This window comes from Vulpes lagopus, chromosome 2, assembly GCF_018345385.1.
Source record: "Vulpes lagopus strain Blue_001 chromosome 2, ASM1834538v1, whole genome shotgun sequence".
Lineage (NCBI taxonomy): Eukaryota > Metazoa > Chordata > Mammalia > Carnivora > Canidae > Vulpes > Vulpes lagopus.
The window spans coordinates 166,591,123-166,655,217 of NC_054825.1; the positions used below are offsets into that span (position 1 = coordinate 166,591,123).

At 51.9% G+C, this 64,095-nt stretch overlaps 5 protein-coding genes, 1 long non-coding RNA gene and 1 other non-coding gene across 16 annotated transcripts in view; 3 read left to right on the forward strand and 4 right to left on the reverse strand.

Moving 5' to 3' along the window:
* Positions 1-7,911: 7,911 nt before the first annotated feature.
* LOC121485684 lies at positions 7,912-8,782 on the reverse strand. The gene is made up of 2 exons (XR_005986347.1): positions 8,608-8,782; positions 7,912-8,513 (listed from the first exon to the last, which is right to left on the reverse strand). It is a non-coding gene; the product is annotated as an uncharacterized LOC121485684 (long non-coding RNA).
* Positions 8,783-23,305: 14,523 nt separating this feature from the next.
* Positions 23,306-24,052, forward strand: LOC121478962 (optic atrophy 3 protein homolog; the record flags this gene model as incomplete). Its single annotated transcript, XM_041734467.1, has 1 exon — positions 23,306-24,052. A coding segment is annotated over one exon (498 nt), but the record flags the coding sequence as incomplete, so codon positions are not given.
* A 962-nt stretch (positions 24,053-25,014) lies between these two features.
* On the reverse strand, positions 25,015-37,994 carry LOC121485663 (vasodilator stimulated phosphoprotein). Of its 2 annotated transcripts, none has more exons than XM_041746346.1 (13): positions 37,652-37,994; positions 30,991-31,162; positions 30,732-30,897; positions 29,584-29,677; positions 29,039-29,088; positions 28,665-28,906; positions 28,411-28,511; positions 27,756-27,807; positions 27,562-27,601; positions 27,319-27,364; positions 27,082-27,172; positions 26,366-26,423; positions 25,015-26,240 (listed from the first exon to the last, which is right to left on the reverse strand). In XM_041746346.1, the coding sequence occupies exons 1-13, from the start codon at positions 37,654-37,656 to the stop codon at positions 26,203-26,205; spliced, it is 1,155 nt and encodes a 384-aa protein (XP_041602280.1). In that variant the 5' UTR covers positions 37,657-37,994; the 3' UTR covers positions 25,015-26,202. The 2 variants fall into 2 exon arrangements, with proteins under 2 accessions (XP_041602280.1, XP_041602278.1); XM_041746344.1 differs by having other exon boundaries at positions 25,016-26,240; positions 27,562-27,604; positions 37,652-37,993.
* A 3,141-nt stretch (positions 37,995-41,135) lies between these two features.
* Positions 41,136-46,233, reverse strand: PPM1N (protein phosphatase, Mg2+/Mn2+ dependent 1N (putative)). Of its 8 annotated transcripts, none has more exons than XM_041746329.1 (5): positions 44,308-46,233; positions 43,675-43,792; positions 43,499-43,604; positions 43,353-43,382; positions 41,136-42,291 (listed from the first exon to the last, which is right to left on the reverse strand). In XM_041746329.1, the coding sequence occupies exons 1-5, from the start codon at positions 45,220-45,222 to the stop codon at positions 42,036-42,038; spliced, it is 1,425 nt and encodes a 474-aa protein (XP_041602263.1). In that variant the 5' UTR covers positions 45,223-46,233; the 3' UTR covers positions 41,136-42,035. The 8 variants fall into 8 exon arrangements, with proteins under 8 accessions (XP_041602263.1, XP_041602264.1, XP_041602268.1 ...); XM_041746334.1 differs by having other exon boundaries at positions 42,117-42,291; positions 43,499-43,584; XM_041746333.1 differs by having other exon boundaries at positions 42,117-42,291; positions 43,353-43,413.
* Positions 46,234-46,426: 193 nt separating this feature from the next.
* RTN2 (reticulon 2) lies at positions 46,427-54,840 on the forward strand. Of its 2 annotated transcripts, XM_041746338.1 has the most exons (10): positions 46,427-46,633; positions 48,497-48,541; positions 48,662-49,132; positions 49,236-49,502; positions 52,081-52,288; positions 52,633-52,771; positions 52,914-52,983; positions 53,110-53,156; positions 54,038-54,096; positions 54,386-54,840. In XM_041746338.1, the coding sequence occupies exons 1-10, from the start codon at positions 46,600-46,602 to the stop codon at positions 54,465-54,467; spliced, it is 1,422 nt and encodes a 473-aa protein (XP_041602272.1). In that variant the 5' UTR covers positions 46,427-46,599; the 3' UTR covers positions 54,468-54,840. The 2 variants fall into 2 exon arrangements, with proteins under 2 accessions (XP_041602272.1, XP_041602273.1); XM_041746339.1 differs by lacking the exons at positions 46,427-46,633; positions 48,497-48,541; positions 48,662-49,132; positions 49,236-49,502 and adding an exon at positions 50,053-50,185.
* Positions 54,841-58,633: 3,793 nt separating this feature from the next.
* TRNASTOP-UCA lies at positions 58,634-58,720 on the forward strand. Its single transcript has one exon. It is a non-coding gene; the product is annotated as a tRNA-Sec (tRNA).
* A 2,254-nt stretch (positions 58,721-60,974) lies between these two features.
* The window catches only part of FOSB (FosB proto-oncogene, AP-1 transcription factor subunit), a 7,426-nt gene continuing 4,305 nt past the window's right edge, over positions 60,975-64,095 (reverse strand). Inside the window, exon 4 of the mRNA XM_041746356.1 lies at positions 60,975-63,720. Within this exon, the coding sequence (XP_041602290.1) occupies positions 63,259-63,720 (462 nt within the window). The 3' untranslated portion in view covers positions 60,975-63,258. The remainder of the gene's footprint in view (positions 63,721-64,095) is intronic.

Below are 64,095 nucleotides of genomic sequence, written 5' to 3' on the forward strand. Positions count from 1 at the left end.
GAAGCCTCATACTGTCCCCATCCCTGGCTAGGCCCTGTTGTCCACTCTGTTGGTTTCCCAGTCGGGCAGGCCTTGCCTGGAGAAAGCCACCCCTAGAGAAAGTGGATTTCAGTAAGCCCCTGCCTGATTCATGGGGCCCTATGGCCGTCCCTGTGCTAGCCACTGTTAACTCTTGAGGGGCCAGGCCTGGGCTCCCCACCCCGATGGACTGAGGGAGGGAAGCGTTCCCAAAGGAGAGTCCAGTAGTCATCCTTCCACCCACTCGTTAGACAAATGTTTACTGAGCACATGCTGCATGCCAGGCCCCATTGTAGTAGCTGGGAATGAGCCAGGAACAAGACGAGGGCTCTCACCATCATGGAGCTGACATCTAGCGTGGGCGATGGGCAGTAAAGAGGTGAAGGGCTGGTCCTGTGGCAGTGTTCAGGATTAATGGCTCATTTAGATCAGGATGGCTCTTTTGAGATGAACCCCAATGTCAGAGTTAAGTTTTTGCAATAGATATCATTTGGCCTTCAGAAATGAAACTATTTACTATCTGGCCCTTTACATCAAGAGGTTACTGACACGGAGCCCCTGGCTGGCTCAGAAGAGCATTCGACTCTTGACCCTGGGGCCCTTGACCTAGGGGTCATGAGTTTGATCCCCATGTTAGATGTAGAGAGTCCTTAAATAAACAAACCTTATAAAAAGAAAAAAAAGTTTACTGATCCATAAAATAGACTAAGGAAGGGGAGTCAGGGGAATGAAGACAGGCACCCTTGTCTCAGTTGTCCTAGTTCTGGAGACTCCTGCCAGCTCTGGGCACCGTGTAGGACCGAGAATGAGACCGGTGACAACATCTCGCTTCAATGACTCTGGACCCAGCTCAGCTTCCTTCCCTCCCCACCTGTAGGCGTCATTCCACCAAAGACTCGGCCATAACCCTATTGCACACACATAAGTGTCTATGGGGTGCCTGGGTGGCTCAGTTGGTTGAACATCTGACTCTTGATTTTGGCTCAGGTCATAATCTCAGGGTCGTGAGATGGGAGCCCTGCATTGGCCTCCTCGCTCAGTGTGGAGACTGCTTGTCCCTCTTCCTCTGCTCCTCCTCCTCTCTCTCTCTCTCTCTCTCAAATAAATAAAGTCTTAAAGAAAAGTCTCCATCTCAGCCCATGGTGGCAAGCCATAGTGAGAAACAGAGTTTTTTTCTTTTTTCTAGATTTCATTTATTTGTTCATAGACACACAGAGAGAGGCAGAGACACAGGCAGAGAGAGGGAGAAACAGGCTCCATGCAGGGAGCCCGATGTGGGACTCGATCCCGTGTCTCCAGGATCACACCCCGGGCTGCAGGCGGCGCCAAACCGCTGCGCCACCGGGGCTGCCCAAGAAACAGAGTTTATACCATATACCTATTTATATAATTCACTGTTCACACTTATGAATGTATTATAAATATGGCATAATCCATGCATTATGGGTCAGTATATAACAGAATATGAAAATATTTTTATGTAATATGTAACATTGTATAGCATATGTTGTGTGTGCGTGTCATTGGAATGAAAATTTCACTAAATACCGTTAATACGTACAGTGCAATCTGATACTTCTTACTGTGTTCCTTTTCATGAAGAAAAGCTACAGATACAGATGTGTCCTATGTGCCTAATATGTGTGATAAACATACACAACTCGTTCTATGTATTCTCTAACATATGCTGACGTCATACATCATATATTACGTATGTGGTTAGAACAGAAGTTTTGCTACCTGCTAATTGCCCTTACCACGTGCCATGCACTCTGTTACTTTCTTTTTTATTCTATCTCATAAAGAAAGGCCTGTATATATGGATGAATTATGCGGATCTACATAAAGGGGGCTGCCTTGGGCCCTTGGCTTGTGTTCTAGGTGAGGCATGAGCCACGGGAGGCTCTGAGCAGAGGAGGGACGTGAGGATCCCCCCTGACCGGCTGTGGGGGGCAAGGGTGGAAGCTGCCAGCCCAGGGAAGAGATGACTGTGATTGTCTATGTGTGGGGGTCACGGTGGCTGGACCGGGGGGAGACAGCAGAGGTAGGGAGAAGCGGGATTCTGGGCATGTGAATATTTCAGACGTGGAGCAGAGAGGATTTGCTAAGCGAGGGGATGTTGGGGAGTCGCTGACGGCTTCCAAGTCTTGGAAGTCTTGGCTGTGTGCGTCTAGAAGGGAAACCCTGGCAGGTCCTGAGATGGTGAGGCTGCCGCAGACCAGGCACGAGGAGATACTGAGACCCCCTGCCCTTCCCTGTCCCCAGATCGCCTCAGATTTGGGCGCCCTCTGGCAGGTTTTTGTTATTTGTCCTGAAGTGTATTAGCAAGGGCTGGAAACACCGTGCTCGTCTTCAACAAACCTCTGACATCACTGAGCTCACGCTCAGGCTGCGTCTCTAACATTCTTTCTCTCAACTCCTCCATCAGGGAACGCTCTTGGTGTCCATTTGGGACCTCGTAGGGGAAGGAGGAAAGGGAAGGGTGGCCTGGGACATGGAACCCTTGGTCTTAGAGTGTCCCTTGGCCCTGGAATGGCAGTGCCCAGGCCAGGCTCCCCAGAAGTGCTTCCGCCAGGTAAGGGTGGTTGTGCACCTGGCGGGGGGGGGGGGGGGTGTCACTGATGACTCCATCACGTCCAGTGTGCCCACCTTGCTCAAAGGGCCCATCCCCGTGCCTTGATCTGAATTTTGTTCTAAATTGCACACTCTCTTCAAAAAGTTCAGCCATTTCAAAGAAACCAAAGTCCCCTCCTCAAAAGGAATCCTGTCTCCAGTTTGGGGAAACTCTGGCAGCCCTTTTAGGAATGGTCTGGCCATACTTGAGATCCCTTAGGAGCTGTCCACTGCTCTCCTCTTGGGACACTGAGGTCTGCATGTGCTTCTCTGGCCAGTGTCTTTCCTTAGGGAGATACCAAGAGCTGAAGGAACCGAATGCATTAAAAAATATTTATAGTTAATACTAAAACACTCTTAAAAATTCTGTGGAGTAGTAGCAGAGGAACTGTCAACACTTGGAATGTTCCAGCTTGAAAATTTTTCAAACCATAGAAATGCACATGAAATGTAATTATTCTTTTAACTTACATTTTCCTGCTTACCTGTAGGTTGAGTGTCTTGGTAGGCGTTTATCGGACATTTGTGCTGCTTTTGGGAAATGCCTGTTTTCATTGTGCCTATAATATCTGTTTCTGGTATGTGTTGTTCAACTGAAGTTTTTCGTTTTAAAATAACCAAATCTGGGGTGCTCGTATGGCTGAGTCGGAAAGAGCGTGTAATTCTCAATCATGGGGTTGTTTGAGCCTCGTGTTGGGTGTAGGCTTGACTTAAATAAACTAAAAAAAAATAATAATAAAATAACCAAACCTATTAGTCTTTTTCCTTTCAAGCATTTGCATTTCTTTCTGGCCTTATTTGAGAAGGACTCTTTTACTTCAAGGATATCTATCTACAGCTCTATTTTCTCGTACTTTCATTCAAGTTTTCTTTTGAGTCATTTGTAGAGTAGGTTTTTGGGGTGCCCTGGGGGGCTCAGCCAGTTAAGCATCTGCCTTCAGCTCAGGTCATGATCCCAGGGTCCTGGAATCAAGCCCTGAGTCCGGCTCCCTGCTCAATAAGGAGTCTGCTTCTCCCACTCCCTCTGCTCCTCCCCCTGCTTGTTCTCTCTCTCTCTCTCTCTCTCTCTCTCTCTCTCTCTCTCCCTCATAAATAAAATCTTTTTTTTTTAAGTAGCTTTTTGTTATGTTTTAATTTTTGAGGCATGTAAGGTTGGGATCTACATTCCTCAGTTTCCAAATGAATGGTTGGCCCACATCTTGAAGTGTGAGGGATGCCCCATCCTTTCCCACCTCCCCTGAGACTGGACAGCAGTACCTGCTATGTCCCCTTGACACTGGTGCCTCTTTCTCATTCCTGTCCCACCGTCCATTTATGTGTCATGTCCCAACACCATCTTGTTTTGAATGACGAGTTTGAAAATATATTTTGATCTCTTCTGAGCTACCCGGCAGTCTCGTTCTTATTTTCAGATTTACCTGAGTTATTTTTGTGCCTTTGCTTCTATTTGATATACACTCTTAAAAAGGTAATAGATTTTATATTTTTTGAGTAGTGTTAAGTTTGCAGAAAAACTGAGCAGAAAGTACAGAGAATTCCCATATATCTCTCCCCAACCTCCCATACACACAAAGCTGCCCCTGCGATTAACATCTGGTGTTCATGAGCTGTATTTGTTACAACTGATGAGTCAATATTGACGTTACTAAAGTCCATAGTTTTCTTTTTCTTTTTTTTTTTTTAAGATTTTATTTATTTATTCATGAGAGACACAGAGAGAGGCAGAGACAGAAGCAGAGGGAGAAGCAGGCTCCCTGCAGGGAGCCTGATGCAGGACTTGATCTTAGGACCCCAGGATCATGTCCTGAGCCAAAGACAGATGCTCAACCACTGAGCCACCCAGGTGCCCCAAGTCCTTAGTTTTCATTGGGTTTTCAACTCGGTGTTATACATTCTATGGGGTTGGACAAATGTATAATGCCATATATCCACCAGTACAGTATCACATAGAACGGTTTCCCTGGGGGCGTCTGGGTGGCTCAGTGGTTGAGCATCTGCCTTTGGCTCAGGGTGTGATCCTGGGGTCCTGGGATCAAGTCCCACATCAGGCTCCCCGCAGGGAGCCTGCTTCTCCCTCTGCCTCTCTCTGTGTGTCTGTCATGAATAAATAAATAAAATCTTTTTTAAAAAATGGTTTCTCTGCCCTAAAAAACCCCTGGGCTACACCTGTTCCTCCCTCCCTCCCCACTCCCTGAGCCTCTGGCAACGCTTGATACTTGGAATCCTATGACACGCAGCCTTTTCAGACTGCCTTCTTTCACTTAGCAATATGCATTCAAGGTTATTAGATGTCTTTTTGTGCTTGGTAGCTCATTTATTTTTATCCTTGAGTAATGTCCCACTGAATGGGCATACCACAATTTGTATATCTACTCACCGATTGTTGAAATGCATTTCTGAAACAGCTCGACTTCCTTGAAAAAATTTGCACCTGGGTGACTCAGTCAGTTGGACGTCTGCCTTCGGCTTCAGGTTGTCATCTCAGAGTCCTCGGATCGAGCCCCACCTTGGGCTCCCGCTCAGCAGGGAGTCCTGCTTCACCCTCTGCTTCTGCCTCTTCTCATGCTTGCTCTCTCTCTCTCTCTCTCTCTTTCTCTCTTTCTCTCTCTCAAATAAATAGGAAAAATATTTTGCTCTTTATGTTGCAAGATTGATTTGGGGGAGAGTTTTTGTTTTTTGTTTTAGGTGTCGTGTTTCCTGTAGAACATCTAGGTTCTGTGGAATAAATTAATAATAATGATGATGTCAATCTATTGAGTGCTTAGTATCAAGCTGGGTGGTCAGTGCTCTTTGTCACAGACCCATTTAATCCCTCCATTACCTCTACCGCAGAGCTTCGCTTAGCGTCCTAAGGTGCCAGGAATATTGTTGGTGGGACTGAGAGCCAACATCAGTCTTTCCATCTGCAGTTAATGTCATGTATTATCTTAAAAGGTGTTCTAAGGGAGGTGCCGCGTGTGGCGGATCTGCCAGTTTGGAGTTGGGGGACGTGTTAGAGTTTGTCTTCCAGGCCTTAGCATGCCCAGAGTTGCCACGTCCTGCACGAGCGTGAGCATCTCCTAAGGCCATGCCACCAGATGTGCCAACCGTGTGTCTGCATCTCACTTGGGACACACTATGGTCACATGGAAACGTAGTGCCTGGATAGTCACGACCGAGCAGGGAAAGTGGTAGAAGATGAACACTCACTCTGCTCTCCGCAGCTCTCCTAAACCAAGTTCCAGTTATGTAAAAACAGAAAAATGCAGCATCACTGAGAAACATAAGGTGTGGGGTAAAGAGGAAGTCCCTCAGAGGGCCCTGCTGCAGCCCTGTGCCCTCTCCTCTCACACCATGTCTTAGTTACTGCCCAGATGACTCAAACTTTAACAGTTTTTTTTTTTTTTTAAGATTTGATTGATTTATTTGACAGAGAGAGAAAGAGCGTAAGCACACAAGCAGGGAGGAGGGCAGAGGGAGAGGGACAAGCAGACTCCCCAAGGAGCAAGGAACCTGATGTGGGGCTCAATCCCAGGACCCCAGCATCATGACCTGAGTCAAAGGCAGATGCTTAACCAACTGAGCCACCCAGGTGCCCCAAACATTAACAGTTTAAAGCAAAAATCAATGTTACTGAGGCTCAGAAAGTTAGGCTTAGCTGGGCACTTCTGGGTGGTTCTGGCCCTGGATCTCTCATGAGGTTCAGACTGGGGCTGCAGTCATCCAAAGACTTGACAGGTGCACAGTCCAGTTGCAAGGAGGCTTACTCAGGAGGCCAGCAAATTGGTGTTGGCTGTTGGGAGGTGCCTCAGTTTCTCCCCACCAGGACCTCTCTAGTGTGGACCCTTTACACCTCCCTTTACACCGCTAATACTCCTGCATTTGCTGAGTCAGTGAATCCTTGAGAATCACAGGATACCTGGCCAAATTGCAGCCAGCCTGTAGCCTCCAGGCCCTTATACCCTGAATCTGGAGTGGGCTGGTGCTCGCTTCAGCAGCACATATAGTAAAATTGGAGTGGGCTGAATGGTGCGTCCCCCTCCTCCCAAAGAGCACAGGTCCTAATCCGTGGGACCTGTAAATGTGACCTCATGTGATAAAAGTTTTACAGATGTGAGGAAGTTAAAGATCTTGAGATGCAGAGATTTTTCTGGATTGTCCAACAGAGTCCTAACTGCCATCACAGTGTGCTCACAAGAGATGGTCAGAGGGAGATCATACACAGAGGAGAGGCCATGTGAAGGTGGAGTTGGAGATGGGGTGGGGCAGCCAGAAGCCCAGGAATGCCAGCAGCCACCAGAAGTTGGAAGCCACAGAGAACTGACTCTCCTCTTGAGCTTTTGGAGGGACTGCAGCCCACCTGACACCTTGATCTTGGCCCAGTGATGCTGATTTTGGACTGTCCTCCACAACTGTTAAAAAAAAAAAATCTGGATAAGTCCTCAAGTTCATGGTAATATGTTACAGCAGCCAGAGGAGACTAATACATTCCCACAGTCTCTGATGACTCCCCCTGAGTAGCACTGACCTCTCAAAGAAAGAACAAACCTACTTCACTTTGCTGGTGGTCTGAGGGGCCCGGATCTTCCAGAGACTTCTTGTAACTTTCTGCGTGTTGTCTGGGACCAAAAAAATCATTTCTTGACTATGGATATAGGTATTTTCATAGGATGTTTGTTTGTTTAAAAGATTTTATTTATTTATTTCACAGAGAGAGAGAGAGGAAGAGAGAGAGAGCATAAGCAGGAGCAGCAGGCAGAGGGAGAGGGAGAAGCAGGCTCCCCGTGGAGCAAGGGTGCAGGGCTCCATCCCAGGACCCTGGGGTCATGACCCAAGCCAAAGGCATATGGTTAACCAACTGAGCCACCCAGATGCCCCTCCACTGGGATATCTTCACACAAGACTGCACAAATCTTCGTATGGATTTTATTTTCTTTTTCTTTTTTTTTTAAAGATTTTATTTATTTATTCATGATAGACATAGAGAGAGAGGCAGAGACACAGGAGGAGGGAGAAGCAGGCTCCATGCCAGGAGCCTGACGCGGGACTCGATCCCAGGACTCCAAGATCACGCCCTGGGCCAAAGGCAGGCGCCAAACCGCTGCGCCACCCAGGGATCCCTATTTATTTATTCATGAGAGACACACACACAGAGAGAGAGAGAGAGAGAGAGAGAGAGGCACAGACATAGGCAGAGGGAGAAGCAGGCTCCATGCAGGCAGCGCGATGCAGGACTCAGTCCTGGATCCTGGGATCAGGACCTGAGCCAAAGGTAGATGTTCAACCACTGAGCCACAGGTGTCCCTTTACACAGATTTTTATTCTATTCTGTAACATGTAGGAAGAGAAACCCAGACACCCTGGTGTCCAGGTTTTGAGACAGAGTATCTCTTGGCCTTGAAATACCCCCATGAGAGAACCCTTGAAGGGGGCAGCAGGTGGCACTGCTGGTGGCTGTTGGCCATTGGGTGGTTTCCACGTGGCCTTGACTTCCAACAACCAGATGAGCCTCTTTTCTTGGCCCACACACCCATTCCTGCACACATGTGGAGTCAGACATTCTTGTGGGACACCCAGGGGACTTCCTATCATAGACATGGGGATCTGGGACCTGGGGGGCAGTAAGGATGGACTCAGAGAACCAGAGGGGGTGCCCCACTGACTTGCAAACAGAGAGGACACTCCTCTCCAGACATGTCACTTTGGGGGCTGTGGGGAGAGACCACAAACACCCCAGCCCACCTCTGGTTGGATAAGAAGTTCTTCTGCATACTCTTCACCTGGTGACAGGTAAACTGGGCCCAGAGAGGGCAGGACACTTGTCCAGGGTCACCCAGCGGGAAGCTGGGACACAGCTAAGTGTGACACTGGTAGCATATGTCTCTCCATGGAGGGCAGAGCTCCTGGAAGGAAAGGAAAGAGGAATGGGTCTCTGTGTCCCCAGGAGAGCAGAAGGATCAGAAGGGGAAGGAAGCCACCAGCAGGGCCAGGACCTACCTAGGATTTTCTGTGTGTAGGTCCTGCAGTCTTCAGCCTTGGACTTCTGGGGATCCATGGGGATGACGATGAACTTGTCCCAGGTGTAGCTGCATCTCTGGATGGGGCGTTGGAAGGGATAGAAGTCTCTACAGCAACTCCACTTGGCGTCTCTGGGGCCCAGGGCCACACTGCCACAGAGCAGCCTTCTTTCCTTTCTTACCATTAGCACCTCTCCTGGGGATCAGACACGGCTCAGCCTCCACCCTTCTTCCGCTCCTAATTTCCCTCGCCCCTTTATTTCTTTAAGATTTTATTTATTTATTTATTTATTTATTTATTTATTTATTTATTTATGCACGAGAGACAGAGCGAGAGGCAGAGACACAGGCAGAGGGAGGAGCAGGCTCCATGCCGGGAGCCCGATGTGGGACTCCATCCCAGGACCCCAGGATCACACAACCTGGGCTGAAGGAGGCGATAAACCGCTGAGCCACCTGGACTGCCCCTTATTTATTTATTTGAGAGTCAGCCAGCCAGCCAGAGAGAGCACAGCAGGGAGGAGAGGGAGAAGCAGGCTCCCCACTGAGCAGGGAGCCCACTGCGGGGGCTGGATCCCAGGACCCTGAGATCATGACCTGAGCCAAAGGCAGATGCTTAACCCACTGAACCACCCAGGTGCCCGCCTTTTTTTTTTTTTTAAGGCACCAAGTGGGGTTGCAATACAGAAATTCTCATAGAAAAGGTTCACAAAAAAGAAAAGGAAAGAAAGAAAGAAAGAAAGAAAGAAAGAAAGAAAGAAAGAAAGAAAGAAAGAAAGAAAGAAAGAAAAGGTTCACCAGGGCAGCCCCTGTGGCGCAGCGGTTTAGCGCCACCTGCAGCCTGGGGTGTGACCCTGGAGATCCGGGGATCGAGTCCCACGTGGGGCTCCCTGCATGGAGCCTGCTTCTCCCTCTGCCTGTGTCTCTGCCTCTCTCTCTGTCTCTATGAATAAATAAAATCTTTAAAAAAAGGAAAAGCTTCACCAGCTGGGCCCATAATGAGACGGGCTTCTTGACTTTAGCACTTTTTTTTCTTTTTTTTTTTTTTAAGATTTTATCCACTTACTCATGAGAGACACAGAGAGAGAGGCAGAGTCACAGGCAGACGGAGAAGCAGGCTCCCTGCGGGGAGCCTGATGCGGGACTCGATCCCAGGACCCCAGGATCATGATCCAAGCCAAGGGCAGATGCTCAACCACTGAGCCACCCAGATGTCCCGACTTTGGCTCTTGACATGGCCGATCACCCCTTTTCTCCCTCTGAGCCCAGCAGATGTCCCATTTCTTTTTTTTTTTTTTTAATTTTATTTATTTATTCATCAGAGACACACAGAGGCAGAGACATAGGCACTTATGTCAGACACTTAACCGCTGAGCCACCCAGGCGACCCAGATGTTTTCTGCTCCCACCCAAGAAGTACTCCCTAGCTCCAGCACCCACACTCAGCTTGAGGGGTGTCCTCATAGGGGCTCCCCCAGAACCCGAAGCGGGGAGTGGCAGGAGGTAGGTCAGAATTGCAACCCTGAGGCTGGCACTTAAGCAGAGCAGAGATGCTCCCTGACTGCAGGCAACCCTCTAGCCCTTCCCTTCTGGGCCCCACCCAGCACCGCCTGCCTTTCCTATCCAGGCCCCTGTGGGCCGAGGATGGGGTCCCCAGTGGCAGCTCTGTCCTAGTACCGGCCCCTCTGCTTTTATGGTTTGGGTTTGAGGTTTGCATAATCCCAGTTTGTGAGAGTCCTAAAGATCTGACCCTGTCTCCTGCTGTTTCCCTGACTTACCTCAGGTCATGGGGGGAAGGGCCCCACCCACCCATCCCCCCACCCCCACCCCGCAAAGCCAGCTCTGCAGTTTCCCCTTCAGAGGAATCACAGCCTGTGATTCTTAAGGGGCTGGAGCCCTTGAACCCCTGGCCAGGGCTCCCAGCTCCTCCAGAGATTGAGGTTCAGTTTATCACTCGGTGTCTCAATTGAACTGGCTGCTATTTCATATTTGCCTCTCAGACGTCCCCAGAAAGCCCTTCTGTCCTCTGCCTCTCACTGCTGCTCGGCCACCTCAGGGGGGTCAGACCTCCCGGCCCCCCACACCATGCATGCTCACCTTTGGAGGGATGGAGGCTTCCGTGCAGAAATGGAAGCAGCAGGAGGAAGAGAGCTGCAAGGGAGAGAGATATGAAGGTGGAGGAGCCTCTGGAGAGAGGGAACAGGTGGTGGGAGGCCCTTACCTAAGAAGAGGAGGAGTCTGGACTCCCAGCCAGCGCTGCTCCTGGGCACTGGCCTGCACCTGGCTGCCCCTTGTTGGTGCCTATCATGGCAGCCACAGCTTGTGTGTGGGGAGAAGGTTACTAATCACCTCCCTTTGTAATTGGAGGGTAATGAAGAACATATCTGTTGACTGGTTTTACCAGTTCCATATAGCTTTGGAAGCCTTTGTTAAATTCCTAAGTGATAACTGTATTTTTGTTATGCTCCTAAAATGACTTTGGGTGGGGCTGATTGGGAAGACCTCACATAAGATTATGACTAAACCTGGGGGGTGGCTCAGTGGTTGAGGGTCTGCCTTTGGCTCAGGTCGTGATCCTGGGGTCCTGGGATGGAGTCCTGCATCAGGCTCCCCGCAGGGAGCCTGCTTCTCCTTCTACCTGTGTCTCTGCCTCTCTCTCTGTGACTCTCATGAATAAATAAATAAAATCTTTAAAAACATAAAATATTTTAGCAGCCACATTCAAAACACAAAAAGAAACCAGTAAAATTAATTTAATTTAATTAATTTATTTTTTTAAAGATTTTATTTATTCCCGAGAAACAGAGAGACAGAGAGACAGAGAGAGAGAGAGAGGCAGAAACACAGGCAGAGGGAGAAGCAGGCTCCATGCAGGGAGCCTGACATGGGTCTTGATCCCGGGTCTCCAGGGTAAGGCCCTGGGCTGAAGGCGGCGCTAAACCACTGAACCACCTGAGCTGCCCCAGTAAAATCAATTTTAAGGATATATTTTGCTTTGCCTGATATGTCCAAAATATTATCATTTCAACATGTAACCAGTATAAACATTAGTACTGAGAAACCCTACCTTTTTTTTTCATACCAAGTCTTCAGATCTATTTCTGTGTTTTCACCTACAAGGAAGCCACTTTTTGGCTAGTGACATTTCAAGTGCTCAATAGACACCTGTGACCAGTGGCTAGGAGAGTGTTGCTTAGCTCTGGAACCTTCTAACAGAAAGGGAAACCTAGTACTAGCCATTAGAGAAAAGGAACTTTTTATTATATTAAGAGCAAAAATCAGGACACCTCAGTGGTTGAGCATCTGCCTTCAGCTCAGGTCATAATTCCACGGTCCTGGGATTGTGTCCTGCATCAGGCTCCCCACAGGGAGTCTGCTTCTTCCCTCTGCCTGTGTCTCTGCCTCTTTCTCCGTGTCTCTCGTGAATAAATAAATAAAATCTTAAAAAAAAAAAAAAAAGATTATGACTAAACCTGCCTTTCTTTCTGGCTCAATCACAGAGCCAGGAATTCCATCCCTCTTGCCCACCTGGTGGGCCTGAGCCAATTCCTGGTTGGCAGCCCTATTTGAAGGGCGGGTGGAAAGCGTTCTCCCGTGGAAGCTCCAGGATCCCTCCTACGCCTTACCTTCTGTGTATCTTTTATAATAAAACCACAACTGTAGGCATAATGTTTTCAGGGCATTCTGTGAGTTGTTATAGCAAACTTTTGGACCTGAGGGGGTTGGTGGGAGCCCTCGAATTTGTAGCTGGTTGGTCAGAAGTGCAGGTGGCTTGGGAACCCCTGCTCATGGTTGCTGCCTGGGGTGAGAAAAGTCTTTGGGACAGAGCCTTCACCCTGTGGAGTCTGCACTGACGCTGGGGCATTATTGCCAGAATTGCATGGCAGTACACCATACCTGTCGGCCAGCTGGGGGTGAACCAGAGCAGTACCTGGACTCATTTCTCATGACCAAATTATCTTTTCTTCTTAAGTGGACAAAGTGTACATAACATACAAGCAATCATTTTAGCCATTTTAAGTATTTAATTCAGTGGCATTAAGTACACCTACAGAGTTGTGTAACCATCACCACCCTCTTTATCTAGAAATTTTTCATCATGCCAAACAGAAACCCAGTACCTCTTAAACAACCAAGTTAGTTTTTCCCACTTTTTTTTTTTTTGCAACAAATAGGGCCCCTCATTCCTCTCTTCAGAAAATAATTACAGGAATATTGGGAGAATGAATTGCTGCTAGCCCTAGACTGTTTGAGGGGGAGGTACAAGATCTTCTTTTGGATGAAAGTGAGAGGAGAGAGGAAGGAAGTCTTTACAAGGTATTTAGGGAACAGGTTACTTCTGTGGGCATCTGCTGCTTAATCTTGCAAGAGACAGTGTGTGTGTAAGGCACCTGAGAGTTAGCCCCCTGCCTCTCTGACTTGCCCATGAGTCTTGAGCTTTATTTTGATTTTTTTAATTAAAAAAAATGTTTCGGGACGCCTGGGTTGTTTAGCAGTTGAGCGTCTGCTTTTGGCTCAGGGTATGATCCTGGAGTCCTGTATCAGGCTCTCTGCATGGAGCCAGCTTCTCCTCCCTCTTCCTATGTCTCTGCCTCTCTGTGTGTGTCTCTCATGAATAAATAACTAAAATCTTAAAAAAAAATTTTTTTAATGTTTTAAGTAATCTCCCATACCCAATGTGGGGCTTGAACTCAGAACCCCAAGATCAAGAGTTACATGCTCCACCGACTGAGCCAGCCAGGATGCCCTGGGTCTTGAGCTTTAAACTTAGAAGAGGGGGGAACCCTGGGTGGCGCAGCGGTTTGGCGCCTGCCTTTGGCCCAGGGCGCGATCCTGGAGACCCAGGATCAAATCCCACGTCGGGCTCCCGGTGCATGGAGCCTGCTTCTCCCTCTGCCTGTGTCTCTGACTCTCTCTCTCTCTCTCTGTGACTATCATAAATAAATAAAAAAAAAAATTTTTTTTTAAATAATAAACTTAGAAGAGGGACATGTAACACACCACACAGTGGCACAGCCTCTCCTTGCCCTGGAGGGCACTACCCCCAGCAATTAGCAGGGAAGGACCCCCTCAGAGAGCCATGCTAGGCCTCAGGGACCCTGGGCTAATCTTTGTGTGTCCCATTGTTACTTTCTTAAGAATAATTCCTGGAAATGACAATAGCTGGATCTGATCACATGTACATTTTGGATTTTCCTCTTTCATTTAACTAAGCAAGTCCTCAGTATTCATAGGAGAAAATTTAAAAACCAAGAGCACCATAAAACCTACCTGCTAGAAATCATCAGCACTTACTTAAATTTTGGTACATTTTCTTTACAAACTCAATTTTTTTTTTTTAGTTCTCCCCAACATCTTAATCTGGAAAATTGTCAAACCTACAGAAAAATAGAAAAAAACTGTACAGTGAACACCCAGGTGCCCTTACTAGATTCACCACTTGTTCACATTGTGCCCTGTCTGTGCCCTTCAGAGATCTTGGATCTGCATGTTTATGTCTATGATTATGTCTGCTGCTTTAGCAAAATGCCACTGGATGAGGGGCTTAGACAACAGACATTTATTTTCTCACCGTTCTGGAGGCTGGGAAGTCCAAAATCAAGGTGTTGGCAGATTCACTTCCCAGTGAGGTCCTGCTTCCTGGCTTGCAGACGCTGCCTTCATGCTCTGTACTCATATAGCAGAGAGAGAGAGAGAGAGAGAGAGAGAGAGAGAGAGAAAGCCCTGGTGTCTCTTTCTCTCCCTTTTTCTTTCTTTTTTTTTTTTTTAAGGATTTTATTTATTTATGCATGAGACACAGAGAGAGAGAGAGAGAGACAGAGAGAGAAGCAGGCTCCACGCGGGGAGCCTGACGTGGGCCTCCATCCAGGGCCTCCAGGACCCCACCCCAGGCTGAAGGTGGCGCTAAACCGCTGCGCCACCGGGGCTGCCCTCTTTCTCTCCTTATAAGGATACCAATCCCTAGGGGGCGCCTAGGTGGCTCAGTCAGTTGAGCATCTGACTCTTGATTTCTGCTCAGGTCATGATCTCAGGGTCCTGGGATCAAGCCCTGTGTTCATCTGGCTGCACGCTCAGGGGTGTCTGCATCTGTCTCTCTTTCTCCCTCTGCCCCTCCCTCCTGTGTTTTCTCTCTCTCTCTCTCTCTCTCCCTCTCAAATAAATAAAAAAATTTTTATAAAGGACACTAATCCCATCCTGGGGGGTTCTTGCCCCATGAACTTATACAAACCAAATTAACTCCCAAAGGCCCCACCTCCAAATACCATCTTCGTGGTATTTCATAGGGCTTCAACATATGTCCTGGGGGTGTGCACACACTACATGTAGTCCAAAACACTTCACACATCTATCCGTCTCCGTCTCCATACATACACAGATTTTTTTTTCCACTGAATCATTTGAAAGTAATCTGCAGATGTCATGACACTTTACTTAAAAACTTAAGTGTATGGGATCCCTGGGTGGCGCAGCGGTTTGGCGCCTGCCTTTGGCCCAGGGCGCGATCCTGGAGACCTGGGATCGAATCCCACGTCGGGCTCCCGGTGCATGGAGCCTGCTTCTCCTCCCTCTGCCTGTGTCTCTGCCTCTCTCTCTCTCTCTGACTATCATAAATAAAATAAAATAAAATTCTTTATAAAAAAAAGATTTAAAAAAAATAAGTAAATAAAAAAAAAAAAAAACTTAAGTGTATGTCTTCTAAGAATAAGGACCTTCTCCCACACAGTCCAAAAAGGCCATCATACACTATACACATCATAAGAAAATTCTTAATAATTTCACAATGTCATCTAAGAAACTTTTTTTTTTCAGATCTCTCCAACAATGTCAAAATGTCTTTATAGATTTTTTTCCCATCCAACCCAGGATTTAGTCATGGCCCACACATTACATTTTATAGTCATCTCTTTAATCTTTTGAAATCTAGGGCAGCTTTGCCTTTTTTTGGATTTGTATAACTTTGGAGTTTTGAAAACTTCTAGCTCAGTTGTCCTGCAGAAGATGCCCCACACTCTGGACTCATGAATAGATTCAGAGTGAGCATGGGCACCTGGTTGGCTCAGTGGTTGAGTGTCTGCCTTTAGCTCAGGTTGTGATCCCGGGGTCTTGGGATGGAGTCCTGTACCAGGCCTCCCATAGGGAGTCTGCTTCTCCCTTTGCCTCTCTGTGTGTGTCTCTCATAAATAAATAAATAAATAAAATCTTTTTAAAAATTTGGGGACGCCTGGGTGGCTCAGCAATTGAGCATCTGCCTTCAGCTCAGGGCCTGATCCTGGAGTCCCAGGATTGAGTCCCGCATCGGGCTTCCTGCATGGAGCCTGCTTCTCCCTCTACCTGTGTCTCTGCCTCTCTCTCTCTCTCTCTCTCTCCTCTCTCTGTCTCTCATAAAAAAATAAATAAATAAAATCTTTAAAAAAAAAAAGATTCAAAGTGAACATTTTCAGCAGGAAAACCCTGTGGGTGATGCTGTGACTGTCCCCTGAGGACTCCATTGGGTCACAATATCAGTTGGTCCCATTATAGATGATGCTGAGTTTGATCACTTGGCTTAAGTGGTAACCACTGGGTCTATCCACTGTGAAAGTGCCTTTTGCCCTTTTGTAATTAGTCAGGAGGTTATTTATTCATTGGTTGACTGATTGATTGATTGATTGATTGATGTTTTTAATAAATATTCCCTGAGTACCTGCTCTGAGCCTGGCCCCTTACTAGGCAGTGTTGGGGGAGATCACAGGAGTGACCAAGACATTCTTGGTCCTCCATTCTTGGGACTCCCAGTCCATGGGGGAGACAGACTGCTACCCAGATGGTGATGACCCAGAGTGGTTGGAGGTTGGATGGCAGAGCCGGTACAGAGGGTGACAGACCTAGCCTGGGTGGTCAGCAAGGGCTTCCCACAGGAGGAGGCATGTGAGCCAGGACCCGAAAATTCAGGGTGACTCTGGTGGGAAAGGAGTGAGTGTTGCAGGCAGAGGGAATGGCATATGCAAAGGCCCAGAGATGAGAGAGAGCACAAAGGGGGCTGAGTACTGAATGAGGTTCCGTTGGAAATGGCCGGAAAATCAGCAAGGGGAAAGATCACATACAGCCTTGTGAGCATTTTAGAGTCAGGACTCTCAGTTCTTCTGTCTGTTTCTAAGCTGCTTATCCTGCTTTACCTTTTTTTTTTTTTTTCCTGAAAGAAGCTTTAGTGAGATGTAAGTGACACACAATATAATGCACATATATAAAGTGTGTAACTTGACTTTTGACAAATGTATCTGTGAAGCCACCTCCACACTGGAGAGAGTGACCACATGTCATCACTCCCCAGGTTTGCTCAAGCCTCTCTCCTCTCCCCTCCCCCAGGCAACCACCACTCGGCTTCCTGTCAGGACCCAACACAAATGCCAGGCCGCAGAGCCTGTGGACAGCACAGTTTGTTATCTCTGTAGCTTTTTGCAGTGAGTGTAGCTCGAGGGGGAGGGACATCCTTGAAGCCTTGCTCAAGATTTCAGGTCCAGAGAGGGAGCAAAACGACTGAGCCTGGCCCACCAGCCTGAGAGCTGTTTGCCAGGGCAGGAGAACAGCAAAGAGTCTTCGGGTGGCTGTAGAGAGGTGAGGTCCCACCAGTGGCACTCACTTTGGCAGACACTCTGCTTCTTCCCAAGTCACCAATCTCCCCCACCTCTCTCTCCATCACGAGAACCCCAGTTTGATTAGGTGGAAACATGTAGCCAGCCAAGAATGTTGGACTCGCCTGCAGTGAAGGGTGGCTCCAGGGTATGGAGGCCAATCTACTCCATGGGGTTTTCATGAAATCCAGTAGTTTCCTCATAAAAAGGGACAGATCAGATGCATGTGCTTTCTGACCACCCCTGCCCTGCCCACTGCCCGGAAGGAGGATATGGCACCCAGAGGGGCAGCAGGCATGTTTGGGGCCTGTGGCTAAAATCCCCATAATCATAATGAGGGAGAAGAAGCTGAAAGAGAGAGACTCTGGGTCCCTGGTGACATCCCGTGGCCACCATGGCAGCCCTGGCTGCTGGCCTCGGGCCCTGTGGTTATGGGAGAAGAGGAATCCCCATCTGGGGAAGCCATGGGATTTTCCAATTTCTATTACCTGCTGGTCCTGGCTGACAGCAATGGTGCATCCCCAGACCAGGAAAGGGGTTTAGATTTTGCAAAACTGAACACCCCATAAATCCAACCACTCATTCTTGAGGCCACTGCCCTTTGGCAAGGTCCCACATGGGTTCAGCAGGGAGCCTTCGTCGTCAGTCCGCACACCTGCTCATGACAGCATCCATCAGTTTCAGGGGCAGCCACTCTGAGACCCTGACATTTTGCTTTGTTTGTTTGAACAGTTTTTATTGAGGTATTATCTACATGCCATAACATTCCTGTTTCAAGTGGACACTTTAATTATTTTGGGTAAATTTACATGGCTATGCAACCGTTACCAAAATTCAATTTTAGAATATTTCGTCACTCTAAAGAGATCCCATGTGTCCATTAGCAGTCACTCCCCACCCCCACCCCCGCCCCCCTCTCACCCCTACCTCCACACTCCCACACCTCACCCCTACTCCCACCCCCACCCCCAGCCACCCCTAATCTACTTCCTGTCTCTATAGATTTCCCTGTGCTGGATATTTCATATAAAAAGGAACTGTACACTATGTGGTATTTTGTATCTGGCTTCTTTGACTCAGTGTGATGTTTTCAAGAATTCATCTGTGTTGTAGCATGGATCACTGCTTCACTCCCTTCTATGTATTAATAATAATACTTCACTGTATAAATACACCAGATTTTATTTATCCATTGACCAATCGATGGCCACTGCGTTATTTCCACTTTCTGGCTCTTGTGAATAAATGCCACTATGAACATTTAGTGCACAGGCATGTGGATGTAATTTCTCTTGCATAGATACCTAGGAGTGGGTTTGTTGTTTATCTTTTTAGGAAAGTGCCAAACAGTTTTTCAAAGTGGCTGCACCATTTGACTTTCCCACTAGAGGTACATGAGATTTGCTTTTGCTCTGAAACCTTGAAAGCACTTGGGTTTTTTTGTTGTACTGATTATAGTTATTCTAGTAGGTGTGAAGTGGTATCTCATTGTGGTTTTGATTGGTGTTCCTCTAATTATTAACATGTGGAGCACCTTTTCATGTGCTTATTGGCCATTTGTATGTCTTCTTTGGTGAGATGTCTGTTCAAACCTCTTGCCCATTTTAATTGGATTATTTACCTTCCTAATGTTGTGTTTTAAAAGCTCTTCATATGTTCTAGATACAAGTCCTTTGTTAGATAATAATTATATTATTATTATTAGGTTATATTATTTTAAAATAAATACATTATTATACATAAATATATAATAACATTATTATGTATTATCTGCAAATATTTTCTCCCAGTCTGTGGCTTGCCTTCTCACTTTCTTAATGGTATAAAATTTCTCTTTTTTTTTGAGATTTTTTAAAAGATTTTATTTATTTATTCATGACAGACACACACACACACACACACACACACACAGAGAGGCAGAGACACAGGCAGAGGGAGTCCCGACGTGGGACTCGATCCTGGGACTCCAGGAGCACACCCCGGGCTGAAAGCGGCGCTAAACCACTGGGCCACCGGGGCTGCCCTTTTTAAAAGATTTTATTTATTTATTCATGAGGGACACGGAGAGAGGCAGAGACATAGGTAGAGGGAGAAGCAGGCTCCCTGCATGGGGCCCGATGTGGAACTCGATCCCAGGACCCCAGGATCACGCCCTGAGCCAAAGGCAGACGCTCAACCACTGAGCCACCCAGGCGTCCCCCATTTCTGTTTTTTTAAAGTAAGCTCTATGCCCAACTTGGGGCTTGAACTCCCAACCCCAAAATCGAGAGTTGTGCATTCTACCCACTGAGCCAGCCAGGTGCCCCGAATATTCTTTTTTAAAAAAGATTTTATTTGGGATCCCTGGGTGGCGCAGCGGTTTGGCGCCTGCCTTTGGCCCAGGGCGCGATCCTGGAGACCCAGGATCGAGTCCCACGTCGGGCTCCCGGTGCATGGAGCCTGCTTCTCCCTCTGCCTGTGTCTCTGCGCCTCTCTCTCTATCTGTGACTATCATAAATAAATAAAAATTTATAAAAAAAAGATTTTATTTATTCATTAATTTATTTATTTAGAGAGAACATGAATTGGGGAGAGGCAGAGGGAGAGAGAGAATCTCAAGTAGACTCTGCACTGAGCACTGAGCCAGACGTGGGGCTCAATCTCATGACCCTGAGATCATGACCCAAGCCAAAACCAAGAGTTGGACACTTAACTGACTGAGCCACCCAGGAGCCCTTGAAACCCCCCCCCTTTTTTTATGATAGTCAGAGAGAGAGAGAGAGAGAGAGAGAGGCAGAGACACAGGCAGAGGGAGAGCAGGCTCCATGCACCGGGAGCCCGATGTGGGATTCGATCCCGGGTCTCCAGGATCGTGCCCTGGGCCAAAGGCAGGCACCAAACCGCTGTGCCACCAAGGGATCCCCTTGAAGTTTTTTTAAAGTAGTCTCTTTACCCACTGTGGGGCTTGAACTGAGATCAAGGGTCATACATCCTACTGACTGAGCCAGCCAGGTGCTCCTCCTGTTTTTTAGAAGACAAAACTTTTTTTTTTTTTTTAAGATTTATTTATTCATGAGAGAGACACAGAGAGAGGAAGAGACATAGGAAGAGGGCGGAGAAGCAGGCTCCACCACGAGAGCCCAATGCGGGACTCGATTCCGAGACTCCAGGATCACACCCTGAGCCAAAGGCAGACACTCAACTGCTGAGCCACCCAGGGGTTCCTAGAAGACAAAACTTAAGCCTCATTGGTTCTCCTTCCCTCTCCCCGCACCTGTCCTGAGGAGGCTGAGTATTATTCCATTGAGACTTTATACTTTTCCTAGATACGTGCCTACCATCAATGCTTATTCTTGTTTTTATCCCACTGTAGGTACCTTTCAGAACTTGTATGTGTTTCTCCACTTGACATTATGTTTGGGGAATTTTTCTGTGTTGAATATATAAAGCTCATTCACCCCGTTTTTTTTCCTTTTGAAATTACGACATTTAATAGTGAAACATTTCAGCATTGTTGGTCCGTAGGCAAAAGCATGGCTGTGGTTATAAGTCACTGCTAGGGAAGCAAACATGAGTGATTTCACCATTTCTGCTTTGTTTGCTTTTAACTACTGGGCTCACAACCACAGCATAATTTACAGATTGTGACATAAAATCCCCCTCCGTTTTAGGCTGTTTCCATTTCAAGCCTTTACCTTAAGGGACTGTGTTTAGATTTAAGGAGGACACGGACATAAGAAATTTGAGCTTTGACAAAGAACTGTGGTAAAAATCACATGCTAAAATTATATAAAGAAACCATGAAACACCTTCCTAACCATTCATCAAATTTGTGTATTTTTTCCATATTTTTTTTATATATTCATGATAGACAGAGAGAGAGAGAGAGAGAGAGAGAGAGAGAGAGAGAGAGAAGGGCAGGCAAAGGGAGAAGCAGGCTCCATGACAGGAGCCTGATGCAGGACTCTATCCCGGGACTCCAGGATCACATCCTGGGCCGAAGGTGGCGCTAAACCGCTGAGCCAGCCAGGGATCCCATACACATCTGGCATTTGTGGTGAGAAACCCCACTCTAGGGAAAACTAAAAATTTCATACAGTAAAATAAAACTCTAAAGATGAGAAAACTGGGCACCTGGCTGGCTCAGTTGCAACTCTTAATCTCAGGGTTGTGAGTTCAAGTCCCATATTGGGCATGGAATCAGCTTAAATAAATAAATAAATAAAGTATGAAAAGACTATTTCTTTTTTTTTTTTTTAAGATTTTTTATTTATTCATGAGACACACAGAAAGAGAGGCAGAGACACAGGCAGGGGAGAAGCAGGCTCCATGCAGGGAGCCCGACATGGGACTCGATCCCAGGGAAAAGACTATTTCTGGCATGATATGTAGCACTGTTTAGAGCTGCCAATTAATGTTACTGCTTCAGATGGCAAACACAAAATTACATCTTCATTATGGATTTACAGTGATTAGTCTCTACATAACCTTAATTATATACAGGATCTATATTTTCACTTTCAGACTCAGTCTATGGACAGAGCACTGAAGACTTATCTTAACCTTAGAAAGACACCATGGCAGGGCACCTTGGTGGCTTGGTCGGTTAGGTGTTTGCCTTTGTCATAGGTCATGGTCTCGGGGTCCTGGGATGGAGCCACATTGGTCTCCCTGCTCAGAGGAGAGCCTTGCTTCTCCTTCTCCCTCTGTGCTCTCTCTCTCTCTGTCAGATAAAAAGTAAAATCTTAAAGAAAAAGAGAAAGAAAGAAAGCATGGCAATATAAAAGTAATAGTATGAGCTACTGACTATAGGAGGTAGGGGAGTAGAGGGTAGGTACTTATGGGTACACTGTCAGGATGTTCAGGTAATAGGCATATTATTCACGATTACAAAGATTACCAATACACAACAAAAAGTTAAACTAAGGGATCCCCGGGTGGCTCAGTGGTTCAGCGCCTGCCTTTGGCCGGGGGCGTGATCCTGGGGTCCTGGGTCCCAGTCCCGTGTCAGGCTCCCTGCATTGACCCTGCTTCTCCCTCTGCCTGTGTCTCTGCCTTTCTCTCTCTCTCTCTCTCTCTTATGAATAAACAAATAAAATCTTTAAAAAAAAAAAAGTTAAAATCACTTATAAAAATCGAGGGGGGGAGGACAGGATATAGAATATGTAATAAAGTCCCATAATATGGGCAGGTGGCAGTAGAACAATCAAAACATAATGTTTTTGAAAATTCAACTTAGAGAATCAAGAAATGGAGGCATAAGCTTGTTATTTGGCATCACAGGGTTAAACTGGAATAAATAAATGCAGAACAGACCAAAAGTAGTTGGAGTAGGAGCAGGACTGAAGCTGGAACTGGGAGGGTGGACTTCTGTTTTTCAGTCTAACCCCTTTTATGTGGTCTTAAACCATCCCCCACCCCCATCCCTTCACACACGTGCATAGGTTATTCTTCTACCTAAAAGGAAGGAAATGGGATGAGATCAGCTGTGGCTGTTGTGGCAGGGGCGAAGTATAAGATGTTTTCAGAAATTCATTTCCTAATGAGCCAGAGGCCCGGGATTTTCCCCATCAATTCCTGTATCTGTGGATGGATATTAATTATTCGTGGAGTGACTTGGGGTTTCAGCACCGTGCTCTATGCTTGTGTTGTGTTTACGAACGATGACAATGCTCATAACCCTTATTCACCTGAATAATTGATTAGGTAAAGAAGCAGTTAGCACAGCCTGGCTCAAGCCCTGAGCTCCTCCCAAAGCCCCAGGCCCCACAGTGAACACATCTCAGGGCAGCGAAGCGTCGGAGCCAAGTTCAGGGGAGGAGGGAAGAGCCTGGCTGGCGCTGGGCGCACTGGGGAAGGCGCTGAAGGAGCAAAAGCTTTACACCTGCCCTGGCTTCGTAGCACCCACCACCGCCCCGCCCCAGGGGTGCGGCCCCCACGCAGGACCTCCCCCCCAGAGCAGCATTTCTCATCCCTGGCTGCTCGCCGGAATCTTCTGGACGCTTTCACGGGGCCCCCCCAGGCCAGATGGCCAGCCCGGCCCCGCGCCGGCCCCTCGGTCAGGCGCCCGCTCCCTAACGCGGGCGATGCCGCTGCCGCGTCGCGGTGGCTCCGGGCCGGACGCCCAGGCGTCGAGCGGCGGGGACTGCGGCGGCTCCCGGCCAAGATCCCTTACCCCTCTTCCCCGCAGTGTACCACTGGGTGGAGATGCGGGCCAAGATGCGCCTCATGGGCTTCAACGCGGCCGCCGTGAAGCGGCTGAACGAGGACGCGGCCGCCGAGCTGGGCGCCGAGCTGCTGGGCGAGGCCACGGTCTTCGTGGTGGCCTGCGGCTGCCTGGTGCTGGAGTACTGGCGCCACCAGGCGCACCAGCGTCGCAAGGAGACAGCGCGCCGCGCCGCCTGGAGCGCGATGCGGGACGAGGTGGACCACCTGGCGCTGGCGCTGGCCGCCCTGCACGACCAGGTGCGGGCGGCGCCGCAGCAGAGGGCGCTGGAGGAGCTGCAGGTGCAGATGCGGGAGGTGCGCGCCCAGCTCTCCGCCCGCGACCCGCCGTCCGCGCCCCAAGCGAAGCCCAAGGAATAGGGGGCAGCCGGACCTTGGGCCTCCGTGTGGCCGTGGCCTGGGCTGTGACGTCTCCGACACGACCTTCTGTCCACACTGCCCCTTCCTGAACCGGCCCAGCTAATACCACCTGGTCCTCTCTGGGGCAGGAGGGAGGCCGGGCCGGGGCTGAGGCAACCAGGCTCTGGGACACCTCCCTACCCCAGTGGTACCGTCCACGGGGACTCCCCACCCACTGGTGGAACATTCCAACAGGAGTTTCCCACCCCTTGCCCTACCCCCACCTCCACCTCCACCCCCACCCCCAGCCCACTGATTTAGCAGTCTTCCCCCTGGATCCCACCCACCCACAACTAGGTGGGCCAGCAGGACACGTGGACCCAGCTAACTCATTCTGTCACTCACACCTCCACTTACCTGAGTGGCTTTCCGGCCGGGATACTCATCCAGTGTACCAGAGCACCCTTTCCACATTCTTCATTGGTACAGACCATTGTAATGAAAATGCAAACTCCCAGTGACTTTGGACCCCATACTTTCCATCTACCTCACTTTGGAGGGGACAGAGAAGGATGATCTTGGAGTGCCTTAGCTCCAGTGAGTCACCCTGTGGCTCCTGCCTTTGGCCCACCAGCCATCGGTACCTCAGTTGATCACCCCCTCAAGCAGACCATTCCAACAGATACCCTCACTTCAGTGGGTGCCATAACCCATGGAAAGGCTGTGCAGGATCCCCCGGCCTTCTGTTGTCTGTTCCAGCAAGACTTGGTCCTTTGGGGTAGAAAAATCAGTTCTGCCCAGGGATGAACCATTCTGTGTTTTGGTCTCAGCTGTTTACCTGTCTGACCTACTGTTGTCCCTACCTACTGTCCTCCTCAGCTGGTCCCTCATAGAGACCCCCACTTGTTCCCCTACTACCTGGGTCACTTGTCACATCTGCCATCTCCCACCCGAACCTGCTCTTGAGTACTCTGGGATTCCTTCTTCCTGCTTATCCTTTGGTCACCCAGCCCACCCTCACCCTCCTTCATACAAAGGCTTCCTCTAGTGGGACCACCTGGCCCTCAGCCCTGAAGTCACCCCCGCATCCAAATGGAATATTCCAACCAGGCAGGGTTATCTACTCCCCCACCCCCTACCAAACCAATGAACCCCTGAAGGGGGTGTATATGAGCTCTGTGATTTCTGAATTCTATTTTTTTTTAAGACTGTAAATATTTTATAATTAAAGGAGCTCTGGGGTAAATAAGTCATCTTTAAGAATGTGTCTGAGCACCATGGCGTACATCTGCAAAATGGGTACAGGATCATTGGAATTAGCAGAGAAGCTGGGAGGATTCCCATTGGAAGGGTCAGAGTCATCCCACAAGCCATTTCCCAGATGGGGAAACTGAGGCCCAGGAGTAGCAACAGGACTTGCCTGATGCCACACTGTGAGGGACTGTCCTTAGCTTTTTCCAGGGTGGCAGATTGGTTGTCAGAGCCTGTGGGAACTGGAGCAGATACAGGATGGAAGGAAAAAGAGGAGGGGAAGGCAGATCACTGCCGGGAGGGGCACACACACACCTCCGCCCTCATCAGAGCAGCCCTCCGAATCAGTCCAGAAATCTTCGTATTTATAAAAAACTGGCAGATTTATTCGGTAGGGGCCCATTTTCAAGAAGCTAAAGGTGAAGGTGGGAGAGGGGAGGTTTCCTCCCCCTTTCCTTTCTCCCTCATCTTATTTCCCCAGGGGGACCCCAAAACCTACCCAAATAAAAAACCAAAAAACTGAGGTTCCAAAAAGTTATAGCATCTTAATTCCTCATAGAAAAGGGAAAGGAGCCAAAGGGAAGGGAGCTCCCTGGGGTGGGGGTGGGGGTGGGGGAGGTGCCTCCAGCCTGGTGGGACATCCTCCCCCTTAAATAGCTGCTCCAAAGGGGACAAGCCCTGGGCATAGCATTTAAAAACTCCCCACACCCCAATTTTATCAAAACGAAAGAGAAACAAAATTTCCCTTCCCCCCAAAACCTAAATATATATATATATATTTTTTTCCTTAAAAAAACAAAAATTCGAAGGCATTAAGCGTTAAAGTGAATCTAGAACAAGGGAATGTGAGATTCCCTCCTTCCTTCCCCCTTACTGTGGGGTCACTTGGTACATCCCCAACAGAGGAACCAGCCCCAAGGGGATGGCGAAGGGGAAGGACCAAAGGGAGCAAAGGGTGGGGGCCTCCCCAGCCAATCAGCAGCCAGTATGGGTGTGGCCCTGGGGCCACGGAGCCACAACCCCTTGGTATTTTCCAAGTAGGACAGGGAGTGGGGGAGATGCATTCCTGTGTGGTCTTTAGCCAATTCCAAGTCGAGTTGAGGCAGGGAAAGCGGGGTGACAGGCGGGGTGTGCAGAAAGGAGATACACGATCTTCTGGAGCCCTGTGGTCAGGGGGAACCCCGCTTCCTCAGCTCCTGGACAAACGCTGGAAGGAAACAAGGAGCAGGGGTCAGGGGCAGAGCCTCTTCCGCCTTCCCTTCCAACACAGGGCCCTTTCCAGGAGACGTGATGCCTCCAAAACAAATGTTTAAAATTCAAAAACCACCTCACCTTCAATGATCTCTTCTTTTACTTTCTGCAGTTCCTTCCTCACCTCTTCCAGAAGCTCCTGGAAATAATGGGGTGCAACCAATCAGGAAGGGCACCCTGAACTTGCAGAAATGAAGCTCCCCTTTTTTAAAGAAAGCCCCCTTTTAAAATAACTCCCCCCCCTTTCTAAAGAGAAAGCCCCCACCCTTTCTTAATAATGGCCAGAGGAAGAAGGTTCAAGACCCTTACCCACCCCAACACACACGCGGGGACACACACACACAGTGACATCACTGAAAAGGCCAGAGAGTGACTGGAGAATTCTCAGGGAAAATCCTGGATCGTTGGAGCCAGATGAAAAGGACTGGAGAGCATCCAGTATTAGGGCTGGCAAATATTTTTCTGTCTCCTGCCAATTCCGATTGGTGCTGTCTGGGGCTAGTGTGCTGGAAAGGACTCTGGGTGCTCATCAGGAATGAGTGCAGTGATAGATTAGTAAGGTCTGTGACTGGCGCTGGAAGAGGAGGCTGTGGTATGTGTGTCATCCCTGACCTGATTCAATCTCTCCATTTCTCAGGCTGGATAACTGAGGTTTCTGAGGCCTTTTCACAGAATCACAGGGCAGATGGATGGCGGAGTTTGGCCCCAGATCTCCTTTCTACCTGTGGCCCCTTTCTAGCCCGGGCCTCCCAACACCCAACACCCGACCCCCCAGCCCCCACCTCCAGCTAAGCTACCTGTTTCACTCTCTCCAGGTCTGACTCGTCACTGGAGCTGGGCGTGGAGGGGTGGGCCTCGGAAGTGGTCACGGATGAAGATGACTTCATCCTAGGAGAGTCAGTGTGGTTTGGGACAGAAATGAGGTTAGAGAAAGGGTCAGCCTCCCCTGCTTCCCGTTCCAAGGGTCGCCTTCCTACAAAGGTGACAGATCCATCTATTTATGGGAGGGGAGGGACCCAGCACTGATGGCGCACCTTGGCAAGGTTGTGCTGTTCTTCTCCCAGGGTCTCCGCACAGTTTCTGGGGGACAGGCAACAAATCAGGAAGATCAGGGACGAGGAATGCCCCGCCTCAGTCTCCCCACAGCCTCATCAGCCCCTGTTCAAAGGGTCTCAAGGGACTACAGTCCGCAGCATGGCTTGCAGACTCCCCCAGGAGGGGGCATTCCACCTGAGAACAGGGCATCCGGCCCTAGAGGCTAGACAGGCTCCACTCACCACTCTGGGCTGGGACTGGGACTCTGGCCTCTGGCTCCTCCTGCTGGTGGGAAATAAAACTGCCATGAGACCGCCGGCTGATCCTCGCCTTGGCGTCACCCCGCCCCGTTCCTGTCACACCCCGGCCCTCCCCAGTATCCCTACCCGAATGGTACAGCCTAAGGTGCACCTGGCAGGAAGAGCCCCTAACTCACATTGGCAGATTCATCCTTGGGGGGTTTCTCCCCAACTTGTGTGGCTTTCCTTCTGCAGGAGGGACAGGCAAAAACAGATGACTTCAGCCCTCCCTCAGCCACTCAGTAATTCTTACCAGAGTTCTAGAAAGGTGGATGCTAAGGTGTAGAGTTCTGGAATCCTCAAAGGGTAAGGAAACTGGAGTTTTGGAAGTTAAAGAGAGTGCTGTTCTCCAACTGGGGTGTGTGTGGGGGGAGGGGGGGCTAGGATTCTCACATTTGGGAATCACCAAAGTCTAAGGGTGGAGGATTCTCGATCTTACATGGCTGGGATTCTAGGAATCTGAGTTTCCAAGATTCCGAGGCAGGATCTCCTCTAAGGGGAGACCTCCTCAGGTTCTAGAATTCAGGGTTTCAGAACATTCTGGAGGCTACCCCCAGGTGATTCCAAACCTCAGCCATCACGGGAGAATGTAATCTCCAGCACTGTCGATCCCAAACCTGCCTATCACAGAAGGAACTTTCACCCAAAGAAACAAACCAGATGGGAATCTGAGCCCTCCCCCAACCTGGCCCTACAGAACTGGAATCTCCAGGTGCTAACTGCAGGTCTGAGAGGTTTCTTCCCAGAGCTTTCCAAGGCATTGGCGGCTCCAGGCTCCAGGCTCAGGCTCACCTCCGGGCCAGCATGGCATTCATCTCTTCCATCAGCCCCCCGCCCGTGCTTCGAGTGCTCTCTGCTTTAGGGACTGAGGGCCCCCCTGAGGCCTCCTCTTGCTGGAGAAATGACAAAGAAGAAGGGGCTTTATGGGTGGCCCTCCTAGCCCCCCTGGCCCTCCTGTGGCCCCACTCCCCCCTCCGACCCCTGCAACTCTGGTCTTGTCCCATCAGGGCCATCCCCCCACATCCAGCCGCACGTGGCTCCCTCACCTTGCTGACTTTCCTGAGTTTGGCTCCGGCAATGGCTGCTGCAAGACCGGGGGCCCCTGTTCCCCCACCACTGGGGCCTTGTGCTGTGGGGAGAGGGGGCGCAGGGGGTGGGCCTCCCCCTGCTCCGTGCCCTGCCGCAGAGCCCCCTGAGAGGGGCACACCGGGGGGTGGGGGGGGACCTGGAGGAGGAGGAGGTCCTGGAGGGGGGGGCGGTCCCCCAGCTGGGGGAGCAGGAGGCCCTCCTGGAAGAAACACAGAAAAGGAGGGTGCTAAGAGAGGAGCCTTACTCCTTCCTATCCAGCTGGCCCACCCCCTCCTTGGGAGGTCATCCCCCTACCCCTGTCCCCATCCCCCCAAGGCCACTGAGCAATCACCTGCATTGGAGACCCGGCGCTCCAGGTGCTCCGGTGGGCCCGGCTGCTGCCTGTGAAGGGTTGATGGAGCTGCCATCACTGAGGGCCCCAAGGATGGCCAGCAACCGCCCCCCTCCTCTCCCAGATCTCCAGGGAGGCTGATTGCCAATCCCCACCCTCGCCTTCCTCCCCCAGGGACCCAGGGAAGGAGTTGGGGGGAAGGGCAGGGACAGAGTGAGACCAAGATGTTAGCATTCTTGTCATCAGACTGTCAAGAACGTCTGAATTACAAAATGCCCAAGATCTTTTAAACAGCCAACTTCTGGATTCTGGGAATGTGGGGGGCTGGGATTTGAGGGGTCAGAAGGTTCTGTAACTCGGGGTATGGGAGTTTCTTGAACTCCAGGAGGTGGGGTTTCCTGAAAGCCCTTCATTTCTAGCCCCCTGGGAGTAGGGACATTCTGGAAACTGAAAGTTGGACAGTTCTGGACTCTGGGAGTCTGGGGTTCTGGAACATCCTAGAACTCTGATGCTGGTAGGGTTCTCCACCCAGGGGCTGCCCCCACCTTTTCTGCTGCTCCACCTCCTCTGAGGCGGGACCATTCTGGACAGACCAGGTGGGAGGTGCTGCAGGTGGCGGGGGTGGCGGAGGCCCCCCTCCTGGAAGGTAAGAGTTGGAAAGTGTGGTGAGTCAACCCCGGAACTCGGCCCCACCCCATGATACTCTCACTCAGCTCTCCCAGGAATCTGTGCCAGAGGCACTGGCTTCCTTCTTTCTCCAAAGAGTCTGACCCTCGGGCTGGGGCGTGGGATGAGGGGCAGCACTGGCCTCCCTTGACTGAGCCGATAAGAGGCAGGTGCTGTGATGATGCCGAGCAAAAGCCCAGAACTTTCCTGAGTCACTTGCCCATGTCTTGCAGACCAGAATTTGCATGAACAAAACCAATTCAGGCTGATTTCTAGCATCCAGGCTCTTAACCACTGTCACTGCCACTCAGACCCCAGCCCAAGAACACTGGAAGGTTGGGAGCCTCTTCCTCACCCACCTCCAGGCCTCTGGCTCCTGCAACCTGAACCACCCACCATACTCTTCTGTGCCCCCAGCCAAGCAAACCTTTCTCCACTGGCACTGAGGCTTCTCCAGGATGCAAATACCTCTGCCCCCAGACCCTGGATGCACAGCGGTTTCCTAAAGCCTCGCTCCGCTGTGCCCATGGAGTGGCAGCCTTGTCATCACCAGGGCACTGGTTACAAATGCAGAGGCTCAGGCCACGCCCCAGCTCAACTGAACCAGGATCTGCATTCACCCCCATGCCCAGGGGATGCGTGTGCATGCTCACGTCTATGAAATACCAGCTGGAGAGCTTTCCCTTAATAGTGATGCCAGAAAACTAACTGATGACCCACCACTACAACGGGGATCTAGTAAAGGGCACAGGGAGCCTTCTAGGGGCTGGAGCCTTCTAGGGGCTGGAAGGATCTGGATCGGAGAGGCGGTCACCGGGGGAAAAACTCACGGAGCAGGCCGCACCCTTAGGAATTGTGTGTTTTAGACACGGGTGTGCATGGGGCACACAGGCGCCTCTACAGAGTCTGCACCATAATCCTCCCACGGTAGCGGTGCAACAGCAGTTTGTGAGAAGGGGGCTAATTTGCGAGTGGGGAAGCGGTGGCCCCGGGCAGGGCTCCGTGCTTCCCCGCTGCCCACTCTCACCTTCCAGAGCCTCAAGGGCGCTGGCCATGGCTGCCGCGAACTGGGTGGCATCCTCCTTGCTCCCAAAGTTGAGGCCCCAGACCTGGCGGGCATCGCGCCACTGGTGGAAGGTGGGGGTGGCCTGGTTATACTTGATACCCCGGACGATGGCACAGTTGATGACCACCTTGGCAGGAGGGGAAAGATGGGTGAGGATGGTGGGTGCAGGGCACAGCCTGCAGAGGGAGAGAGGGGGAGGGAGAGGGAGGCGGAGGTTCACCTGCTGTTCTGGCTGCATCTTCCAGCCCACAACCCGGAAAGAATTGGCCGTGGGGTTGTGGTAGATCTGGACGCGGCTGAAACTCTGGGGGCCTGTGCCTGCCGGCAGCCATCGCTTATTGCTGTCATCGTAAAGCATCACAGTGGCCCAGCTGGAGCAGATAACCGTCTCACTGCGGGGAGCGGGGGAAGGGCGGGTTAGTGGAGGGGGCACGGCCTGCACCCTCTGGCCTGCACCCTCCAGAGGCCAGTCACCTCCATCTCGGTCGCCTGGGGACATTCAGAGATTCCCGGCATGTGATGTGGGGAGGAGTGGGGGGAAGGAGAGAGGCGGACAGGGAGACCGAGGCAGAGATGGGGAGAGAGAAGCAGACAGGTGGACAGAGACAGATCTGGAATAGGGGAGAGAACAAACAGAAAGGCAGGGGCTGGAGAAACAGCACCGAAGGGAGTGAGACAGACAGGCAGGCAGATGCAGGGGTGCACAGGTGAGAGAGCCGGCCGGGTGCACTTGGGAGAAGTGGGCCGGTGGGGACCGAGCAGGAGTTCCGGGACTAGCTCCCCCCTGCTGATCTCAGCCTCGGTTTCCCTGTCTCTGCCAGGGTGCTTGACCAGCCCCCCGGCCCTCACTGCCTGCTCTGGTCCCCAGCGGAAGCTGAGACGCGGGGAGGGGAAGGGTGAGGTCCGCAGGGTGCTGGGCATGGATGCAGGAGCCTAGACTCTTCCGCCCCATCCATCCGGCTCCCCAGGCACCGGCGGCCACCAGCAGACGCTCCCTGCTCTGTCGAGCCTGGGTTTTGGGCAATGATCCAGACAGCCCTGGCCCCACCCTCCAGGGTAGGAGCCAGTCCTGTCCCCAGACAGTGCCAGCCCCGGCCCGAGGGTCAGGGAGGTCTTCCTGGATAAAGTGACATCTGACTCAGCTTTGGCAGGGAGGGGTCAGGAAACTGGTTCAGAGTTCAGGATCTGACATCCACAGAACTGGGTTCGAATCCTCACTGAGACACTGACTCCATGACTCAGGGAAGTGACCTCCCCACCCTGTACTCATCTTCCTTGCCTGCAAAGTGGGAAAATGACAGTCCCCGCCCCTTCCTGGGGCAGTGGGAGGAGTAAATGGAGTCCAGGCACAGAACACTTGGCACAATGCCTGGCACATACTGAGTGCTTAGTAACTGTCAGCATCCCTTTCACGGTCCCCTGAACAGACACCACTGGGGAGCCAGACAGCCACATCCCTCTGGAGCCCCCACCAGTCCTTCTGGAGAGGTTCCAAGTCCCCTCCCCGCAGTGAGGAAACTCAGGCTCCCAGACGGGAAGTGACTTGCCCAAGGTCACACACAGACCAGGGGGAACCACTAGTCCCCACCCCCACCCCCAGCAGACTTTTTCCCTAAAAGAGGAAGTAGGTGGTGAGAGGTTTCCGGGGACATAAATTATACCCGGCAATGGGCTGTCTCCACGAGGGCCGGGCGGAGGCCGGGGGCTGACGCTGATGTGGTAAAAGGCAGGGCAGGGAAAGCCCCTTCAGTGGACCCAGCTCCTGGTTCCTCGGCCAGGAAGCTGAGCCCCGTTCCCCCCCATAAGTTTATACAACCGCAGCACCTCCTTCTTAGGGTGCACTTCAGCGAGTCAGGCACTCAAGGCCCTTTCCAAAGAGATGCTCATTTTATTCTCACCGCAGCCCTTCAAGATGGACACTAGTTCATCTTTGTTTTGCAAGTGAGGACTATAAATGGAGGCCCAGAGAGGTTGAGCGACTTGCCCCTGATCACACAGCTGGTAAGCAGCAGAGCGAGGATTTGAAGCCTGGCCACCTGGCACCCAAGTCCACGGTCTTAACCAACCCCCCCCCCCACCCACCCACCCACTGCGTGGGCCCTACCCAAATATCAGGTGCAGTTTCCAGACAAGTGCAGCCTCGGGGATTGTTTCTGGTTCCCACTGCCCTTGGCAGGGCAGGGTTAAGGCCTCGCCCACACCTGCTACCCACACCCAGGGCAGACTCTGGCCAGGCGCCCGAGGCTATAGCTGCTACCCCACCCTGGCTGCACTTTGCTCTCCCAAGCAGTCTTGCCCTGCTGAGTCTCTGGCCTGGCTGGAGAACTGGGCGTCTGCTGAGTGACCCCAGGCTGGTCCTGCCCCTCTCCAGGCCACAGTGTCCCCATTATGGCAGAAGGATCCTATTAAAACACCAGTCAGATCGGGTCCCTCCTCTTCTCGGAAAACTCCCGTGGCTCCCCACAGACTAAAAGCCGAGTTCTCTCTGTGGTTTGTGTGAGCTGTGGGATCTCTGACCTCATCTCTTCCCTCCCTCAAGCTTGCTGTTCCAGCCCCACTGCTCTGTTCCAGCCCCACTGGGCTCTGTGCCGCTCTTTCAGCATGCCAGACAGATCACCCCCTCGGGCCTGTGCACTTGTTCCTCCTCAACCTAGTCTTGTCTGCTTGGGGTCTCCACTTCCAAGTCACCTCCTCTGAGAAGCCCTCCCTGACTACCCTATCTGGAAAAATTCCTCCTTCTGGTCCCAAGTTGCGTATTTCACAGCAGGGATCCTACCTGAGAGACCCCTGTCTCCCCTACCAAATTGTCAGGGCAGAGATTCTTTTTCTTTCCGTCCACCGGCTATGTCCCCACAACCTAGCACGGTGCCTGGCACATTGTAGGTACTCGCTAGTTGCCAAATTAGCTAATGAGTCATTAATCGTTAAAAGGAAAAACTCTTAAAAAAAAAAAAAAAAAGGAAAAACTCTTAACAAAGGCGCTGATGTTTATGGGTTGGCCTGAGTCCCAGACACTGTTTGGGGTCCTGGGCCCCAATTTACACCTGACCTCATGGCACGGGCTCTGGCACTTACCCCTTTTTAAGGGATGAATGACTATGGGCACAGAGAGGTCAAGACGCTTGTCCCGGGTCATTCAGCAAGAACATGGAGGGGCTCGTATTTGAACCCTGGTCTACCCAAGTTCTCAACCTCATTTAAAGATGAGGAAACAGCTAGGCTGAATCTTTTAAGAGGCGAGGTATAAAGTGGTGCATATCAGGGGTTTAAAAAAAAAGGTGAAAGGATATAAATATATCCGCACACAAGGCAACGAGGTGATAGAAGCAGAGGCCGCTTCTCAAGCTTCTCAGGAGACTAACAGAGGCTGTCTCCTAGGAAGAGGGCAGCTGGGGCCGGAGGAAGGAGGGAGGAAATGGATGTTTAGTGCTGTTTACGCTTTTGAATTGCTCATTTCTTTTTTCTTTTTCAACCTCTGGGCGGTATTACCTAGAAAACACCAATTCATTACTTAAGTTCAAAACAACCAAAACTCTAAACCAGGTAAAAGCTTGATGGAAAATCCCACAGCCCAGGAAGCGGGGAGTGGGTCTGAAACAGGGGTGCGCCTGATTCCCATGGGGCTCCTGGGGTCTTGCTCCCTCAATTTCCCAGGAAAGAGTCTTAATTCTCAGCCAGCTCAGGACCCTCCCCCACCCCCACCCTGCGCCTCCCCCAGGAAGTCCCTGCATTCTGGAAAACATGTGGTGGATGACAAAGGGTTCAAGTCACTCCCTTGCTATGTGGCTTCACCTCTCTGAGCTGCAGTTTCCAGGCCTGGAAACCAGAATTCACTGGGTTTGCTGTAAGGATTGAAAGAGATAAGAAAAGCCCTAAGCTCAGGACCTGGGACTTGGCACACTGCATGAGGGAGCTGAACGTCCTAACTGAGAAAGAGAGTTTCTCATCACTGGAGGCAATCAAGCATAGTCACTCTGGTTTACTCAAGCCTTCCAGATTAGAGGCTTGCCCTTCCCTTCACCCCTTCATTCCCCCCTCAGGATTTACCCCACAGTCTCTTTAAACCATAAACCTTGCAATCCACTCCCTGCAAACCCCCATGCACACACCAACTATAACCCTTCCAAAACTGCAAGTCTTTGAAGCAACCCTGTACAAAGAACCAGATCTATGGGCTTTGGGTTTGTGTGGGTTCACTCTAGCCACTCCTTCCCTATAAGCCTCAGTTTCCCATAAAGGAACAGGAAGGTAAAAGATTCTCCTTGCTTATCTGCATTATCTTAAGTGTTCACATAGTGCAAACATGTTACTTGTTTTTTTTTTTTTTTAATACCATTAAAAAGTTTTATTTTCCTTTTTCTGTAATAGCATCGTAGTCTGGAGACTGCCCTAAATTCAAATCCAGAGCTGCCTACTTCCAAACTGACTTGAATAGGTTATTTGCTTAATTTTTCTGTGTCTCAGTAGACCCATGGAGGTGGGGCAGTCAGAATAATACAGTGCCTGGCACAGAGCACATGTTTGATCAGATGGTCTCTTATTATTATTTAAAAAACAAAACAAACAAAACAAAAAAAAAACAACAACTTTGTAAGGTAATAATAATTACCATTCCTGGAAGAGGAAAGAAATGGACCTAAATACCGCTTGCAGCCCTCTGCCCTGAGATTCTCAGACCTCTGCCCCCTCTGAGCCTTCCCAGAATCCCAGCTGAGTCTCACACACAGCAGACACTTAACAAATATTTGTCAAACTGGGAGAAAAAGAACTATATCTTGTAACTTTCCATTTTAACATCCTCTCTTCGCCCAGCCAAAGCAGACAGAAGTCAAGTCGCAGGATCCCAGTCCCCTCCCCTCCCTCAACACTGCCTGAGGGATCTAGGGCGAGCCTCAGTTTCCCCGGCTGCCCTCATGCAGGGGCAGGGGTCTTTTGGAATCCTAGAGGTCCTGGAAGAGGGGGCGCAGCGCAGCGAGTTGGGCGTGGCCATCAGCAGGGAAGACCCCCTCGGGGAGGTGCGAGTGACCCTCCGGTGGGAGGCCCAGCAGTTCAACTCCTGCCCACCGCCCCCCCACCCCCAGGAGGTGGGAGCTTTGGCCGCAGCCAACAGTAGGGGGACCCTGTGGGAGGGCGAAGGCCTCCGGGCCTGGGGGAGGGGGGGCGGGAGGCCGGCCCAGACACTGCTCCTGCCCTTTTACGGTCTCACAGTGAGTGAGGCAGCACTAACTCGGACATCCGCCATCCGCCTTCCACGGTGCCTGGGACCGGAAACGCGAGGGGGGGCGGGGGGCGGGGCGGGGGGGCAGCAGTGGGAGAGGAGGGTCCCCTGGGAAGAGGGTGAGGGAAGAGAGCCTGGCTCCCCCCAAAATGCCCCCTCTCCGGGGCAGGCCTCGGAGGGATGTGGCTATAATGGGGGGTAGGTAGGCGGGAGACCTCGAGGGTGGGTGTCCGTGGGTGCCCCCTCACTCCAAAATGCTCCAACACTTTCACATCAGAAGGAACACAGGCGGAGGGGGTCTCTAATGGTCCTAAAGGGCAATGCGACTCTTGATGTCAGAGGGCAGGGGCGTGTGGGGGGAAGTGGGAGGATGTGGGCACCAGGGGGTTAATCCCCAGTCCTCCTCTGGGGGCCTCCCCCTCAAGCTGGGGGCTTTGGGGGCAGGAAGTCCCTGAGAGAGTGGAGGAAGGGAGATAGTATTGTCAGGCTCAGGCCCCAAGGGAGAGATTATGGGGGGCCAGGGGGAGGGGAGAGTGGGGGAGGGTCTACTCCGGTCTCCCAGCCCGCCCCCGCCCCGCCCTCAGGTGAGCCCAGGAGTTCTGAGGTGCGACCCGGTTAAGACAAAAATCCCTGGGTCCTCTGGGCCCCCCACCCCAGGATTAAATTCCTGGGAAGGTGTCTGGGACTGTCTTGGGAGCCTGGGTCCCAGGGGGAGAGGGCTATGACCTTGAAGCTTTTTACAGCGCCCCCCCAACCCCACGGCTCTGGATGGCCGGGTAGGGGGGCGGTGGTGAGAGCAAGGGGAGGCGCGTGGTGGGGAAAGCAGCCGGCCCACAGCACTCCTTGCCCGCCCCCCAACACCAGCTGTCTCGACAGGTGAGTCAGGAAGACAAAGGCCCCTCTTCCCGCAGCTGCCGCGCCCCCTCCCTCCCCAGGACGCACAGGTGGGGGCGCGGGGCCGCCCTCCTGGCCCCGGGCCGGGGAGCCGCCCTCCGCGCCGAGCGCTGGAGCTCCGTCCTAGGCACCGCTTGTTTTAAACCGAAGATGGGTGGGGAGCGGCGGGGGAGGGGAGTCCCAACCAGACCCTCGAGGCTGTCCGGGTCCGTGGGTTCGTCTGCACCCACCTCCACCGGAGGACGAGAGCCCCCCAAATTTAAGGGGTTAAGTGCCCCCCAAGTTAAGAAGCGAGGTCCCACTTGGGAAGGCTTTTTCCAGCGCCACGTAAAGGCAGACCCGGCAAACCAAGGTCTACGTCCCGAATCTCTCTTCCAGGTCCCAGGGACCCCCAACCCGGTACCCTAAATCCCTCCCGGAGCCCGAGTTGAGATTTTTTTTGGGGGTAGTCCGAGCCCTGCCTTAATTCTGGCCTCCATGCTGGCAGGATCTGGCAACTTGGAGGTTCTCTGAAAAAGTCTTTAAGAAATTCGGGAGTCCTCGCGGCGCCCCCAAATCTGAGGGCTTCCGAGAGAACCTCTGAGGCACCACCCGAGCCTTAGGAGTCATGGCGAAGCGGTCAGTATTTGGAACTCGTCCAAGGGGGCTCGGCCTCAAATCCGAGGCCCCCAGTGCCCTGTCCCCAAATTCCAGCTGGGGGAGGGGGACAAAGGCGGGGTGGGGAGCCCGCGCGGAGCGCGGAAGGTTTTGGAGGCAGTTCGAGGCTCACCTCATGGCTGCTCAGCGGGAGGGCGGCGCACCCACGGGTGGGTGCTCCCGGGGCGCCCCTGGCTCAAGGTTCAGGGGTTCGGGGCTGGCTCCAGGTTCTGCTCAGTCTCCCCCAGGGTCCCGCCCCATAGAGTCCGGCTTCCTGGGGGGGAACGTGGACGGGGCCGGGGCGGGTCCTCAGGCGCCTCCTCCCTCTGGAGGTTTGATCGGGGGTCCCTGCGGCAGAAAGGGGGTGCGGCGTCCCGTCCCCGGCGCGCCCCCTCGGCCGGCGGCGGGTACAATGTTACTCTTACTACTGTACTTCTCTTCGCTACATTTCGTTCCAAAATTCCACTCCCCGCACCCACAATGCCCTGCGCCTTAAAGGGGCCGCGGACACCTCTAGGCGGTGGGGGGGGGGTGAAGGGCGCTTAAAAGGGCAACGCGGAACCCTACACTTCCGCTATTTACCTCTTCCCCAACGTTAGAGAAATAGGGATGCACGCTGAGGGTCACCCCCAAATTAGGGGGTAGGTCCGCTGGAGGGCCAGGGATCCTTCCTGATCGCTCATTGGCTCCTACGATGGAAACTCTTAGGAGGATCTTAATGGGGACAATTCCTGCTCACCCTCCCCAACGACTTCTCCATTTCTTCACGTTCTGCTCAATTTGGGGGGTGGGCGCGAAGACGACCCTCTGGTTAAGCATAGATTCTCTCAAATTTTCCCCCTTAAATGATACCTTAAATGCTACCCCAACGTCTCTCTTCTCTGCCAATATATGAAAGGTGACTAAGGGATGAACCCCTTTCCCCAGCACGGGGGGGGGGTGGGTGGGCGGGGAGGGCCCCATCCCTCTCGCCGCCCCCCGCCCGCCCCAGGAAGGTGAGGAGGAAGTGGGCCGAGGGGGCGCGGCCGGCCGCTGACTCACTGCCTGGGGGTGGGGGTGGGGGTGGGGGCGGGGGCAGGGGTGAGGGTGCGGCGCTGCCCCTGGGTGGGGATGGGACTCCAGGTTCCTGTGTGGTTAAATCCCCTAGAACCTCTCCCCACGCACCCCCGCCGTGACTCAGTTTCGCCCGCAGAGGATGGCGGGATCATCCAGCAATAGGAGGGCGCGGAGGCAGGGGCACCCACCCCCCTGGTGCTGGCTCCTAGGAACCCCCTCCCCCACGCAGTAGCTTGGGTCTGAGGCCCAAACACCCTCCCAGGCTTCCGCAGCGGGTCCCGCAGGCCCCGCCCCATGTGACTCCACTGGTGGCCACTCCCCTCCCGCGGAGCGCCACCTGGCCCGGGTCAGGTACCCTGGGGCTGGATGCCTGGGAAATCATAGGTTCAACGTTCACCAGTGGGTAAACTGAGGCCTGAAGGTAAAGGAAGAAATCTGGGCCATAGCCCTCTTGCCTGAGCTCCTGAATCACAGGGTGCCTAGGCGCAAGGTAGGGGTGTGAAACCAAAAATTCACAGGACCCAGCTGACTAGGGGAGAAAACCACCATTCCCAGCCTTTGTTCAAGCCAGGTCCTCTACCTGGATTCAGACCTCCTTCACCTCATCCTTCCAGGCCATGCTCTGACATTAATTCTTCTCTAAATAACTGAGTAATTTTCTCCCCTTTTCTTTTCTTTTTTTAAAGATTTTATTTATTTATTCATGAGAGACTCAGAGAGAGGCAGAGACATAGGCAGAGGGAGAAGCAGGCTCCATGCAGGGAGCTTGATGTGGGACTCCACATCCTGGAGATCCTGGGACTCCAGGATCATGCTCTGGGCCAAAGGCAGGCACCAAACCGCTGAGCTACCCAGGCTCCCCTCTTCTCCCCTTTTCTACCCTACTCTGGGAGAGCTTGAAATCTCCTCCATCTAGGTTATAATTATTTCCCACTGTCTCTCCTAAGCTGTGAGTTCTTTGGGGACAGGGGTAGCCTTGATCAGTATCTTTTTTAAAAAGATTTTATTTATTTATTCACTAGAGACATAGAGAGGCAGAGACATAGACAGAGGGAGAAAGAAGCAGACTCTCTGAAGGGAGCCTGATGTGGGACTCCATTCCAGGACCCGAGATCTCGCCCGGAGCCAAAGGCTCAACCCCCGAGCCACCCCAGTTCCCCAATTTGATCAGTTTGTATGCCTCCCTCAATCCAGCCGGGCCCACAACAGCAGTTCAATAGACATTTATCCAACAGAATGAGAACCCCAGTTCCGGAAGACTTTGGGCAACTTTTTTCTCGTGTCTGTTGCTCAGCTTTCACATCTGTGAAATAGGAGGGTGAGGGCAAGTCCTTCTGTAGAGGGCTAGCACTTTAGTCAGCAAATTTTTCTATAAAGGTCCAAATAGTAAATATTTCGGGCATATCAGACATAGGGGCTCTTTCACATATTCCGTTTTTCCTCTGATCCTTTTAAAAATGTAAAACCATTTTTTAAAAGATTTTATTTATTTATTCATGAGAGACACAGAGAGACAGAGACAAAGACAGAGACAGAAGGAGAGGCAGTCTCCTCACAGGGAGCCTGATGCAGGACTGGATCCCCAGATCCGGGATCACGCCCTGAGTGGAAGGCAGATGCTCAACCACTGAGCCACCCAGGCGGCCCTGTACAAACCATTCTGAGCTCAGGTGCTGTACAACAGAGGTAACAGGACCCTTGTGCTAGAGAAAGTGGCATGTGTACACAAGAAGCCTGATCAAGGATCTTTGTGGCAGCAGTGATGTGAAGGCAAAAAATTGGAAATAGTTTGAATGTCCGTCAAGGGGCACCTGGGTGACTCGGTTAGTTAAAGCATCTGCCTTTGGTTCAGGTCATGATCTCAGGGTCCTGGGGTTGGAGCCCCACATGGGACTGTCTGCTCAGCAGGGAGTCTGCTTCTCCCTCTCCCTCTGCCCCACCGTCCTGCTCATGCTCTCTGTCTCTCTCAAATAAGTAAATACTAGCTTAAAAAAAAAAAAAACCATCCATCAAGAGGAGAATGGATAGCAAAACCATTGTACATTGTACCTTGTCTGCAGTGCTGGGCAGCAGAAAAAAAAAAAAGAGGTGTGTAAACGGCATGAAAGTAGTCTCCAAGGTATCACCGAGAGGAAAAAAAGTAACTGCCAAATGATACATGGTATGAAAAAAAAAAAAAAATCAAGGAAACACCAAAGCTACCACACACAGCCGAGTAAAAGGTCTGGAAAGATCCACTCCAAACTCATTACAGTGGTTACTAATAGGATAGAGAATGGGCATTTGATGGTCATAGACATCTCGAGACATATCAAACTTCATCTTGAAAATACCAGGTTCCGTCCAGCCTCTAGGCTTTTGCACTGACTACTGAGCCTTGGGACACTCTTCTCTGTGATCTTTGCACTCTTCTCAGAGATCTCCCCGGATCCCCCTGTTTAAAACCCCAGGTGGGGGGGAACCCTGGGTGGCTCAGCGGTTTAGCACCTGCCTTTGGCCCAGGGCACGATCCTGGAGTCCCGGGATCGAGTCCTGCATCGGGCTCCCGGCATGGAGCCTGCTTCTCCCTCTGTCTGTGTCTCTGCCTCTCTCTCTCTCATAAATAAATAAATAAATAAATAAATAAATAAATAAATAATAAATAAATCTTTAAAAAAATAAAAAGAAAACCCCAGGTGTGAAATTGAGTGGCTAAGGAGTAGGGAGGAGAAAGACTTCATTTTTGTATACCATTTTGTACCCTTTGAATTCTGAATCCAGTGAACTTATTACCCATTCAAAAAAAGGGGGGGGGTGCCTGGATGGCTCAGTCAGTTGGGCATCTGCCTTTGGCTCAGGTTGTGATCCCAGGGTTCTGGGATCAAGCCCCACATCCAGCTCCCTGCTCAGCAGGGTGTCTGCTTCACACTCTACCACTCCTCCTACTTGTGTGTGCTCTGTCAAATAAATAAATAAATAAAGTCTTTAAAAAAAAAAAGAATACAATTTAAAAAACAAAGTAGCCCCCCCTAGACATCTTATCACCCTACCCTGTTTTATTTGCCGTAAGACACTTAATCAGTATCTGAGATGGTAATATCTGCTTCCTTGTTCGCTGTCTCCCCACACACTAGGAGGTGTGTCCCTCGGGGTGGCAGGGATTTCAGTGGTCCCACCTGGTTGATGGCTGTGAGCAGAGCCTAGCACACAGCAGATGCCCAATACATAGCTGCCCCATGACAAGAGAAATAAGGTCTAGGGTTTTTTATACATACATACATACATATATGAAATTTATTTTGAGTTATATCATTAAAATTTAACAATAAGTCTTCTCTCCTAACTCCCTCCAAAACAGATGAAAAAATGGGAAGGGAAGAGAAGGTTATTGAACTGGGTTATCACTCAAGGATCCATTCAGCTTAAAATATTTCAGAAGCATTTGATTTGGTTTGGGGTGGGTTTTTTTTTTCCTTTTAAGTTCAGATGGGTGGAATTTCCCCATAAGACTTTGTGTGAGAGGGAAGTAGGAGAAGGGGAAATAAGCATTCTGGGGTTCCTCCCTCGGGTTGTCTTCCTTCCGCTGGCCTGTGTAGCTGGGGAAGGGGAGTCTTCTTCCTCAGTTCCTTTGAGGCCCTGGCTGGGCACAGGGTCCTCAAAGGGCAATAGCTGTCAGGCCTCCAAGTCCAAGGAAGAGTTTCAGTGGGTGCCAGTGGGCTTTCTGGCCCCAGTTGGGCCCTTTTGTAACAAAGAAGGTGGGAAACGGCTGATAAGAACCTCCCCTTGGTTCTCCGTATCTGCTTCCCTATATTCTGGAACCACCACTTTTATTTTTCTTTGAGGGGCCGCCATTCCCCATCTGTCCATCAATCCTTCTGGGTTGGGTGGAGTGGACCTCAGCCCCAAGTCCTAGGGGTGGGCATGTGACCCCAGCCTGGCCAGTCAGAGACACAGTGACTGATCAGACATGTGGGCCAGTGTGGTCAGTGAGAACCAGCCATGGAACCAGAGCTTCCGCTACTGGGAACCTGGTGAATTCTCTCCACTGGGAATGTTGGGCTCCTGGGACATGAGGCTGCTAGAGCTGCAACTCTCTGCTACCTCATGTGGAGATCCTGCCTGGAAATGAAGTCAATGCAGAGAAAATAAAACCAAGAGATGGTTCCTGATATCTGAGAACTGGATGTAGTCAATGCCTTATGCCTGAACTCTTCAATTAAGTGACCCAGTAAGTTCCTTGTTTTTCTGTCCCAGGTGGAATTGGGTTTCTGTCGATTACAAATCAAACAATCTTGACAAATACCTCCTTCTGCTGCTGGGGAACTATCAACAATCTCCCCTCCCTCCATTTCCTCCCGGACTCCCACCCCTTGCCTGACTTTATTTGGCTCCACCCACCACCTCTTTGGATAGCTCCAAATTCTTGTAAGCTATCTAGGCCCTACTCACTCATCCAAGACCCTGACCATCCTCACATCCAGGTCTTGGGATTGGTCATAAACATTCCTTGAATTTTTCTGCCTTATTTATGGATGAAAGGGGTGGTGCTTGGGATAATGGGTTGTACAGGCTAATGCAGGGGACACATTTCTTGGGAAGAGAGGCAGTCTCTTCTCTGCTTCTGCTTCCCCCCTCCCCTGCCCCTATCATGTCTAGCACAATGATTCAGGGCCAGGAGTGAGAATTTATTAATATATCAGGAAAGCCGCTTGTCTCCTCAACTCCTCCAACACTAAAGGAGGTAGGAGGCCTGGGTTACATGCTTCCAAGAGAAACATTCAAGAACATGAAGTCCTTACCTGCCTTTGGTGTCCTGAGGCTTGGTAGAGCTGAGAATAAACTTCAGCAATGACAGCGGCCCTGGAGAGCAGAGAGAGGCCCAGCAGGGGACCCTCCTTCTACCACCCCTCCCCCCATTACACCTCACCACGCCCCCCACACTCACTTGCAGTGCAGCCCTCCCCCAGGAGGTAAATCTGGGATGTCCTCTGAGGCCAGAGTCCAGAAAACCGTGTTCAGGCTGGGGGGCTCCTGAGCAGAGGAACACAGTGCTGAGAAGGAGGGAAGGATTATGGGTGCTCACTGACCACCCTTCCCGCTATGCTCTTGGAGCCTCCTCACCGGCGACCCTGTGGCCCAGGGCTGTGTCCAGCGCTAACTCCTTCCTGATCACCTCCTCACAAGGCCTGGGGGCCCCAGGGAAGCAGACCAGGATGCAGGTCATGTTGTCCAGGCTGCCCTGGAGAAAGTGGAGAAAAAGGAGCCTGATGGGATGCAGAGCTTCCCAACAATCTCAGCCTTCTAGTGTCCTCCTCCCCAATCTGGTTAGGGCCGTTTCTCTGCCAGTGTAAACCAAGTCCTCTCACCAGGACGGGTCACCTAGACCTCTCACTGTCCTCGCCGCACTCTATCAGAGAACCCTGCCCCTTCGCCGAGGCTCCTCCCACTCCGCCGTCCTGCTGCTCTTCATAAAGGCATGAATCAGACCAGGATCCACTACTAAATCCCAAGAAAGACCACGCCTTTCTCTTAGGCCCCTCCCACTTACCTATCCATCACTATGGCTTTCGGATCTTGCACAGACAGCCCTGGCTCTGCCCCTCCATGTTTTGGCCCTGCCCACTCGGCAGGCCACGCCCCTCACTGAAGCCTAACCCCCTCCTGTAGTTCGAGGGAGCCCCTTCCTCAAAATCCCTTACTCCCTAGATCCTTTAAATTCTTCCCCTCAGTGACTCCAAGCCCCGCCCCTAGGACCTTGCACAGACACGTGTCCAACAGCTGCGCGCAGAGAAGCTCCGGGGCCAGGCCCAAGCGGAGGCGCGATGCCACCAGTCCCGCCAGGGCAGCGCCAGACATCGCGTCCCACACACCGTCAGAGGCCAATAGCAGGAACTCGTCCTCAGCCTGGCGAGCCAGGGCGGTGACCTCAGGCTCCGCAGAAACGAGCTGCAGCTCAGGAGGCCTTCCCGGAGCCTCTTTGTAAGCAAAGTCTCCCAGCGCTCGGGATACTGCCAGTGAGCCTTCGAGGCGCCGGCGGCGGATGGTGCCCCCCGCGTTGTGGATGCGCTCCCGTTCCCGGGGCCGGAGGGGCCGATGGTCCTCGGTGCTGAAGGCCACGGCGCCGGCGCGACTCAGCATCGCTCGGGAGTCACCGCAATGCGCCAGGTACAGAAAACGCGGGGAGACTAGCAAAGCCACGGCCGTGGTGCCCCCCGGCTCGCCACGAGGCCAGAGCGCACGCAGGCGTGCGTCCGCGCTCAGGAAGGCTCGGCGTAGCGCCCCGCGCACTCCCTCGGGCTCCCCCGGCGAGGGGCCAAGAGCCTCTAGCACGTGGCCCGGCAGGTGGCGCGCACCGAATAGGGCAGCTCGCGCCCCGCCGTGGCCGTCGAGGACCGCGAAGAATGCCCAGCCTGGGGGTAGCCCGGGCAGCTCGAGCCAAGCGCAGTGCGCGTCCTCCATGTGCGCGCGCCAGCCCTGCACAGCGCTGGCCCCGAAGCGCAAGCCGCAAGACGCCGCCGCACCCCCGTGCGGCCGCTGGACGCATCGCGGCGCGTCCAGGAGCGACCGAGGCCCGTGGTGAGACCTGCGCCCCTCCTCTTCCTCCTCTACCTCCTGTTTTTTGCAAGCTGGCCAGAGGAGATGCTCCAGCAGGCGGGCAAAGGCAGCCATTCTTCAGCCCTGGGATCAGGACGCCTCCACCCTCTGCACCTACCCCCCCTCCCAACTCCATTAATCCCCTCCACTGTGAGATTTTAAACCACCTAAATCTCCTTCCTGTACCCTTGACCTGCACTCAAGTCGAGTTACTAGAAGAGATTGGACTCTTGGGTGTCTTCTCTCCTGTATCTTCAAAATGACGTTTGGGGATCTGGGTCACGAAAAAATAGTAGTAAACAGCACTTACCATGCGCTACCTCTATTTTACATAATCTCCGATGTACTGAAGAGGAAACTGAGTCATAAAAGAAGCAAAGAGTGTTTCGGAAAGAGCTTTAGAATCCGTGTTCTATACACCGTTAGTTTAGTGTCCTGCCCCCCAACCGCCCCAGTTTCAAAATCTTTAAATCCTTTATTTTTTCAGTTCGACCGCTCCACTTCTGGGTCTTGCCCCGGGTCTTCGTTTTCTCCGTTTCCAGGTCCTACCCGTGCATTCAAGCACATAGCCTCAGACACTCCTAATTTTCAGTCTTAGCTCCGTCCCTTAACTACAGACCCAGTCCCCACATTCTGGGGAGCCTGGCCCCCTGCTCTGTAGGTTTCTCCTACCCTCTGGGCTGCGCCCCTTCCCTGCCTGCTCTTTCCTTTTTCTAGGCCACGCCTCTACCTTCTCCGTCTTTGACCCCGCCCAACTACCTGCTTAATTCTAACTTAACTTAAGCCCCGCCCACATCTGAGCTCCTCCCCTTGCCTCAAACTTTCCGTGTAGTTTCTCCCGCCCTCTATCCCACTCCCTCTGGGGTTCTCAGCTCCGATCCCTCCTCAGAGCGGTGGTCTTTACATCCTCTGCTGAATGCCTCCCCTGGCTCCGCCCCAACCCATACTGAGATCCACGCCCTCATTCTAGGCGCGTCCATCCTTCTCCCCCCGAGCCCCTCTCCGGGTCCTACTCTAGGCTCCTCCTCTCTTCCGCTAGAGGCCGCGCCCCGTCCATCAGGCCCCGCCCTTCAGACCGCCTTCCGCGCCTTTTCCGCCTAGTAGCATAACCTCTTAGCCCCGCCCCCTTGTAGGAAGGCCACGCCCCCTTTGCCCCTTGGTGTTTACCCGCCCCCCGCCCGCTTCTGAGCTCCGCCCGCTGGTCCTCTGGCCCCGCCCCCGGCCCCGCGCTGCAGTGCCTTCCCCACCGCGGCCCCGCCCGCCCCCGCCGAGCGGAGCAGAGGGCGGCGGCGGCGGGTGTTTCTGCTGCTGCTGCTGGAGCGGCCCCGGAGGAGGAGGCGGCGAGGATGGCGGCGGCGTCGTGGGCGCGGCGGAGATGAGCGCCCGCGGCCCCAGGCCCAGGGCGGCGTGGCCGGAGTGGGCGGGGGTCCCGATGCAGGCCCGAGGAGGGCCATGGGGCAGGTCCTGCCGGTCTTCGCCCACTGCAGTGAGTAGGGGGAAGCTCAGGCCTGGTGTGGGGCCCAGAGGCCCGGGTGGGCTCCTCCCCAGTAACCCCTCCGTGCCGGGTCGCGGGAGAATTGGGATGGGGGAGGAGATGAAGGAGACAAAGGAAGCCCTCCCCTCCCCCCGCATTCCAGTGGCGACGGGGGCAGCCTGACCCGGAGGACCTGAGTGAGTCCAGGCGGAGGTGGGGGGCACCGAGGTAACTGGCGAGGGTCGCGCCGGGCTCTAGGATATGGCGCCGGACCCCACCCAGGGATGAGGACGCTCTCCGGGAGCTGTCCCCTCGCCCTGGTGCTGGCCGCAGCCTGCGGGGAGGGGAGTTGAACGGAGGGGTAGAGCCAGGATAAAGAAGAGGGATCCACACTCCACCCCCATCATCCATCTTCGCATCCCACCTCCGTCTTCTGCCCAGACCCAGAGGCTTCCCCGACCTCGCCCAAATTGTCCAACATCCTGTCCCTTGGAAACAGCTATCCCTGGGTTGGGGCCAGGACTCCTGGGTCCTTACTTGAGCTTTACCACTGATTAGTAGTAACCCTGGAAGACACCCATTCTACTCCGGGCCTCCGATTCCCCAGCTGCCAAAACGAGGTGGGGACGGGGGTGGGGGGTGTGCATCTGATTTCAGTTTCCAAGCAGCATTGAGCATCTCCTGTAGGCAAAACCCCAAGCTAGCTTTGAGGGGCTAGGTTCCACAATTGAAAAATGCCTTATCTGATCCTCACGATCTCTGAGATCAGGGCTCTAACAGTCCTGGGCTAACATCTTCTGTCTCATACCCCCGTGGTTCCCGCAGCTGAGAATTTCAACACTCTCAGATCTGGCCACTTGCATGTCCTAGGAGTCCAGATGCCAAAATTCTGAGCATTTGTTATTTCAACATTAAAGGACATCATCCCAGCATCCTAAGATCTTGCCCTTACTTTGGCTTACAAAGGAAGGCCCTACATAATCCCTACCTACCTCTCTCTGCCCTCATCTCCCACCCTTCTTCCTCCCAGTCACTCTATTCCACCTCTCTGTTCCTCAGATTTGCCAAGCATAGTGCCTGTCTCAGGGCCTTTGCACTGGACTTTTTTCTCTGCCTGCAAGACTCTTCCCTAGACACCTGTAGGATTCCTCACTTCATTCAAGTCTCTGCTTAAATGTAATCTTATCATAGAAGTCTTCCTGATCCACCTGTGTGAAATAGCATCCTCTCACTTTCACTTCCCTTACCCTGCTTTATTGTTTTCTGCACACTTAGCACCCAGCATCATATATTTGTGTACTGTCTATCTCAACCACGTAGTATAAGCCCTACAAGGCAGAGATTTTGTCTGTTTTGTTCATATTTGTATTCTCAGTCTAAAACAGTGCCTGGTACATAGTAGGTGTTCAATAAAAGGTTTTTGAAAGAATAACTGATTGAAGCCTCCTAAAATTCCTAATTTGAAGACTCTAAGATTAAGATTCCTGGATTTGAGGGGCACCCGGGTGGCTCAGTGGTTGAGCTTCTGCCTTTGGCTCAGTCATGATTCTGGGGTCCTGGGATTGAGTCCAGCATTGGGCTCCCTGCAGGGAGCCTGCTTCTCCCTCTGCCAATGTTTCTGCCTCTCTCTCTGTGTCTCTCATGAATAAATAAATAAAATCTTTAAAAACAAAATCCCTGGATTTGAGCTTATAAGGGTGAACTTCTGATAGCACTATAGTAAGGTTTTACAGTCTGTAGAATGTTCTAAAGGTCCTGTGATTCAACTATTCTAAGATTCCTTAATTCGGACCGTCCAAGTTTCCAGGACTGGCACACTTCTGTGATTCCGACAGTCTAAGCTTCTAAGAATCTTCGATTCTTTCCTTCTCGCAGAAGAAGCTCCGTCTACAGCCTCCTCTACCCCTGACTCCACAGAAGGTAAGTGGAGGGGGAGGATGTGAGAGTGAGCCTTGAAGGGGCTCACAGCTGGGCCGGGGGGTTGAAGAGAGGGTCAGGGTCCCACTTAGAGTAGCTCATACCCTCCTTTGCTCACTGCAGGAGGGAATGACGACTCAGATTTTCGGGAGCTTCACACAGCCCGAGAATTCTCAGAGGACGAGGAGGAAGAGACCACGTCGCAGGACTGGGGTACCCCTCGGGAGCTGACCTTCTCCTACATCGCCTTCGATGGTGTGGTGGGCTCTGGGGCCCGCCGGGATTCAGCTGCCCGCCGCCCCCGACCCCAGGGCCGCTCAGTCTCTGAACCGCGAGACCCGCCCCCTCAGCCTGGCCTGGGCGACAGTTTGGAGAGCATCCCCAGCCTGAGCCAATCCCCGGAACCTGGGCGCCGCAGTGGCCCTGAAACTGCCCCTCCGGCCGGACGCCCCCTGGAGGACCTAGGGCTCCAGCTGGACCAGCTGGGCTGGGCGGCCCGGGGAGCGGGGTCCGGAGAAGACTCTGCCACAAGTAGCTCCACCCCACTGGAGGACGAGGAGCCCGACGGCTCGGAGGCTGGAGAGGCTGGGAAAGGTGAGATGTCAGAGGTGCTGGGACCGAAGCCACAGGGTGGGTGGTCTCTCCTCAGGGCAGCTCCAAGGTGAAAACTCACGGCCTTCTCTTTCTAACGCACCAGAACTGGACCTACAACTCGGACTCCCTCAGTCCTTACCGCCGCCGCCGCCGGAAGTCTTGACTCCGCAGCCCAGCCCGGGCTCTGGAACCCCTCAGGCGGGTACCCCGTCCCCACCCCGATCCCGGGATTCGAACTCTTGGCCTGATGAGCCCTCCCCGGACCAGAAGGAGGAAGAGCCGCGGGGGCATCTGGAGCAGGAGCCAATCACGGGGCAGTGCCTCGATAGCACGGACCAATCAGAATTCACACTGGAACCACTCCTTCTAGGTAATGTGCGTGAGTGAAGGTGCTCCTTTGGACCACAGCGAAAGTGGGAGGGTCGGCATTTAAAGGGACCTACCTCGCGAAGGAAGTGAGGATCCTGGAGAAGAGAAGGTATTGCCATTGGCTAGATATTAAACTCCGCCCTTTTAGGCAAATTTTCCCGTTATCTAAGATTGCCATTGGCTTTTTATATAGTTGTCCCGCCCACGTTGAGACTTGAGCCCTCCTCTGAGCATTACGATTGGCTGGTGGCTAAAAATAAAATCCCTCTTTTGGGGTGCTCCTCCTAGAGGCTGCTTTTGGGCAGGACAGATCCCTGAAAAAATAACTGCTGTCTTCTGGTTGTGGCCATGGGACATTAAAAAGTAAACTCTGCGCCTTTTTGCAACGCTCCTCTGCCCTGACCGCATCCGTTGGCCCGTTGCAAACAGACCCCACCTTCCTCTAAAATACGCTTAGGCTCCACGAATGGCCGTGGGTTGATTACAGACAGCACTGCCTTTGGGTGTTTACAAAGAAAGCCACCCCTTTCTGGAACTGTCCCCACCTCTAGGGAGAGCCATTGGCTGGGTACAAAGGGGCCCCGCCCCCTACTCCCTCCCTCCGAGTTCCACCGAAGCGGGCAAAATCCCTGAGAAGTAGCGGTGTCCGCAGCCTCTCACTTGGAGCCGAGATGGGGAGTAAAGGTGGGCTTGCGGAGCGGGCTGGTGGGACCGGGGTTGGGGAACGGCGTCAATGGGTCCAGATTCTCTCTTATGCCCCTCAAATCTGCGGGTATGTTTCCTACTGGTCCCAGATTCCCTGGAGCTGCCGGTGGAGGCCGGGGGGTTGTGGGGGTGTCTAGAGAGGGAGTGGAGGGAGCGTGGGGTCCCCTCTCCCCCGAGCGCAGGTTTTGGGGCCTGAGAGCAGGGAGGCCCCCTTCCCCCAGCCTCAGGCCCAGGCGGCGCTGTCACTCAGGACCTGGACAGGCCAGCACAGCTGTGGGCCAGGCCCCCTCCCCCCAGAGTGCCTAAACTTAGCCCCCGCCTAAGACGACCCGGCCCCTCCCCCACCAGTTGGCACTGGCCCTGGGAAGCCTGCAAGGGAGGGCCCTGCATTGCGGGTAGGGGGAGGCCTGCCCTAGTTAGAGATAGATGAGAGGACGTGTTATCAGGAGGATACAGAAGTGAGGGGAGTCAGACTCTGAGGGGGATCAGTCTGGAAGGGTCAGAACTTGATCCAAGTGAGGGTCAGAGGGTGGAGCATCTGGAAGGGTATTGGACTCCTGGTTCAGGTCTCAGATGGGATCACATTATTGGGAAGGCTGTTAACATTTAGATGGGCAAAATGAAACGTTGGAGGGGCACCTGGCTGGCTCAGTGGGTAGAGCCACTGATCTCCAGTGGCAAGTTCAAGCCCCAGGTTGCACATAGAGCTCCCCTCCACACCCCAAAAAATGAAACATTAGAGTCTGGAGGTCAGGGCTCAGGGTGGGCTTGTGAGGCAAATTTAGCATCTCAGAAAGGAGTCATAAATTTGAATCAAGGCTTAGAAAGGAGCATGGTATTTTTTTTTTTTTTGAGGATGGTATTTTTAATACATTTAGGACTTAGAAGTGTGTGCTGGTGGGAGTATCAAGAAGATACCACTTTACACTTGTCAGGTTGGCAAAAAATGAAAAGAACAATAACACCCATTGTCGGGCAGGATGTGAGAAAAGATCACTCTCAAGTTGCTCATGGAAATGAAAATTGTTAATAGTTCTGCTAGTAAGCAATCTGATAATACTAAGGACATTCAGAAACGCAGCACTAGTCCACCTGGCCATTTCACGTCTGGAATTCTATCTCAGAAATAGAACCTCCCTGCAGGGAGGTAAGAATATCTGTAGAAGGCTGGTGCTTACAGCACTGTTGAGGAATGGGGGTTAAGAAACCAAATGAATGACCCAGCAATAGATAAATGTTGAATGAAATGAACGATGGTACAGCCACACTACAGAATACTGTGGAACCCTTATAAAGAATGAATTAAGAGGGATGCCTGGGCGGCTCAGTGGGTTGGGTGTCTGCCTTCGGCTCGGGTCATGATCCCAGGGTCCTAGGATCAATCTTGCATCAGGCTCCTTGCTCAGCAGGGAGATTGCTTCTCCCTCTGCCTGTCACTCCCTCTGTTTGTGCTCTCTCTCTTTCTCTGACAAATGAATAAATAAAATCTTTTAAAAAAATGAATGAATTAAGAGCTATTCCAACTGACGAGGAAGGAATTCTAGGAGGGAAAAGAGTAGGATGTGCATGATGCAGAAAAGTGTATATATGATTCTATTTTTCATAAGCAACGACCAAAAATTGCATCCACACATACTCTATGGGCAGGACTGAGATTAAGGGAATTTGCTAGATGGTTAACTTGGGCTTTCCAGGAGAAGAGGGGAAGCAGCTCGGAATAAAAGAAGATAACTAGAAATTGGGAAATTGAGTTCAGGTGCAGGCCAGGTGTGTTCAAGAAGTCAAGGTTCAGCCCTGAGACAGGAAGCGGAAGGTCAAGAGATCAGTCAGGCCAGGTCCAAAGCCCAGCCTGATGGCCCCCTCTCCCTCCACAGTGGCGGACCTGCTGTACTGGAAGGACACAAGGACGTCAGGAGTGGTCTTCACAGGCCTCATGGTCTCCCTGCTCTGCCTCCTGCACTTTAGCATCGTGTCCGTGACCGCCCATGTGGCCCTGTTGCTGCTCTGTGGCACCATCTCTCTCAGGGTTTACCGAAAAGTGCTGCAGGCCGTGCACCGGGGGGATGGTGCCAACCCCTTCCAGTGAGAACCCCTGGCCCCTAACTTTGACCTCTGTCTAGACCTCAGTGTTGACCAAATGGGTGGTGTGGCCCTTGAACTCCAACCAGGCACAACTCACATTGACCATGACCCACCCTGTTCTTGTTTCTGACTCCAACCCGACTCTGACCCCGATTTCCAGCCCTAACCTCTCTGATCCTAACATCTTACCCTTAATCCTTGACCCCATCTCTTGCCCCTGACCTTGACCCTAGGCCACTACACCTGGCCTCCTCAAACCCCTAGTTATTGCCCATGTCCCAGACACACCCCTCAGACTGGGCTGATCCACACAGTGAGGTGCCTGACACCCATTGTCGTCCCAGGGCCTATCTGGATGTGGACCTGACCCTGACTCGGGAGCAGATGGAACGTTTGTCCCAGCAGATCGCGTCCCGAGTGGTCTCTATGGCCATCCAGCTGCGGCATTTCTTCCTGGTAGAAGACCTCGTGGACTCCCTCAAGGTGCCCCCGAAACCCCCACTGCCCTCCTGGGTTCCTAGCTTTCACCTTGCTGGCCCTGGGGGGGTAGGAGGGCCATTGCTGGGTAAGGTCACAGCCTGGGGACTGCCCTGGGGGCTCTGCTGACACTGACCCTCACCTCCAGCTGGCCCTTCTCTTCTACATCTTGACCTTCGTGGGTGCCGTCTTCAACGGTTTGACGCTTCTCATTCTGGGTGAGCAGGGAAACCTGTGGGGGGCAGGGTGGGGAGGTGGGTCATTGGGTTTTGGTGGGGGACAAGGTTCTAGATGGAACTGTTAATCTCTTGGGAGAACCCTGATCCCCATTTCTGTGCTTACAGGAGTGATCGGTTTATTCACTGTCCCCTTGCTGTACCGGCAACACCAGGTGGGTGTGACAGGCCCTCCATTGGCAGTGTCCCAGCAAACACAGGTGGTCTGACTCCTCCCTCGCCCTCCCCCCCTAGCCAGTGTCCTACTGACAGATGTCCCAGCCAGGCACAGGTGGTCTGCTTACGGCCCCTCCTCAACACAGCTAGAGTAGAACAGATATGTTTCACCAGCCAAAGATAATAAGCATTTTGATTGGGGTCCCCTTAGCAGAGCCAGGATCCTATTGACATGCCCCAACCCAAGGCAGGGGGACTAACCGATGCTTTCACCCCAAAACTGCCAGGGACTGACATCTCGGTCAACATTGGGTGGGATGGCTGTGGCCCAGAACATTGAGAGAACCGAGGCCAACTGCCATATATCCTATCCGGAGACAGGCAGATGGACTGACATTCCCTTTCCCGGCACAGCTGAGAGCCAAATGATACACATGTCTGCCAGAGATAGTACTAACTCCCTCACATGCTGGAATCATCAAGACTCTCAAAGGCGGTCACACTGTGATTTAAACTAGTATTTAAGTCAATCCACGCAGCGACTTGACAACCAACCCCGATGCCCCATACTCTCACCCGACTCATACACAGACACACGCACGTACAACTCACTCGAAGATTAATAGTCATTCCTGGGAAACAGACTTACTGGCAATTTCCTGCGTGTCTACCCGACATCATTCCCCACGCAGAGCTCGGCCCGACCGACTGACGCCTCAGCTTGAACTTCTGACTTTCAAGGGTATTTTGTTAGGCTTGGAGTCGAAGGTCCAGTGATGGACCACTCTCCCCAATTTCTCATTTGGAGGTGGGAGAGGAAGCAACCTCCTGAATGAATCCGGAAGAAGCTCTCAAATCTCTCCTTTTTGGTCTTTTCCAGGCCCAGATGGACCAGTATGTGGGATTGGTGACCAATCAGTTGAGCCACATCAAAGCTAAGTAAGGGCATGGGATGGAGATGGATGGGATGGGGAGGGGAGAAGCTTAGGAACTTTTTCCCGGATATTACCTATCCCTAAATTTCTTGGGGTTAATGTCCCCTCCTCAAAGACAATTTCAACTCAGGCCATTAGGTGGAGGGCAAGGGCAGTCAGTTTGTGCGCGCGCGAACACACACACACACACACACACACACACACACACCGCCCCCCATCCAGATTTCCCCATAGTTCTTAGATTCCTATGGGTCTCTTGCCCCACCTCATGACTCCACTTGTTTCTCCCTCAGGATCCGAGCTAAGATCCCAGGGTCCGGAGCCCTCGCCTCGGCAGCAGCTGCAGTCTCTGGATCCAAAGCCAAAGCCGAATGAAAGGGGTGTCTCTGCCCTCGGGACGCCTGCCCCCAACCCCTGCAGCCCTCTGCCCAACTCCATCTCCCTTCCGTCCCCGCCCTCCCTCCGCCTCCGCCCGAGCCATTTCCTGAGCGGCCAGGACTACATCTCCCAAGAGGCTCTGCTCTAGGAGTCCCGGAAAGGCGAGGCACCTTTGGCCGTGGCGCCTGCTGGGACTTGTAGTCGCCTAGATAGGGCACCCGCCCTGCACTTCCGTGACCCCGCCGCTGGAGGCGCCGTGAGAGATTGGTGTCTCCTGGACGCCACTAGCCCCAAAGCCAGGGCTTTGCATGGGGCCCAGGGGAGGCCTGAGCTTGGATTTACACTGTAATAAAGACTCCTGTGGAAAACCCAAGGCCTCCTGTGCTTCCAGCCTCCTCCAGCTTTCACCTTCCTGCACCGAAAAGCACCTAAGTGGTATTCACGGAGGAATCTTCCCCAGCCTTCCAGAAGAAGTTCCCTCGTAATCTGTTTATATTATGAAATGATCGAGGGGAAGATGCTGAGAGACCCTCTGTCTCAGGGCTAGTTTGACGGCAGCTTTCCATGCCTCTGCCCAAGGCAGACATCACTAGTCGATCCCTGCACCCTACCTGCCTGGCAGCCCTCTCACCTGAGCCCCAGACCCATGCCCACCTGCCTTCTGGACAACTCCCTCCACAAACATGTCCACACCTTTTATTGCCCTACCTGATTTCCAGCTCAGGGATATCCCCTCTGCCACCTTGTCACCAGGCAAGAGACCTCGTTACAGCCCTAGATTCCTACTTCCTCAGCCCCAACACCTAATAAGTCAGGAAGCCACCTCTATTCTCTTTCTCAAATGCCCTCATCCAACCACCTCTTTCTATCTACTTGCCTTGGGACCAAGTAAAGGGCCTCATGGCTTTTCTGGGCCTCAGATTCCAAAACCAAGGGAGAAGGAGGCAGGAAACTGGGTGCTAATGACCCAGAGACCTGGATTTGAATCCCGGCTTCACTACCTCTTGGCCATGTGACCTTGAGCAAGTGACTTCACTTCCTTTTTTTTTTTTTTTTTTAAGGATTGTATTTATTTATTCATGATAGACACACGCAGGGAGAGGCAAAGATATAGGTAGAGGGAGAAGCAGGCTCCCTGCAGGGAGCCTGATGTGGGACTTCATCCCAGGACCCTGGGATCATGACCTAAGCCAAAGGCAGATACTGGACCATTGAGCCACCCAGGTATCCGGTAATTTCACCTCTTGAAGCCTCAGTTTCCTCAAATGGAAAACTGTCATCATAACTGTGTGGACTTGTAAAGCCCTTGGTGCAGGACCTAGCACACACTAAATGCCCAGTAAACAGAAGCTGTTTGTGAGCTATGACATTGTTTCCCCGAATCTCAGTCATTCCCTCATTAACCTTCATGATCTTTCTACCACCCACTCTGCTTTTCATCTAATATTTTTCTTTAAATCGGTTAATTAAAAACAAAACAAATGTCTTTAAAATATATTTTTTTTATTTAATTTTTTGAGAGAGAGCATAAGCGAGCAGAGGGAAGGGAGAAGCAGGCTGCTCACTGAGCAGAGAGCTTGATGCAGGACTGGATCCTAAGATCCTGAGATCATGACCTGAGCTGAAGGCAGACACTTAACTGACTGAGGCACCCAGGTGCCCTGAAAACAAATGTCTTTAAAAAAAAAAAAAAAGTTACTTCACGTCTATGGAAGTAAGTATCACTTGCTAGAAATAGAAGGTAAGAGTAAAAATAAACACAAAAGTATTAACATTTAAACAGTTTGTTCGTGCATCACCTAAAATCATCTCACTTGCCGCTAGAGACGTATGTCACATTTTAGGAGATAGATAATGATGTTGCAGGACTAGTAGTTACAGCCCCGGTCTTTGTGTGTAGGGGTTGCCTAGCAGCAGCTATGGAACAAAAAGGAAGAAAAGAAAAAGAAAGAGAGAGCTTAAGGGGGCTTCGCTTGAATCTAGACCTGCTAAGCAGGGACCATGTTCTCCATTTCCAAATTTAAAAATAATGAGATTTCCTAAATATGTTTTTATTCACACTTTCCATAAGACAGTGTCGCTTTGTAATGAAGAATGGAAGACGGTGTCTGGCTTGCTTAGTGGAGCTTCTATTCTTGATCTCAGGGTTGTGAGTTGGAGCCCTGCATTGGGTGTAGAGATTACTTCAAAGTAAAATTAACTACAACAACAAAAAACCTATAAAAAATGAATGGAGAAAGAGGGACTGGTTGAAATTATGGGTCTGGGGCACTTGGGTGGCTCAGTTGAATGTCTGCCTTTGGCTCAAGTCATGATCCCAGGGTCCTGGGATCAAGCCCCACATCCGGCTCCCTGCAGGGAGCCTGCTTCTCCCTCTGCCTATGTCTCTGCCTCTCTCTGTGTGTCTCTCGTGAATAAATAAATAAAAATCTTTAAAAAATAATTATGGGTCCAAGAATGGTTAAAGCCCCCAAGCCCATCCTTAGCACCCTTACAAGAATCTAGAAACAGGTTGGAGTTTGAAACAACCTTTAGGGAGTGCACCCCAGAGTTTTATATCCATCTGCTCATTGTGATTCCTCCACAACTGGAATCAGTTGTACTAATCTTGTTTTTCAGATGAGGAAACCGAGGCTCAGAGAAGCATGGTCTTATATCCATCCTACAAACATTTACCAAGCATATGCTAAGTTCTCAAGCTCTCTTTAGGCAGTAGGGACTCAGAAATAAACCAAAACAAAGTCCATACTGTAATGGAACTGATATTCTAGTGGGAACAGACAGACTATAAGCCAACAGGCATAGAATATGGTAACTGGTGATCAGAAGTGGAGAAAAGCCCGTCAGGGTAAGGGGACAGAGTGCCAGGACTTGCTATTTTAATTTTTTTAAGGTTTTATTTATTTATTCATGACAGACACACACAGAGAGAGGCAGAGACATAGGAAGAAGCAGGTTCCCCATGAGGAGCCTGATGTGGGACTTGATCCCAGGACTCAAGATCAAGCCCTGAGCGGAAGGCAGATGCTCCACCACTAAGTCACTCAGGCGTCCCCAGGACTTGCTATTTTAAACTGAGCGGTCAAAGAAGACCTCACCAGGTGGTGGTATTTGAGCAGAGGCCAGAGCGATGGGGGGGCAGTGAGTCAGTGGACATGTGGAGGAAAGGAGATTCAGGCAGGAGGATCAGCAAACACAATGGCCCTGGGGAAGAAGCATACCTGGTGTGTGCAGCAGGAGATCTGTATCCCAGATGCCAAAAAAATGAGGACAGCAGATTAGGAGATGGGGTCAGAGGAATGAAGGAACTACAATACAGAGATTTTTAAAGGCTGTGGTGAGAACTTTGACTTTTATTCTGAGATGGGAGCCCTGGGTAGGTTTCAAGTGGTCCAGAACGAGTGACTTAAATTATAAAAGGGTCACTTTTTTGTATTAACAATTACGATGGCACAGGTTTGATTCCCCCGGGGTGAACGGGTCGTGTAGACCAGGGTAAGGTACTATCTGCTTCTAAGCCTAGATTTCCTTGGCCATAAGATATAGGTGCCTCAATTGATGACCTCTAGTGTCTTAAGCTCAACGGGTACAGAATTTCTGTCATCCCGCGGCCTAGGACAGTGCCTGGGACTCAGTAGGCGCTCAATAAATATTTGAAAGAACCCAAGACTCTGTAGGTCGGTGAAGTTCCACAAAGGAACAGCAGGTGTCGCACCAGCCCCATAACCGCCTACCCGGAGTCCGCGGGGCTGGGTTTCATCAAACTCTAGCAGGAACTCGCTCACTCGAATTCGGATTTTTTTTTTTTCAGGGAACGGGCTTCTGAAAGCCGACTTATGAGTTTCTCCTCATAAAAAAAAAAAAAAAAACAACTTCTCACTTGGATAAGGGGACTTCGGGCCCTTTAACAGCTAGAGGCGACTGGGTCCTGTCCCTGTCCCAGAATGCGCGGCGCTATGCAAATGAAGATGGTTTCCAAAGCGAGGATGATTCATACCATGCAAGAAAAAAGGTAACATTTTGGAAGGATATATGTCGTAGTTTGGGAGAATTTATAGATATCAGAGTCGACAATCTCACACCCTCCCAAACTATACGACCATAATTGTAAAAAGATAGCGACTTCTGAGTTTTATATAGCTGTGTGGGGGTAGGCAAGTCTTGCCCGGATGATCCTCAGTGGTCTGGGGTGCAGGCTTCAAACCTGTAGCTGTCTAGCGACAGAGTGGTTCAATTCCACCTTTCGGGCGGCGACCAACTTTTTATTCCTTTCAAACTGCACATTAGAACGGATTGTCGTGAGAAATAACATCCCTCTGCTCTACGCCTAGTCACGTCACTGCAATCCTCGGCTTCACATTTTAATCTCCGCCAGTCGGGTCTCTTCCCACGGTGACACTTTTCCTGGGAATATCAAAGAAGATTCCAAAAATGATGAAAATCGTCCTTGATCTCTCCCCTTCACTTGCTTATTTTCCTATTCAGTGTATTTGCTCATTCGTGTATTTAATCACACATGCATAGGTCAGATATTCATTCATTCATTCATTCATTCATTCATTCATTATGTATTTACTTGGTGCCAAGTGCTGGCACACAGTGTTGATCACAGCCCTGGCTCCAGCCTCATGATGTTCCCAGTCCAGTGAAGGAGACCAAGATTAATCAATCATTAATTACACATTTAATGAACAATCACAAAGGTGATAACTACTGGGAAGGCAAGTGCCAAACTTAGAGGCCATGTAATAGGGAGACCTGAGTTCAGGTGAGGTGTCAGAGTTGCATGTGGGCAGACACCTGAAGGATGAGAGGGGATGAGCCAACAGAAGGGGAGAATATTCCAGGCCAGGGATCAAGGTGGCCCCAATAACAGCAGTGAAGAGGGTGATAACTGTACCTTCACTCTGCACTCAGCATCGGCAGGCATAAGCTTCCTAACACCTCATAGCCCCATTCTGCAGATGAGAAAACTGAGGTTCAGAGAGATGAAGCCTCTTGTCCGAGGTCATCCAGCCTTGGTCCCAGGGCTCCAGGACTCTCAGACCCCTGGCCCATACTATTTACTACTGCCCTGTGCTGACTTTCACAAGCTAGCTTTTCACCGAGTCCTGTCTGTTCTGCCTCCTACTGTCTTTTCAATTCCGGTCCTCCTCTCTATCTCATAGCCTTGCCCCTATTCCAGGCTTCCCCGACACACACCAGCATGCCCACCTGAGGCCCCTCCCTGGTCTCCTGCCCCAGTCTTGCCCCTTTCTCGGCCAACTACCCTCCACTTGGTGGTTAAAGCTGTCTTCCTGAAGCAAAAACCTGCCCCTACCTTTCGTGCACTCAAAACCTGCCATGGCTCCCCAGTGCCCACAAGAAAAGATTTAAATTCTTAGTCTGGAACTTAAGTTTGCAGAATCCTGTCCTTGCTAAACAATTTCTCTACACACTTTGCTCCATGAACCTCTAGCTCCTTCAATGTATCAAGCCATTTCCCCACCAACAGCTCTTTGTACTCACTGCATCTTTTTCTATCCCCTTCTGTACTTTCTGTTTAGCCTCCAGAACTCAACTCATCCATCCCTCCTCAGAGAAGGATGACTCCCAGACCAGGTTATGTGCCCCACTGGGCTCCCCCAGCCCCATGGATTCCCCCAACCCTGGGCACTTTGGATCATTCCTGACAGATCTGTGTCCTTCACTGGACTGTGAACCCTAGGAGGGCAGAGTCTGGAGCTGTCTCAGTCCCTGCCGTGTCCCCCACACTGCCCAGCAGTGGGCTGGGCACAGAGTAGGTACTTAGCAAATGTTTCATATTGATTAATAAATTAGTGATTCCATCATGACAACTGCCCCTGCTTATTCTTTTATAAAGGCTTCCAGACCATCACTTCATTCCCAGAGTACTTGCTGCCGTGCAAATAAGACAGGGCTTGAATTTTGCAGTGGGGATGGTTCATCTGTATCTTTGAAAAGATGAAGTGGCAATATTTTTGGTTCATTCCATTTTAGGTTGGCCTCTATATGTTCATAATCCAGAAAATATGGTCATGGGAAAAGTAAAAGGAAACTCATCTTCGGTGTAAAGTGATCCATGTTTTTGTGGTTCATATAACCCTGAGGATTGCTAAGTATTTTTTTATCTCTAGTACTGTGGGATGGATGCGTGGTTCGAATTTCTCTACCTGTTCAAGCTTCACTCAGCTCATCCTGAGCATACAGGGGTTGGTTAAGTTCCTCTATTGTCAAGAAACCCCCAAAACACCCTTTGGCATTTCAGTTCCTCACGCCCACTGTTCTGCCTCAGTCCCTCTAAGAGGAGGCAAACTCTGTGGGAAGTCCTCTGACTGCTTAGCCTCCTCTGTCCTGTGGTCCTGGTACAGACTGATTCACAAGTGGGAGTCCCAGAATGTGTGATGTGTGTGTCCAGCCCCCTCAGCAGATCTAACCTGGCACCCTCCTGCCAAAGGAGGGGGACGGGTATCAGGGACAAACAGACCCTACAGCTTGGCAGACTCATATTTAAGAGCTTTTTATTGGCGACAGTGCAGAACCATGGCGGGAGGGTCGTGGCCCAGTGCCAGCCAGCCCCAGCCCCCCGACGGTCAGGTGCAAAATACAAAAAAAGAGAATCACAAATACAGCATGGGGTGGGGGGAGTCGCGGAGTCAATAAGTTGTGGTCCGGCAGGGGCAGGCCCTGCTCACAGTCTCACACTCACACCCAGAATCCTTAAAAGATACAGGTTGTAAAAATCTATGATCCCTCAGGCTCGCTCACAAGAGTAAAATCTCATGTCCCCAACACACCCAGAGTCAGGAGACAGCTGGGGAGGATGGGGGGCCATCAGAAAAGAGACACACTGGGGGGTGGGGGGGAGCGGGCACAAGACCAGGCAGAGAAGAGACCGGCGTGGGAGGGACTCGAGAAAGAGACAGCCAGAGACACTGCCCCCAAACGACCAGAGGGGCCCGGGACAATCAGAGGAGACAGCTAGAGACAGCCAGAGGAAAACGGGAGCCTGACACAGGCTGCCTCGAAGGTTCCAGAAGCAGTGCTTCCAATTCAACGGCACTGCTTTGGGGGGCCGGACGTGACCTAGGCCGACGCTGCAGAAGCGCTCACACACACTCACGCGCACGCGCACACGCACACCCATATATAATATATTTATTTATACATAATAGATATAAGTGCCTTTCGGAAACCAGGAAAGGGATAAATAGCCACGGGGACAGGGGGCGCGGGGACGGGGCACGTGGAATGTTTCCCATGCAGCACAGAAGGCGGCGTGGCCCACCCGAAGTTAAAATTAAAAAAAAAAAACAAAAAAAACAATCAGCCTCACGGTAGAATTCCCGTGAGGTGAAGCACGGGAAGAGTAGGGATGGGGAGCCCAAACCAAGAATCTGGGGCTGGGGGCCTGGGGGGCTAGGAAGCTGAGACTGTGGGAGTCCAGCCCCTTTGAGTTTGCCAGTCCGAAAATATTGGGGTTGGGGGGTTGGGGGGTGGGGGCGAGGCCTCAGCCTTTAAATCTTCTCCGGAAAAAAATACTGGGCCCCCTGGCAACCTCCCATTAGTCCCTTTCTAGAAAGGATGTAGGGGTGCCACGAGGAGGGAGAAGTGGGCGTCCTAGGCCGGGGTAGGGGGACAGGCCTTAGACAAGAAGGCCAGGGCTGGGGGCTGCGGGGTCCTGAGGACAGAGGCCACGCGGGTGGATAACTGTCACCCCCACTCTCCGATACTGTCACCCCTGGAGTCTAACTAACTCACTGTTGAGGGGAGGAAGGAGGCGGCTGGGAGGAGGGGAGACCAAGGAAAGGCTTTGAGGCGTGGGGAACACAATTCTCTCCCGTCCCCAGGAAGGGTTCTGTCCCACTGGGCTTCCCTCCCCCGCCCCCCGCCCCCCACCCCACAATCCGGCCAACCCGGTTCACAGTATAAAGCACTCCAGCAGGACGGGCATCACAGCGCCCCCCTGCCGCCTGAATCAGAGAGGCCCAGCAAGGAAGGCCAGGAGGGAAGGCTGAGCCAGGCTGGGAGGCTTGGGGTAACACTGTAATCAGAAAGGAGGACTGGGGGCTGAATTGGACGGTGGTTGTGATGGGGGATCCTTAGGAGACCAGAAATTCAGAGCCACTTTTGCTGGGAGGGAGAGGCTGGACAGCCAGGGAGGGAGGTTCACATTTCAGACTAAGTCTGGGTGGCAGGGAAGGAGATTATCATAGGGTGCATCAACTTCCCTTAAAGGGAGGCTCAATTCAGAGGAGGATCTAACCACGTGGAAATGTCAGATAAATAAGCTAAGGTCCGGGAAGCAGGGAGAACCACCTGGGCCTGGTTACCCCCTGAAGGGTGGGCGTGGGCAACATCGTGGGGCAGTGGTCTGTGGCGTTTCCTTGTCGGGCCTCTCTGGGAAGACTCCAGTCCACCCCGCAGCTCACCACCAGTACCCCTTTCCCTCCGCCCAAAGCGAGACGCCCTCCCCCCACCCTCTCCCCTCCCATCCCCAGAGGTTGGGTTGAGGTGAAAGGGCCAACCGGCAGCTGGGGGGGGGGGGGTCCATTCCCTCCCCAACCCCTGCCCCCAAAGTCACCAGCGTTCTGGCCTCACCGGGCCACAGAAACAAGAGGCGGCACAAAACACAAGGAGGTCCTCCTGTCCGATGACAGTGGTCGCAGAGAGTCAGACAGGAGAGGCAGGAAGGCCACACACCCGCTTTGTCTCTTCCCCTCTCTCTCGTCCTCCTCCTCTTCCAAATCTCTCTCCCTTGTGTTTGTTTGTTTTGTGTCTAAAGAGTTCACAGAGCAAGAAGGGAGGGCGAGTTCAGGGGGTCGGTGGGCTGGTCACTGCCGCTGGGGCGTTGGGTGCCGGCGAACGCGGAGACCTCCGGGCAGGTGAGGACAAACGAGGAAGTGTACGAAGGGTTAACAACAGGGAAGGGGTCGCCGAGGACTTGAACTTCACTGTGTGTAAAGAGAGAAGCTGTCAGGTTGGGGGCTGCGTCTTGGCTGGTCTGGAAGGGCAGGGGCGGTGCTGGCGGGGGCGGCAGCAGCCAGCTGAAACCATCTTCCTTAGTGGATGCTGACCCCGGCAAATCTCTCACCTCCGCCAGCGGGCCAGGACCCGGCCCCTCTTCGTAGGGAATCTTGCAGCCCGGTTTGTGGGCCACCAGCACAAACTCCAGACGCTCCTTCTCCTTTTGGAGCTCAGCGATCTCCGACTCCAGCTCTGCCTTTTCTTCCTCCAACTGATCTGTCTCCTGAGGCGCAGTCGTGGAGAGGAGGGAAGGAGAAAAAGTCGTGAGCGACCAGAGAAGGTGGGTCGGGGGAAACCAGCTCCCTTAGACGTGCTGCGGAGGCCCCCGGGGGCTGGAAGGCAGCTCCACATGGAGAGGAGAGACCTCCCGATATGGGGGTCCCGGTGTGCTATGGATGGGACTTGGGACAAGGGTCTTGCCTCCGAGGAGCCCATTTTCCCCATATGTTCAGTGGGAACTGAGAAGGGTAGACATATGGGGGGCTCTGGTTGCAAGAGGCACTCGGAGGTTTGTTGAATGAATGAGCAATCGTTACATGATTTTAATGCCACCTCCTCTTCTCCGTTACCCTTCCCTCCCCGTCTCCCAGGGAAGAGG

Bases quoted from the DNA above. Each gene is read 5' to 3' on its own strand.
- LOC121485663 (XM_041746344.1), bottom strand. The intron at 30,898-30,990 runs GTGAACCTCCGC...CCTCCTGCCAAG, and splicing joins AGATGCAGCCAGAACAGCAG to GTGGTCATCAACTGTGCCAT. The intron at 28,907-29,038 runs GTGATTGCTCAG...TGTTTCTTCCAG, and splicing joins GCGCCGGGTCTCCAATGCAG to GAGGGCCTCCTGCTCCCCCA.
- PPM1N (XM_041746329.1), bottom strand. From the start codon at position 45,222: ATGGCTGCCTTTGCCCGCCTGCTGGAGCATCTCCTCTGGCCAGCTTGC. The intron at 43,605-43,674 runs GTGAGGAGGCTC...CCTCCTTCTCAG, and splicing joins CCTGGGCCACAGGGTCGCCG to CACTGTGTTCCTCTGCTCAG. The intron at 43,383-43,498 runs GTGAGTGTGGGG...GTTTATTCTCAG, and splicing joins GGGGGAGGGCTGCACTGCAA to CTCTACCAAGCCTCAGGACA.
- RTN2 (XM_041746338.1), top strand. From the start codon at position 46,600: ATGGGGCAGGTCCTGCCGGTCTTCGCCCACTGCA. The intron at 48,542-48,661 runs GTAAGTGGAGGG...TGCTCACTGCAG, and splicing joins TACCCCTGACTCCACAGAAG to GAGGGAATGACGACTCAGAT. The intron at 49,133-49,235 runs GTGAGATGTCAG...CTAACGCACCAG, and splicing joins GGCTGGAGAGGCTGGGAAAG to AACTGGACCTACAACTCGGA.